We start from the raw sequence: 71,904 nt of genomic DNA, 5'->3' as shown, positions 1-71,904 counted from the left end.
ACACTATAAGAGAAACATTATTCTCATGCAAGAGACTATATGAAATTATTAAGATAAAGCAATAGTCTCAACATAATCAAAATGTAAGAATGGACTCCCCCTAAAGATATGCATCAAGAAATTGAGAGAATTGATTTCAATGCATTCAATTTTAAGGACATAAAGGGAGAATCATTATACATCTTGATCAAGGGCTCATAAATTTAGCAATAAACAACTTGAGCCTGGTAATCTTATAATGAAAAAGGATTTAGAATGCTTACAACCACACCATTGATTGTTGTAAAGATCTTTTTGTCCAAGTAGATGTTGTTGTCCTTGATGTTCTTCCTTTTTCATTTGAGTGTCCTCCCTTTGTATTTGTCTCTTTTTCCTTCCAAACTTATTGAAAATACTCAAGAGACATGTTAGTAGCGCAAGGGAGCATATGATGAAAGATGATTACTTTAGATGATTAGCGTACATAATTCATCATTCACAAGTCACATAGACATGAAGTAAAATCCTTAACATTAGTGCATTTTATTTGAGAAAAATGACTGAGCGCCTTTTAAGCATTTTAATAATCATTGGAGATTTTACTTTATCATATTGAAGTTAGTTAATCATCACTTGGAGGCAAATCAATATGATAACATATATATAAATATCGCAAAGGCATTAAATAGATTCTAATGGACATGAGCTTTTAAAAGAATGAGATTGAATGCACATCTAGTTGAATTGAGTCCAATAAAGAATCTATTTCTCACATGGGTAGAATATGATAATTTAGATTAAATAGTCATTGAGATGAGAACTAAATTTAACTAAGAAGATGAGTTCCCATACCTTTGCTTTTACCTCTCTTCCTTTGGGTGAAGAGCAACCCATGTGGCTTGTGGCATTAAACTTGCACTTACTCTCTTGTAGATTTTCATAAGTAAGCTCAAGAGAGATGTTAAGAACAACACAAGCACTAGTTTCCCTTTTTGTAATCATTTTTGATAAAGAATGAAAAGGTGAATTACTAAAGCATGGAAACTTTATAATATGAACTAGATTATTCCATGAAGTATGCCTAGTTTTAACTCATAAAACAAGCATGGTTAAATTTTTGAGACTTACGGGAATAAATCTAATTCATAACATGGAGAGCGATAAATGTAGAAGAATCATATCCAATTTAAGCAATAAAGCATACAACATAAATTATTGAATTGATTTTCCTTGCCAAGATGGATTACACATTTCCATAGAGAATTTTATCTCTACAAGTGAGACTACTTAAATTACTTAGATAAAAACACTAGTCTCACTTTTCTAGCTATAGAGAGAATTTTTCCTTTTATAAGTGTCCTAAGTATTTGAATTCCTTACATGACACTTTATTCTTTTAAGAACATGAAATATCTCTCTATATCTAGAACATGGCAATAATAGAATAATTAATGTAAAAACATGCCATGAGAACTTGCAACAATTTAAAGCATGTAGATTGTCATAATATAGAATTGATAAATACACAATCTACCATATGAGAGGAATTTCTTCAAAGAATGATGACATAGTTTTTAAAACATGCTTAAGTGCTTTCTATTTCTATGTGACTACACAAGACACACGACAATTTAAGATAATTGCACTTAAGAATATAAATGTTACCATCCTTTGACTTTCCTCCATGTTGTAGGCTTTGATATTCCGCACATGATAATTCTTTAATTCCTGCAACATCAATATCTTCCCCGAGATGATATGGGTTTTGAATAACATATTGAAATAACCTTGGGTCAATCTTGAATATGTAGATTATTTGAAGATAGCTTGAGTTGATAAGAATTGAATTAACTCCCTCAAGCACCCCAAAGGTTCATACCATCTCCTCCTATAAATCTTGTCAAGCACATTTTGGTACCCATCGCTTGATGGGTCCGTTAAGGTTAGTAAACAAAGATCTAGGGACCCAAGTGTCCTTTGTGCTAGCGCTTGGTAAACTTGTTACCTTTCTAGCACAAGTTGCAATCTTGGGTTGCCTAGTTATATATGAATCAAATGACAAGTTAGGAGTGAGATTTTTACCAATGGGACAATCTTTGCATTGATGTCCCTTCTTTCGGCATGTGTAGCATAGGCGTTTTCCAAATTTTGAAGATTTCTTCTTTCCTTGTTTATTGCTTGCTACATGGTTAGCAAAAATTTTCTTTTCTAACCCTATGCCTCTTTGTTTTAAATGGGGACAAGATCTAAGCAAGTGTCCCTTCTTGGAGCATTTAAAACAAAGTCTATCATCCTTGTTAACAATCAAGCCATTTTTAATGTAGGGACATGACCTAATCAAGTGCCCCTCTTTAAAGCATTCACTACACCTCTTAATGTGAAGTGTGGCTTGATCATTACCTTGGATGTTACCTTTTGTGGAGGCGTGGTTGAGGCTTTTGGAGGAGGTGTTGAATTTCATGTTTTGTTCCCTCCTCATTGCAATCCTCAAATCCTTGACATTTTCTTCAAGGGATGTAGTGCATGCCACGGTTGTTCCCGTCTCAAGCTTCTTCACCATGTGATCATGGTTATCTTGAGAAGGTTGAGCAATGCATTTCCCTTTTGGTTGTGTCAAGCTCTTCTTTAGCCTCTCATTTTCTTCTTTGAGCTTTTGATATGAATCATCATTTGTTCCTGCAAATTCTAGCTCAAAGGAAGATTTGCTTGTTGACAAACAACAAGCATTAGCACATGGTAATATAGTATCAATTTGAATACATGTGCATGAGTGAGGTTGTTGGGATTTTAAATTTTCTAACACAACCTCATGAGCAATGTTTAATATGATATGATCATCTCTAAGATTTTCATGAGAGCATAGGAGCATATCATATTTTTCCTGAAAAGCTAGATTTTCAATTTTTAGCTTTTCTACTTGGTCTTTTAGCAAGGTATTCTTATTTGCTAATTGAGCGATACAATGTAACGCGTTATCTTGCTCAATTGAAATAGTTTCATACCTTTGGACCAAATCATCATGAGAGCACTTTAGCTCCTCATGCTCTTTAGTCAACTCGTCAAAGTGTTGCATCTTTATGGAGAGAATATCTTCTAGCCTTTGACGAGCTTCGCTTTGCTCTCTCGCTCTTTCTAACAGTTTGAGCATGACCGCCTTATCTTCTTGGCTTAGGCGAGCGTAGAGATGTACAAAGCTTCTTTCTTCCTCCTCATCCTCATTTGTGCTCCCGCTATCATTTTCATTAGCCACACAACACATGTGGGAATCGAAATGGGAAGACAAATCTTTTGGAGAGGTGGATTCATCGTTTGGTCTCCATTGTTCATTTTCTTCTTCTTCCTTGCAAGGGTTAGTATCACAAATACCAAAGGAAGTAGAAGCACAAAATGAACTATCATTTTTGGACTCATCAAATTTGCTTCTAATTCTAGTCCAAATATCATGCGCATCATGGACGGATTCATCATAGTTTGATATGAAGGCACGATAATCTTCTTTGCTAAGAGAATTGTTTAAGATGTCAAAAGCTAGGTAGTTTAAGCGATAACATCTTTGATCCTCCTCGGAATTAATTTTTCCATTAAAACTAGAGGGAAAAATACTCTTGTCAATAATTTGTTCTAATTGAGGATGTATGGTTCTAAAGGCATTTATCACACTAGTAGACCATGAATCATAATTAGAACAATCATCAAGTAATATCTCAAGAGTTACCTCCTTTTGAGTTGCGTTCGTTGGAGGAGTCTTCTTGTTCTTTTGGGATCTTCTACGAGCCATCACTTCGAGTTGTTAGACTCAAGATGAAGTGCCTGGCTCTGATACCAATTGAAAGTCGCCTAGAGGGGGGGTGGATAGGCGAAACCTGAAAATTAAAACTTTATCCCCTAACTAGATCCTTTGATTAGTGGTTAGAACAAGATGAACAATTATCGGAGTATAAAAACTAAGTTCTTGCTGGTAAAGAGTATAGCTTTCAAATAAAGCGGAAGTGATAAATCAATACAACTAATAATTCTATGATAACAAAGCAAGAAAGCTTAGATGAAAAAGAGCACTAACTCAAGTTCTTTTCTTGCGGAGTGTTGCTTCACTTAAATGAGATTTTAACTTGAAGCAACACCAAATGATATGAGCAAAGAATAGTGCAAGAGAACTTAGAGTAAGGGAAAGCAAACAAATCACAAGCAAAAGCACAATGAACACGGGTGATTTGTTTTACCGAGGTTCGGCCCTCGAAGGCCTAGTCCCCGTTGAGGAGTCCACTTAAGGACGGGTCTTTTTCAACCCTTTCCCTCTCTCCCGATCACACAAGGATCGGCGAGCTCTTCTTCTTCTCAAGGATCACTCTCGATCCCACAAGGACCACCACAATCTTTGGTGTCTCTTGCTAGCTTTTACAAGCCTCCAACACTTTGGAGGAAGTTCGAATGGGAGACGAAAACTCCACGCGCAAATGAACACAAAGATGTAGCACACACTATCTCTCAATGAATCTCACAAGGCGCTAGTGCTAAACTCAATTGAGTAGCTCTCAATTGCTTGCTCTCTCTTTTGTGGCACTTGTGTTGGTTGTAGTGGACTAAATCTTGTGTATAGGATGGATCAATGAATATAGGTGGTTGGGAGGGCTTGAGTATGTCAACTAGATGACTTGGAATGTTGCTTGGACTCCCACACCTTGAAGTGGCCGGTTGGGGTGGTATTTATAGCCACCATCCAATTTTGTAGCCGTTGGAGAAGTTGCTGGCGATGGGCGCACCGGACAGTCCGGTGCACACCGGACATGTCCGGTGCGCCAGCCACGTCATCCTAGCCGTTGAGATTGGAGCTGGTCGACCGTTGGAGGCTTTGTCCTCATGTGGCACCGGACAGTCCGGTGCACACCGGACAGTCCGGTGCCTCTCTGATCCTCTGCTCTGACTTCTGCCGCGTGTACTGTTCTGCACTGTTTACTGTCAGAGTCGACCGTTGGCGCGAAGATGACCGTTGCTCCGCTGGCACACCGGACAGTCCGGTGCACACCGGACAGTCCGGTGAATTATAGCGGAGCGGCTGTCGTGCAAACCCGAGGATGACGAGTTCCGGAGGCCGCGTTCCGTTGGAGCACCGGACACTGTCCGGTGTACACCGGACAGTCCGGTGAATTATAGCGCGCCGGCCCTGGACTTTCCCGAAGGTGGCGAGATTGAGTCTGAGTCCCCTGGTGCACCGGACAGGTACTGTTCACTGTCCGGTGGCACACCGGACAGTCCGGTGCGCCAGACCAGGGGTGCCTTCGGTTGCCCCTTTGCTCCTTTATTTTGACTCTTGTCTTATTCTTTTTATTGGTTTTATGTTGAATCTTTGGCACCTGTAGAACATATAATCTAGAGCAAACTAATTAGTCCAATTGTTTGTGTTGGACATTCAATCACCAAAATCATTTAGGAAAAGGTTTAAAGCCTATTTCCCTTTCAGGAACCAACGGTGGAGGCTTCCGCAGCGCCAGGGCCTTCGCAGGTGGCGTAGTGGGTGTTTAGGGTTTGGGAATTTTTGGATGTTGTGCTGAATTCTGGTTGCTGCGCAGGTTCAAGAATTTGGGCCTGCGCACGCAACCGCTACTACTGAGTTTTTGGCGGCTTCGACCGCGGAAGGTGGAAATGAATATGGTGGGTCTGTATCTGAGTTTTTTGATTTTACTGACTCTGGGAGCTCGGTTGAGTGGAGTGAGGAGTCGTCGGAGGAGGACTTGGATTATTTCGCGGCCTTGGACGTGGCTGCGGCGGAGGCTTCGCCACACGCTGCGGACGCGCCAGACGTGCCGGGTCCTAGCACCGGGCGCCGACGACGAAGGGCGGTTGCAAAGCGTAGGGTTAGCGCGGAGGAAGGGGCTCGGCTTCGCGTGAGTAGGGTTGGTCGGCAGGAACTGTTGTCTTTGCCGGCCGCCGCGAGCACAGGGGAAGGGGAACTGCGAAGTCTTTTTGCGGGTGAGGAGCTTAGGATAATGTTATTTAATTATAGGGAGATGGGGATTATTCCTAAGGTGGAGCCGATGTAGAGTGTGGTGCCCTCGCTTGTATATGTGTAACGGGTTGTAAGATGAAGTTGTGTGCCCTCGCGTGCCTGTGCCTGCGAGGGCGCTATGTACTTTGTGTGGCATGGTTGGCTATGCTGTGCTGGTGTGATTATAGTCGGTCTTAGCGCAGATGGTTTGATGCTGTCGCTTCTGTTTTTGCTGTACTGGTCTGACCGCGCCCTGAGGCGGCTTCGGCGCGGAGTCTTTGTGAGAGACATCGGAATTTCTCGCACTTGTTGTGCTAAGTGCGGCTGCACCCTTAGGCGACGTCTGCGCGGAGGGTCTTCGCGATAGACGTCGGTATTTTTCGCACTTGTTGTGCTAAGTCCGGCTGCACCCTTAGGCGACTTCTGCGCGGATAGTCTTCGCGATAGACATCGGAATTGTTTCGCACTTGTTGTGCTAAGTCCGGCTGCACCCTTAGGCGACTTCTGCGCGGATAGTCTTCGCGATAGACGTCGGAATTGTTTCGCACTTGTTGTGCTAAGTCCGGCTGCACCCTTAGGCGACTTCTGCGCGGATAGTCTTCGCGATAGACGTCGGAATTTTTTCGCACTTGTTGTGCTAAGTCCGGCTGCACCCTTAGGCGACTTCTGCGCGGATAGTCTTCGCGATAGACATCGGAATTGTTTCGCACTTGTTGTGCTAAGTCCGGCTGCACCCTTAGGCGACTTCTGCGCGGATAGTCTTCGCGATAGACATCGGAATTGTTTCGCACTTGTTGTGCTAAGTCCGGCTGCACCCTTAGGCGACTTCTGCGCGGATAGTCTTCGCGATAGACATCGGAATTGTTTCGCACTTGTTGTGCTAAGTCCGGCTGCACCCTTAGGCGACTTCTGCGCGGACTTGTCGCACGCGAGGGTGGCTAGCGCTTAGCCTCGCGGTGACTTCGAATTGGTCGAATGCCGAAGACCGGTGTCGCGGTCTTTTTTCGACACGTGTTTTTGCGAGGGATTTTTCTCACATATATTACATGGCTCCGCCTCGTTAAAAACCTCACCCCCCGGGAGGAAAAGAGTGTGGGCCGGTACAAGAGTGTTTGCAGTGAATTACAAGGGCGAAATCAGCCCTAAGTGGATCAAACAAAAAATTTGCGAAGGTTGTCGATGTTCCAGGAGTGCTCCAGGTCCTCGCCATTTGGCGTTGTGAGCCTGTAGGCGCTAGGGGAAGCTTTTGTTTTGACTATGAAAGGGCCCTCCCACTTGGGCTCCAGCTTGCCCTTGGACTCCGTCCGAGCTGTTCGGATGAGTACGAGGTCCCCCTCGCTGAACTCCCTCGGGATGACTGCGCGGTCACGCCATGCTTTGGTCTGGGCTTGATATTTGTTTAGGGCCTGTAGGGCGAAGACCCGGTCTCCGTCAATGAGATCTTTTGAAGTTGGCTCATCCACGTCGGGGACGGCTGACGGAACTGTACGCGGGGACCCATGCTTAATTTCTTGCGGGGTCATTGCCTCCGATCCGTATAGAAGGCGGAAAGGAGTGAACCCGGTCGCCCTGCACTCGGTTGTGTTTAGCGCCCAGACTGCCTCCGGTAATAAATCGGTCCATCTGCCTTTTCTTTCATCGAGGAGCATCTTTTTGACAGCTGCGAATATTTTCCCATTGGCGCGCTCCACGACCCCGTTGGACTGCGGATGATAGACTGAAGCGAAGGCAAGCTTGGTGCCGATGGAGAAACAAAAATCCTTGAAATCTTGGCTGCCGAACTGCTTGCCGTTGTCAACTGTTAGCTCGGACGGTACTCCGAAGCGGCAAACGATGTTCTGCCAGAAGAATTTTTGGGCAGTCTTTGATGTGATTGTGGAGACAGCCCTCGCTTCAATCCATTTGGTGAAGTATTCGACGGCTACGAAGGCGAACTTAAGGTTCCCCTGAGCGGTGGGCAGGGGCCCGACGATGTCCAGGCCCCAGCGCTGGAGAGGCCATGTATGGGCAATCAGCTTTGTATATTGCGAGGGGTTGCCTGACCGAGGGGAGAACTTCTGGCAGGCTTCGCAGGACCTCGTGACCCGATTTGCGGCGCAGATCATTGCGGGCCAGTAAAACCCTTGTCGGATCACCTTGGCAGCCAGGGCCCTTGGCCCTGCGTGCGAGCCGCACGTGCCACTGTGGACTTCGCGTAGGATCTGTATGCCTTCGGTTTCGGTGACGCATTTGAGCATTGGCTGACTGACCCCTTTCTTGTATAGTTGGCCCTCGATCAGAGCGAAGTCCCGGCTTCGATGTCTGAGGCGCTTTGCCTCACTGACGTCGGCTGGATGATAGTACCCCTGTAGGAACAGGGTTATTGGTGCCCTCCAGTCTTCGGTCATGATTAGGTTGACTATGCGGTGGCCTTCGCTATCATTAGTTATCTGGAGCCCTTCGGGGCTCCGGACGGCTGGAGTGTCGATGGTGTGGAAAAACACGTCGGAGGGCAGGGGCTCGCCCCTGGCGGCGGCCTTGGCTAAGGCATCGGCCTCCTCGTTCTTGGCCCTGTCCACATGCTGCAGGGTGAATCCCTTGAATTGTCTCTCGAGACTTCGGATAGCCGCGAGGTATTGCATGAGGGCGGGGTCTTTTGCTGCATAGTCTTTCTCGACCTGTCCGGCAACTATCTTGGAGTCTGTCTTGATGATACATGTGGTGACTCCGAGGGCCCTTAGCTTGCGGAGGCCGAGGATAACCGCTTCATACTCTGCTATATTGTTTGTACATTTGTCGGATTCCAGAGCGAAGTTGAGGCGTGCTGCATATCTGTGTTTGACTCCGGCAGGTGAGGTGACGACTGCAGCGACGCCTGCCCCCGCATGGCACCATGCACCATCGCAATGGATGGTCCAGATCTTCTCTGTGGACGGGTCCGGCTGTGTTGCTGGCCCAGTCCAGTCGACGACGAAGTCTGCCAGGACTTGCGACTTAATGGCTGTCCTGGGCTCGAAGCTGATGTGGTAGCCGGAGAGTTCGGCTGCCCACTTGGCAATCCTCACCGATGCCTCCGGGTTTCTGAATAGTTCGCCGAGCCCTCTGTCAGAGGTGACTCGGACCTTGAATGCTTCGAAGTAATGGCGCAGTTTGCGCGAGGACATGACAACTGCGTAGGCGATCTTCTCCAGCTCTGTCATGTTGCATTTGGACGGTGTCAGGACTTCGGAGACATAGTAAACAGGGCACTGTCTGACTGCGCCTTCGACTGACTGCTCCTGCACTAGTGCCGCGCTGACCGCGTGCGGCGAAGCCGCGACATAGAGCAATAGGGGGAGCGAGGAGTCGGGGCTGGTGAGGATGGCCAGCTCCGACAGGTACTGTTTGAGTGAGGCGAAGGCCGCTGCTTGCTCCGGTCCCCAGGCGAAGTCTTTCGCGCCGCAGAGTGTTTTGAGGAAGGGGAGACTTCGCTCGGCGGACCTGGAGATGAATCTGTTGAGAGCGGCCAGCCTGCCTGTCAGACGCTGGACGTCCCTGACGGACTGCGGAGGCGACATGTCGACGATGGCCTGGATCTTGGTTGGGTTGGCCTCGATGCCGCGGTGTGACACCAGGTAACCCAATATCTTGCCCTGGCGAACACCGAAGACGCACTTTTCCGGGTTCAGGCGGAGTCGTGCATCTCGCATGTTCGCGAATGTCTCGGCGAGGTCGGCGAGGTGGTCCTCCTTATTCTTGCTGGCGACGACGATGTCGTCCACATATGTAAATATGTTTCTACCGACCTGCCCTTCGAGTACTGTCCTGGTGAGTCTGGAGAAAGTGGACCCCGCATTCTTGAGTCCCTCCGGCATCCTGATGAAGCAATAAGTGCCGAAGGGTGTTATAAAACTGGTGCTAGCCTTGTCTTCCTCCCTCATGTATATCTAGTGATAGCCGGAGAAGCAGTCGAGGAGTGACATGACCTCGCATCCGGCCGCGCTATCGACTATCTTGTCGATCCGCGGCAACGGGAAATTGTCCTTCGGGCAGGCCTTATTGAGACTGGTGAAGTCTATGCACATTCGCCATTTTCCGCTTTTTTTCTGCACCATTACGACATTGGAGAGCCACGTGGGGTAAGCCACTGGCTCGATGAAATTAGCTTCTAGGAGGCGGTGCACTTCCGCCTTGGCGGCCTCTGTCTTTTCGTCGGACATTTTGCGGAGCCTTTGCTTTTTTGGTCGCACCGAAGGGTCAATTCCCAAGCTGTGCTCAATTATGGATCGGCTGACTCCGACCAGGTCTAGGGCGGACCAGGCGAAGACATCTTTATTCTTGGCCAGGCAGCAGAGAAGCTTCTCTTCTTCATGTGACGTGAGTTCTTCGCTGATAGTGACTGTCTGCTTGGGCGTGGCCTGATCAAGGGGAACAGTCTTGGTTCCGTCTTGGCTCTGCAACTGTGCCTTCTCGTGCTGCTTGTCGGCTGGGCTGGCGGGCGCGGGGACCTCGCGCTGGGTCGTGAGGCAGTGTACGTTCCTCTGACCAGGCACGAAGTCCCGCTCTATGTTGCGCGCCGTCTGCTGGTTGTCGTAGATTGTAATGGCGCCTAGCGGACCTGGTATCTTCATACATAGGTACAACCCGTGGATGGCAGCTTCAAACTTATTGATGGAGCCCCGGCCCATGATGGCGTTGTATGGATATACCATGTCGACAATGTCGAAGGTTACTTGCTCACTTCGGGCATTGGGTGCTACACCGAAGGAGAGGGGCAACTCTATCTTGCCAACTGGAAAGGTGCCCTTGCCGCCGAAACCATACAGGGGGTTGTCCGAAGGCTTCTCGCTGTGGCTTATACCCATGCGGTCGAAGGCATGGAGGAAGATGATGTCCGCCTGACTGCCGTTGTCGACTAGGACTTTGTGTAAGTCCCAGCCTGCCACGCTGCAATTGATGACCATAGCGTCGATGTGGGGGGCGCTGCGCAGGTCGACATCTCGTGCATCGAAGGTTAGCGGTATGTGGGACCACTTCGTCTGCACGACTGGGCCGGTGACCGCGACATGATTGATGCTGCGGTAGTGGTCCCGCTTCTGCCGCTTGGTGTCGAAGTCAGTGCTGGACCCCCCTGTTATCATGTGGATGACTCCGCGATATGGTTGATCGGCGAAGTCTTCCTGCTTTGGGGCATGGGGGATGTTTTGGTGTTGCTGGTGTGGTGGTGGGGGTGGAGGAGGTACGATTTGTACTTCCTGATGGTGTTGGTAAGCGTGGTGCGGTGGGTGCGGAGCGGGAGCGTGGATATATGGTGGAGGGGGTGGTTGGTAATTGTGCGCGACAATCCTAGGGTTGTCGGCTGGCTGCGCCCGCGCCATTCTGTCTCTGGTGGCCTTCGTTTCGGGGCAGTCTTTGGTTTGGTGGGCGCAGTCTTCGCCGTGGAAAAGGCAGTAGAACCGGCGCGGCGGCTGCGCGCGCCCCCGGCCCCTGCCGCGAGTTCCGTTTCCGCGGCCCTGGGGGGGATACTCCTGGCGACGAGGGGGTCAGCGGTAGGCTGCTGGTTGGCGATGTTGTGCACTTGCTGTTGACTGCGGCCACCTCGACCGGAGTCTGGTTGCGGAGTCCTCGTCCACGTGCGGCTGGACTGCGGCGCATCTTTGGGCTTCCGCTGCGACTCAATCTTGCGCTGGTGGAGCTCTTCGGATTTGGCATATTTTTCAAAGAGCTGATATAGCTCCTGGAGGTTTTTGGGTGGATCTCTGATACAATGACTGTAGAGGACGCCGGCGCGAAGGCCACTGATGGCGTAGTGGATGGCGATCTGATCATCGACGGAGGGCAGCTGTGACTTGAGTGTTAGGAATTTGCGGTAATACTCCCGCAGAGTCTCCTTTTCCAGCTGCTTGCAAAGCGAGAGCTCGGCCAGGGCGTCGGTGTCTGGGCGGTACCCTTGGAAGTTGAGCAGGAACTTGTCTCTGAGACTTCTCCATGAATCAATGGACAGCGGAGGCAATCTGGTGAACCAGGTGAGTGCTGGGCCCTCTAGGGCGATGATGAAAGACTTCGCCATTGTGGCGTCGTCCCCTCCGGCGGATGCAACGGCGACTTGATAACTCATTATGTATTGCGCCGGATCGGTGCTGCCGTTGTACTTGGGATATGCCCCTGCTCGGAAGTTAGCTGGCCAAGGCGTCACTTGCAGGTGTGGCGCCAGGGGACTTCGCTCATCGAGGTAGTTGACCCCTTGAAATGGCGCGCCGTGCTGGAAGGCGTAGTCATGTTGGGGGAAACGCGGGTTCTCCTGCTGCGCCCGGTGTTGCAGGGGTGGGCCATGCTGCAGGCCGAGGTGGCCTTCGCGCGTGTCCTCCGGTTGCGCGCGCTGCTGGAGGGGTGGCTCTTGCTGTAGACCGAGGTGGCCTTCGCGCTGCATCAGCGCGATCTCGCGCTCGAGGTCTTGGGCCTTCTGCTCCTCGTCGCGTATCATCTGCCGCACCTTGGCTAGTGCGGACACACGTTGGCGCTTGGCTTCCAGTATCTCTTTCTGCCTTTGGAGATTGCGGTTCTTGAGGCGCAGGGCGCGCAGCTGTAACTGTTCTTCTGTTGAGACGCCGAGGACCTCGCCGTCCTCGGTGAGATCCGCGCCCTCCACTGGGGCGAAGCCTGGGGGCGGCTGCGATTGTCCTTCGGGCCCGCAGGTGCGGAAGGTGTCGTCTTCGCAGGTGCGGGGAATGTTGTCTTCGGTGGGCTCTTGGTGGGTGGATTGGGTGAGGACGAGGGCCTTGCCCTTTCTCGCGGCCAGCAGTGCTGCCTTCGCAGCCTCGTCAGCCTTCGGGTTAGCTCTCTTGGGTGCCATCGCGGGTGGTCTTGTCGTAGCACGAACGGTGGGCGCCAAATGTTGGAACTTGCTCTCAGCAGCAAGGAGGCCAACAAGGGTGAACGGTGGTGACAACAGGGTTACGTGCACGGGGGCAATAGCTCTGTTGATCTAGCCTCTCACGGGCACTGTGCGGGGGTATTTATAGGTATCTGAGTGCCCAGCGCCTTGTGTTAAGGACGCATGTGCCCTCAGACACCTAGTTTATCCCCAGAATATTCCCATAAAGCGGGGTTACAAGCCGTAATTACAAGAATGCCTTTACAAACTAGGCCCGTAACACAAAGGCGGCCACGCGGGGCCCGTTACAATGGGCCAGATCACACGTGGGCCTCAGAGCAGGACGAGGCCGTCCAACGGGGAGACATCACCGCAGGCCTTCGTCTTGTGCTGAATAAAGCGAAGGGTGTCCCTGCCCGTTTTGTCTTCGTCAAACCAGCGACTGCAGCGAGAGACGACGAGCGAAGGGTGGCGTCTTTGCCTTCGCCCCAACAACGGCCATTGAGCTAGCTTGGATCGTCAACACACCCCCTACCTGGCGCGCCAACTGTCGGTGTTTTGGGTCCGACCGCACACCCGGGGTTGCCCCTCGAGATGTTTTTAGGAGTAGGACGGTGTCAACGACTGTAGCAAAATGGTTCGTGCCGATCGCACGAGGGACAGTAGACAAGATTTGCAGGTTCGGGTCGCTTAGAGATGCGTAATACCCTACGTCCTGGTGAGTATACGAGTGTGGTTACAAGAGGGCTCTCTGGATTGAAGGCACAGAGAGTTAATGAGGATGGCTAAGTAAAAGTAGGGTCGATCCATCTGAAGGGATGCCCCCTAGGCCTTATATACTCGACCATGGGGCAGTACATGTGGATATGATAACAACAAGTAGCTAAAAGGTAGTGAACCTCCCGAGTTTATCCCTACATAACCTTCGCCGACTTATCCTTGCATGGCTCCGCAGCATGAGGGCTCCAGCGCGGGAAAGTCGGCTCTCCGTTGCGATTTACTCGCTCAACGTTGTGGGCCGTCCGGGTTTGCATCAATCCGGTCTTATGTCTTCTCTGCTTGTTGGTCGTTTCTCCTCAGGCCCACGAAGGAATGATCTTTGCGATTTATTAGGCCCTTGGGCCTTTCGTGAGGTCTTTTACTCCTTTAGTGGACCTAGGGGATATCTATCCCCCACATATTCCTCTCCTGATGCTGACTTATGGAAGGAAGCAGTAAGGAGTGAGATGGAATCTATTATGTCTAATGGAACTTGGGAGGTCGTTGACCGTCCTTATGGTTGTCAACCTATAGGTTGCAAATGGATCTTCAAGAAAAAGCTTAGGCCTGATGGTACAATTGAGAGGTACAAAGCAAGGCTTGTGGCCAAAGGATATACCCAAAAGGAGGGTGAAGATTTCTTTGATACCTACTCACCAGTGGCTCGATTGACTACAATTCGCACATTAATAGCCGTGGCAGCCTCTTATGGTCTTATCATTCATCAGATGGATGTTAAGACAGCTTTCCTAAATGGAGAGTTGGATGAGGAGATCTATATGGATCAGCCAGAAGGGTTTATTGCGGATGGTCAAGAGAACAAGGTGTGCAGGTTGATAAAATCATTGTATGGCCTAAAACAAGCACCTAAGCAATGGCATGAAAAGTTTGATAATACTCTTACAGCAGCTGGCTTTGTTGTAAATGAATCTGACACCTGTGTATACTATCGGTATGGTGGGGGTGAGTCTGTTATGCTGTGCCTTTATGTTGATGACATTTTGATCTTTGGATCAAATCTCAATGTGATTGAGGAAGTTAAAAGTCTTCTATCGAGCAATTTCGAGATGAAAGATTTGGGAGAGGCTGATGTCATTCTAAACATCAAGCTTGTTAGAAAAGCTGATGGTGGGGTAAATTTGTTACAATCCCATTATGTGGAAAAGGTATTGAGTCGCTTTGGTTTTAGTGACTGTGATCCTGCTCCAACACCTTATGATCCTAGTGTGCTATTAAGAAAGAATCGGAGAATAGCAAGGGATCAATTGACATACTCCCAGATCATTGGCTCGCTCATGTACCTTGCAAGTGCAACAAGGCCAGACATCTCTTATGCTGTGAGTAAGCTAAGTCGGTTTGTGTCGAAACCAGGAGATGATCACTGGCGTGCTCTTGAGAGAGTGTTGCGGTATTTGAAAGGTACTATGACATACGGTATTCATTATACCGGAAACCCAAAAGTGCTGGAAGGCTATTGTGATGCCAACTGGATTTCTGATGCTGATGAGCTTTATGCCACAAGCGGATATGTGTTTCTGTTTGGAGGTGGCGCTGTTTCCTGGAAGTCTTGCAAGCAGACTATCTTAACGAAGTCTACAATGGAAGCAGAACTCGCAGCATTAGACACTGCTGGGGCTGAGGCCGAGTGGCTTCGTGATTTCCTATTGGACTTACCGGTAGTTGAAAAACCGATACCGACTATTTCCATGAACTGTGACAACCAAACGGTGATAACAAAGGTTAACAGTTCTAGGAATAACATGAAGTCTACAAGGCATGTTAAGAGGAGATTGAAATCTGTCAGAAAGTTGAAAAACTCCGGAGTTATAACAGTGGATTATGTCCACACATCAAATAATCTGGCAGATCAATTCACTAAGGGTCTATCACGCAATGTGATAGAAAGTGCATCGAGGGAAATGGGTATGAGACCCATGTGAGATCTACTCTAGTGGTAACCTGCTCTATGTGATCGGAGATCCCGTGAAGTAGAGTGGAGAAACAAGCTAGGAGTAGATTGTGAGGAAAGATCCCTTCTTTAACTCATTTCTGATGCACATCTTTCCTATCTGTAAGGCAGGATGGTTTTTACCTTAATGTATTCCAAGAGTCTTATAAAGGTGAGATGTTGTCCTACAGAACATCTTCTGAGGAATACACCTATATGAGTCAGACTGCTAGTCACAGTCTATGGGACTTGGGTAATCCCTAAATACTCATGAAAGGCACTGAAGTGTGACTTATATGCTTCTAATCAGCGGGAATACCCTTTTGCAGCCTAGTATCAGCAAAGGATTTGAGTGAATCTTATTTCGCACAAAACTGTCAATTCAAGGCATAGTCCATTGTTCAGTTGTGAATGAGTGAAACTTTTATTCTAGATGGATGTTCAACTTAACAGTCTCCATCGAAACACTGGTATATCAAAGGATTGTGATTCTGATACTTCATCATTACAAACCCTAGAGTTTGGTGGGGATTGTTGGATCTTTTATGGGCTTGGCCCATTTATTGAATAAACTCTAAGGTGTGTAATGGTGGAGAATACCAATAGTACCACATTGGAAGTCCAAGGGTCTTTTGCCTTGACTTATATGGTGAGATTTATTCCACTTAACTTGAGAAGTCAGGAAATGGACAAGGGCGTGCCACACGCGCGCGCGCGCCGCCGCCGCCGCCGGCCGGGCCGGGCGTGGCGTGGCGAGGCGAGGCGAGGCAGGCAGACAGGCAGGCAGGCAGGCAGGCGAGCGGGCGGGCGTGGTGTGGTGTGGTTGTGTTAATTTTTAGCACTCACTAACCGCGTACGCCAGCCGAGTGACCCTGTCTCTTAGCCAGCCGAGTGACCCTTCTCCTTCAGCTGCCGACTTATGGCGTGACTCGGCGAGAGCTGGCCGACTCATGGCATAACTCGGCAGAGCTGGCCGACTCTTGGCGTGACTCGGCGACCTTTCTCCTTCAGCTTCCCTCTGCGAGAGGTTAAATAGAGGAGCATCCCTGTCACTCGGTACACGCGAGAAACACTTTCAGTCTCACAATCCAGCCGCCGAGTGAGGGTATTTCCATCTCGTGACTCTGCGCGCACAGAGTAGCGAGAGGGCAGGTGCCTCCGAAGCCGGTGCCGTTCGAGACCTTGCACGGGGGATCGGCAATTAGGTTTTTGGGGAGCGTCTACGCGACTGCCCAAAACATCTTCAACATGACAAAGGAAGCTGGCCAAGGATCTGGATCATCAGAGCGCATAGGAGGGTATGATCAGTTTATTTACTTACTGTTTTGTGTTCTGGAGATTATATATGTTTCATATTTTCATCTATGCTGTTTCATAGTTACGAATGATTTTATCTTATCTGTTCTGTCTTATTATAATATGATAGATCTGTCTGTTTTAATTTTTCAGTCATGCTATTTATGTTTCTATCTGTTTACTTTCATTTGTTTAGTCAGTATACATGTTTATCGTATTTATATGATTTATATAATTCACATGCTCTATGTTCTCTTGATTCATACTGGTATGGATCAATTTGAGATCACAATTTCTATGGTTAATTATTTGTTATATGTCATCATCATAATGTTGATTTATGTAATTAAAATAATACGAAAAATGCCTATATTTCTAACAACTGGCATATCAAGTTGAGCAAATGTTCCTTTGCCAAACAGGAGATCTCATATCTTGGTCATATTACCAGTCGCTCTGATGTAGCTACTGACCCTGCCAAAGTGGAAACTGTTGCTACTTGGCCTCAACCAGAAAATTGTAGAGAGTTACACGGATTTCTGGGTTTAGCCGGCTATTACCTGAAATTTGTAAAGAATTTTGGTATTCTGGCCAAACCTCTCACCAGTTTGCTCAAGAAAACACAATTTTCGTCTGGACTTCAGAGTACAGTACTTCTTTCACTGTTCTCAAATCAGCACTGACATCAGCACCTGTATTGGCTCTTCCAAATTTCAACTGTCCCTTTGCCATTGAGACCGATGCATCAGGTGATGGCGTTGGGGCTGTGTTGCTGCAAGATGACCATCCATTGGCCTATGTAAGTAAACCGTTGGGCATCAAAAGCATGGGTTTATCAGCTTACGAGGAGTACATGGCCATATTGCTAGCAGTGGACCATTGGCGGTCTTACCTTCAGCATGGCATGTTCACTATCTTCACAGATCACTTTCAAGAGCATGATCACCTTCAGCCCAGGAATAGTTTTCTGCTTCAGAACCATCTCTGCAGAAATGGAAGGGACTCTGCATCGCATAGAAGTTCCACTCGGGAGGGAGCCTCCCTTGGGATCGCCAAAGGAAGCCATGGGAGACCGCAAACTACACCAACGATAACCCCGCCATTGGAGCAACAGGGCGTGGTCCCACACAAGGCCAAGCCCGGGACCCCCCGGTTAGCTGAAGCTCGATCGGCCATGGCCTCCCCGACGCGATGAACTCCGTTGTCCACCTCGCCCACTAAGGTGTGGACACTGATCGCTCGACGGAGAGAAACGAGTGCTCCAAACAGGGGCCAGGGAGCACCGCCGACAATCATTCTGGCTACTCTGCCCGCAAGGGAGAACGAGAAAGGATGCATCGCCACTCCCACCCTCTTTTTTCTCGGGTGCCCTCTTCATCCAGGGGAGAGTGGAAACGACACCCATCTCCAACGACGAACTCACCATGCTGGGGGAGGAGCCACCCAGCGCGATGCGGGACGACGATGAAACATGCGCCATAACGTACGGCGTCACCACGAAGCTGGAGAGCGCGATCTGGCTCAGCCCATCTCTCAGGACGAAGTTTCTGAGATGGGGGAAACCCCTGATGAAAGAACACACCGAGAACGCCGCAACTCCCACCACCGTGATCGCCGCCACGCTCAAGAACGCGAGCGAGAGCAGACCGAGTAGGATGTCAGGCTTCGACGCGAAAACCCGCTCCTGACTCGGAACCTATACCCTGACTTAACTCGAGCACTAAACACACCGAGCAAGGTTGGAGGGGTCCTGGCGCAGATTGTAAATGGCCTACCACACACCATAGGTGTGGAGGGCTAACGACAAGTGCTCACCCAGGCGACAAATCACCTTCTACCTCTCACCCACCCGCCGAACGACCTACGTCACGTCATCAATAGCCGGCGAGATGTGCGAAGCAACATCAACGCTTTGCGTGACCGCCGACATGAGGACAAGATAAGGTGACGAGAGGAGTATGACCGGGATCACGAAGCACCAGTGCGTAGCCGTGCGACCAAGATCGAGTCAGCGGCAGCTTCCACCAGCAGCCCGGCCCCGGAACAATCAAGGTGACATGATGCTCGCTCGCCTCCCTGAGACCGACGACACGATCATCGACGAGAAGATAGGGGGACGTGTGGAGTCTCTGCACTCACCCCTCGACTCCATGCAATGCGCTGGCCTCCAAAATTTCATGTCCTTCCGAGGTGCCGGCAGTGCGGGCTTCATACCTCTGATGAGGTCTTGAGCCTCCTCGTCCGCAGTGGTGTAGATGTCAGCCTGCCTGAACAATTGTTCAGAGGTGGTGGGCACCTTTGAAGGATGGCTTGGACGAAAGCTGAGTCACAGGATCTCCGATAGAAATCCTCGATCACGGCTGCCTCCGCGACCTCAGGAATGCGGCTCCTCATCGTTTGAAATCTTCTAAGGAACGAGCAAAGATTCTCGTTGCTTTGGCGTTTGATGGATTTGAGATCCCATGGCTGCGCCGGTTTGTCAGAAAGGGATTGGAAGTTCTCGACAAACTAGCGGCTGGAATCTTCCTAATCGTCGATGCGTTGTCGCGACAGATGTCGAAGCCATTGCAGTGCATCCTGCCCAAGGACAATGTGTAGGTACGCTATCATGACGTCTTTCGTTGCCCCAGCGGTCTAGGCGACGACCGTATAGACAACCAACCAACCCCCCGCTCTTGCTTGGGCTCATGCTTGTCGACGTTGGAAACTTTGAAGTTAGGAGGCCATTGGATTGCTCAAATTTGACGGGTGAGCACGGAGACCCCGCACGTTTCCCTTTCCTCCTATCGGTGATCATGTCGCCGATTTCGGGGAGGAGGTGAGCGAGTCTCATGTCGCCTCGACCGTCCTAGGGCCGGACAGATGGTAGAGGCTGCCACAGACTCGGTCCTAGCCACACGGCTGCGTGCTGGTGCACCATGTTCCCAGTCGTATTGTTCTCGGCGCCTTATCTCATTTTCATGTTTGCGATCGTGCGAAGCGCTGATGTTGCTTCGCGCGTCTCGTCGGCTATTGATGGCGTGATGCAGATCGTTCGGCGGGTGGGCGAGAGGTAAAAGATGATTAGTCGCCTGAGTGAGTACTCGTCGATAGCCTTCCGCGTCTGGGGTTCGTGGCATGCCGTTGGCTATTTGCGACAGGACCCCTCCAACCTCGTTTGGCGTGTTTAGCGCCCGAGCAAAGTCAGGGTATAGGTTCCGGGCGAGGAGCGGGTTCTCACGACGGAGCCTAGCATCTTGTTCTGCCTGCTCCTACTCGCGTTCCTGAGCTTGGCGACGATCATGGCGGTGAGAGTTGCCCCATTCTCGGCGCGTTCTTTCGTCAAGGGTCTCCCTCGTTTCCAAAGCTTCGTCCCGAGAGACGGACTGAGCCGGATCTCGTTCTCCGGCTTCGTGGTGTCATCATACGTTTCGATGTCTGTTTCGCCGTCGTCGCGCATCGTGCCGAGGAGGCTCTTCCCCCTGCGTGGTGGGTTCGTCGTCGAAGATAGACGATGTTTCTAGTCTCCCCTGAATGAAGAGGATGTCTGGGAAGAAATGCGTGGGCGTAGCGATGCGTTCCTTCCCGCTCTCACTTGAGGGCAAAGCAATCGGGACGACAGGCTGCAGCGCTGCCCTGCCCCGGTTTGAAGCGTTCATCTCCTTTTGTCGGGTGATCCGTGTCCACGCCTTGGTGGGCTAGGTGGACAACGGAGTCCATCGAGTTGGGGAGGCCATGGTAGATCGACCTTCAACCCTTTAGGGGATCCTGAGCCTGGCGCGGTTTGTGGTCTCGCCGCGGCTTCCTTTGGGGATCTCGAGGGAGATTTCCTCTCGGGTGAAGTCACTATGCGACACAGAATCCCTTCCACGTCCGCCACACTAGAGATGATTCCAAAGCAGAAGACTGCTCCTAGGCTGAAGGTGATCATGCTCTTGAAAACGATGGCCATGGAGTCAGCATTGATCGACGACGCACCCCTACCTGGCGCGCCAGATGTCAGTGTTTGTTGTCCGACCGCACACCCCGGGTTTACCCTCATGGTGCTTTTGAGTAGGACGATGTCATTGATTGTGACTCGATGGTTCGTGCATTAGCACGATGAGAGAAACACTCGGGTTTGAACAGGTTCAGGTCGCTTCGAGAGGCGTAATACCCTACATCCTATAGTGGTTTTCTGTATTGAGATGAGTTATAGGTTGTGGCTATGAGAATGATGGGTTGAGGGTGAGATGAAAATGGTAGGGGTGCCTCTTGGCCTTATATACATGACCAGAGAGGGCACCCCCTACAGATGTCGATCACAATCTCCTTGCTTATATCCTGATTTGTAGCGGACAATCTCCTTTATCCTGGGGAAATCTTATGCTCCCGCGTCCGAGTTACCGCCGGTGGTTCAGTCTATCGGGTGGGCGCAACAAACCCAACCTAACATACCCGCGCTCATGCAACACCTAACTCGGATGTGGGCCTTTTTCATATCAAAACTGTTTGCCTCAGCTGGTTTCCTTTATTCGGCCCACCACAAAGACGCCCCAGGAGGGCGCCTGTTGGATGGCCCCGGACGTTTTTTTGTGCTCGTGTGGACCCGGGATATCCATCTCCCACAAACGTAACACCAATTTCTAGGATGCTGATTGATGAAGGAGCAACCGTCATTTTAATGCCTTACTCCATGTATCGAAAGTATAATGTTTTTTTTTGCAAAAGAGACCTCGTGGAAACCAGAAAACTGATGCTTTTACAATAGTAGAAATTCGGAATGCAAAAATTTTATAGGAGACAGACAAAAAATTTACATGAATTAGTCCTATTTCAAGAAAAACAAAAAACGCGTCTTCCAAACACTGCCCTTTTCTTATACCTAATAAAATTTTGAAGAATAAAATGGATGAAACAACTTTGACATTAAAATGATTTTTATTCCAGTAGGGGAAGGATAGGTTGTATAGTTTTGAAGTTTGATAAAGAAAGTGATATAATGCATCGATAGTTATGGTCTTATGGAGATAAAAAAAGAAACCTTTTGGATTTGCAACGTGTCAATCAAGCGGCCCAGCACAACCACATTAGAGTATTAGACACAACGTCTATGGGGTGTTTGGTTGCTCCTGCTAAAGTTTAGCCCGGGTCACATCAAACGTTTGACTTTTAAATAGGAGTATGAAATATAGACCCAACCAACTGAACTAGATTCGTCTCGTCTTTTAATTTTCGGCTGACAAATTAGTTTTATAATCCGACTACATTTAATACCCGGAACGGAGGTTCAAACATTCGATGGGACATGGCTAAATTTTAGCGGGTTGTGCGATACGGCCCAAGTGTGGTTCAGCAACGCCGAAGAAAAATCAGACAAGAAGCCCCTCCGGCCCTCGCCCTCCCTAGTCCCTATTCGCCGCGCCCGCGCCCGCGCCGTCTCGAGGTCCGCCGGTCTCCTTCCGCCGCAAGCTTTGCTCCATTCCACCGCCGCCTCTTCCGCCTCCGTCGGCAAAATGCCGGTCTACAGCATCCGCGGCGTCAACGTCGACTTCCCCTTCGACGCCTACGACTGCCAGATCACCTACATGGACCGCGTCATCGAGTCCCTGCAACAGGTGACCAGAGTTCCCCGCTCCTCCAACCCCGCGTGCTAAACCCTACCCTCACTGCGACGTTCACGTGCCCAAAGTTTTGCTCGGTTTTGAGTTTTGACTGCTTCGCGTTTGCGTTGCCTCGGCGTATCGATGGACAGGGGAAGAACGCGCTGCTGGAGAGTCCTACGGGTACGGGGAAGACACTGTGCCTGCTGTGTGCGTCGCTCGCGTGGCGCCGCACTTTCGGCGAGTTCCTGCGGGTCGGGCGTGGGGGCGGTGGGACTAAGCAGTTGCCCTACGGGAGTCAGCCGTCCGCTAGCCAGCAGTCAGAGGACTCTACGTCTCAGAAGCAGCAGCAGTCGCGGTACCCAGTCATCATCTACGCCTCACGGACCCACAGCCAGCTTCGGCAGGTTATCAAGGAGCTCAAGGCTACCAGCTACAGGTCGGTAACCGAACTTGTACCCCAGTACCTTGTTTTTATTTGAGAGCTGATTGTGCTGAACTGTGCTGTTGAGTAACATCTCATGAATGCTATGGTGCTGAGGGCTGGATATGTCTTCAGTAGCTGCAGTTGCAGATTGACTCATCCCAGAGTCTCTGATGGTTCGGATGGTGTTACACAGGCCGAAGATGGCAGTGCTAGGTTCCCGTGAGCAGATGTGCATCCACGACGAAGTGAGCAAACTCCATGGAAGAGCACAGAACAATGCCTGTCACTTCCTCTGCAAGAAACGACGGTGCCCTCATAATAACCATGTTGCTGGTAATTGCAATAGAATTGTTTTTTGTTTGATAAGTCTTAAAATTGGCCCTGCAGACAAAAATAAACAACAACCTAAAAGGAAAATGCATACACAAATTCTGACCATTATTTATTATTTTATTCTTGCAATTGGTGCCCTCATAATAACCTCGAGCTGCTTTGGTTGATACAAAGTTTTGTATCTCTGAATGCCATGATTTATTATTTTATTCTTGCAAATGGCTCTTCAAGTTGAGGGCCTTCCCTAGTGCCTTAAAAACAACATTGGTTCAATACTGGTTGAATACTTCTGTTTTATCTTACTTTTTCTTTATATTTCAAATAAATTTCTATTATCAATAACACAGATATCACACATGAATGACATTTCCTGCAGAGTTCATAAAAAACAAACCTGAGCTTGGGAATGAGCCTTTTGATATAGAAGATTTGATAAATATTGGGAGGCATAAGGGCCCGTAAGTTTCAAATGTTTTCTCCCTATTTTTTCATTTTTAGAGAAATAGCAAGCATGCCTATAGATTTTTGACCCACAAATGACATTCTTTTCTTTATCACTTGAGGTGCCCATATTACATCTCCCGGGAACTTTCAAAGTCGGTTGATATTTTGTTTGCCCCTTACAACTATCTTATTGATCCGGGAAACCGTCGTTCCCTAAATGGCATACCATGGGACAATGCAGTACTTATATTTGACGAAGCACACAACTTGGTAAGGAGCTTCGTCTAGTTGATTTAGTACATGAACTCTCAATACTATATGGCTCTAAGCTGAGCATCCAGATGTAAAAGAAGTTACACTTTTCTTACACTTGAATTTGCCATAACTCTTTTATGTAGGAGAGTATATGTGCAGATGCAGCCTCTTTTGATTTATTTCCGAATAACCTCACAGCTTGCATAGCGGAAGCTCATGAATGCATCAAACTGTGTTCAGCAAAGAGGTCCATTGAAAATTCTGCTGATAAACAATTTGATCCTGAAAACTATGCAATCCTCAAAGGTGAACTAACATTCTCTCCACTTCTCAGTTGCATTCAGATCCATACTGTCCTATACTTCTGTATGCCTCTTTCGTTCATATGTGGAAAGTTTGCACCTTAACTTTGATTTTGAGAGTGATCTCGTGGTAATGTTGGAACATTCTTTCCAGCTCTTTTAATGGCACTTGAGAAAAAAATTGCTGAGCTGTTAATTGGATCCGAGTTGGGCTACACAAAAGCTGGGAGTTACATATACGATTTTCTCTCTGAACTGAACATTACATCAGACACATCCAAAAAACTGATTGAGACAATTGATTGTGCTTCTTTGCTACTAGAGGAAGGTAACTGATTTTTTTGTTATTATTATTTCATTGTAATACACTAATATTCTTGATAATTAGGTAGATCAAAGCTGTCCATTTTTTGCAGCTCGATTGTGTTGAACACAATAACTTTTACTAAATATCTGGATGGTCAGTGCAAAGTAGTTCAATAACTATTTTTTTCTCAAACACACAGGAGAACTATGTATTGTATTAAGAAGGAAAACACCCACCCACAAACCCTTCATTAAAAAAAAACATACACGCCCTTTTCGTCCAACAAACATGGCCTTGGCCAAAACTACAAACTAAACACCTATTTGTTGTTGGCCATGCCCTTTTCGTACAACAAACACGACCTTGACCAAGACTAGAAACTAAACATCTATTGGTTACTGGCCAGCTCCAGGGCAAGAAGGAAAGATAAGCTTTGACCCCCACCAATCATCCCTACAAATGCAGACAAGGCTCCATTCAAGTTGGGAGACATGCCATCACACATCAACTGTGATAATTCCAAATCATCCAAGCTCTAATTATTATTACCGAATTCAGCCCCTTCCTAGCCATGTCAGCCACTCCCAACTCCACTTTAGCCTATCAATCGTCAAAGGAGATTTCATCTTGTTGCAGAGAAAGATCGTTTGGTCCAATTTTGTGCAAAAGATGAACCTTGCCGAGCAAAGCTGGAAGAGACGAGCAGACGATTAATCGTCTCCTCCTGGTTACAAAGGGGTTAGCCAGCTGGATGCAGGAGACCATGGTGTGCCAACCGATGAGTGATCCAGCATCTATTATGGCAACAACCACATGAATAAGTGACAAATCCTGAGTGCTCATGCTTTCCAAATCTGTTCCCATGAACTGTAATTGATAGAGCCAAGGAAGAAGCCCATGCAAGCTGATTTAGCTGAGTACTGTTCAAAGGATGAAAAGCGGCAGACCCCTGTTTTCAAGTCGTCGACTAGTCGGCGACTAGTCGTCCAGTCGGTCCTGGGAGCTCGACTTTTCTAGCAAGTCGGGTGACTTGTCAACGACTGGAAATTCTCAGTCGACTAGTCGTCGACTTGGTCTGCCAAGTCGACCGACTTGTGCCCCAGTTCAGCCCAAACAGCCCAAAGGTCCATTACACAACATTTTTTCTTGATTTGGGAGAAAATGCAATGGATGATCTTGATTTGGGAGATATTTAGGGTATCTACTATGATACTATCTAGTATCTATCTAGCTGCAGCAGCAGCTTAGCTATCTAATGGAGCTTATTTCCTTTCAAGTTTGAACTATATTTTTTTGCTATTTGTTTTCCAATTTGAACTATATGGCTGTTATGACTTATGAGTTTATGACTTATCACTTATGTGGCTGATTTGGTTCAGTTTGAGGCTTCAAATGAGGTAAGACTTGCTATTTATTTCAATTTCGTTCAATTTCAGGCTTCACATGAGGTAAAACATGCTCTTTCTTCATATATAAATGCTATATTGTCTATATGAAGCCATTATATAGGCAAAACAGCCACTATATTGGCAAGTCGACGACTAGTCGACTGACTTATCGACTAGTCACCAAGTCGGTACCTTGTCGACTCGACTCGACTTATCGACTTGAAAACCTTCAGACATAGGAAATCCTCCACACTAGGCGGCAAGACAACCTCCGCAAGAATATCCTGCAATTTCATAAATTCAGCAATAACACCTGTTAGTTTCCTGGATATCAGAAGTTCAGCCATGACTGGTGAGGGTCAGTCCTCTTGTTTCCCCTAGTGGCGGATCTAGAAAAATTTACTAGGGGGTTAGGCGCTGAGCTTACAAAGGCATTAGAGGCTTTGTCCTTCTCGCAAGTGCAAAAACTCACGGAGCAAGATGAGCAACTTGCTGCCCATGTATCCATCTATCTGTCCAAAAAATTGTAGTAGCACCATCTCCAATTTCTGAAAATATTGCTATGGAAAAGAAGGCCTTTACTGAGTTATGAACTTGGATAGGAAACACTAACTGTTCTATTCTCAATTTTTGGTAAGCAGTTAAGCACAACCATCTCATATGAAAGGTCTGTTTGGTTCTGCCGTGAGTTGTAAAAAATCTGCTGATATGTGCTGTGGGAAAACTGTAAGCTATTTGGTTGAAACAACTATGAATACTACCCCTTCTATCTCCCTTGAAACAGCTGTGAAACGTCTCTCTATTTCCACCCATTTGGAAAAGCAGAAAGCCAAAAGTAGGGTCCAAAATGTTGCAAAAATTATACTACGCAAAATAAGCCGCTTCTGAAAAGCAGCTTCAGGTTCAGCTTGTTTGGTTGGCATTCTGCTTTTCGGCAGCTCCAGAAGCTGAACCAAACATAGCTGGAGTGCCCATCCAAGTATTTGCAAGTAAGAGATATTGAGCACACCATACTCTTGGAGGACAGAAGACTTTTGTCCATGCCATCAAACAATGGCCATCCTTTGCATCCTTACGCCCTTTCCCAAGAGAGCTTCTTGTAATCTTATAAATGGCCTAAGCCCATGGTGGGAGGTCTAAAGCCATTGCAAGATAGATCAAAGTGGAAGTGAGCACAAACTGAACAAAAATACGTCTCCCAGCCTGTCTTGATAGTTTGCCCTCTAGCCGGTAGAAGGCAAGCAATTTTATCAATTAGAGGCTGTAATTGTGCTCTGGTTGATTTCCTCAAAGATAAGGGAATACCAAGGTACCTACAAGTTACAAGGGAAATTGAGCACCTCACATGGCTGCTTTTCTTTCACAACAAGAATATCCAATTTCGAGCTCTGGATAGGAAACACATTGCTCTTCTACACATTGGTTTTGAGAACAGATGCTTCACCAAAATAAACAAATGATGTCCACGGTTATCTCTATCTGGCTGTGGGCAGGAGGAAAACAACAAAGTCATCTTTATATAGAGAAATCCTATGCGGTAAGGCATGTGCAGCAAGGGGTTGTAGGCTCCCCTGACTGGAAGCCAAAGGCCAAAGTCACCATATGCCCAAGGATTTCGATTACAAGAGTAAATAACATAGGTGATAATGGATCACCTTGCCGCAATGCTTGCTGGTGTAAGATAACATCAACATGGATCCCATTCTGTAGCACCTATGTTGAAGATGATGCTAAAAGCCCACTGTTAATATAACACCAAATAACCCCAAAACTGAGCTTTCTCAATATTTCAAGGAGGAAGGGCCAAGACATTGAACCGAACGCCTTTGTGATGTCTTAACTTCAGGAGAAGGTGGGGCTGTTTTTGCTGATGAGAAACTTGCTTATAGGCCGCCTAAAGTCCTTGACACGTCCTATCCTTCTAGACAGAAGAGTGACATTTGCTGTGTTAAGTGCTTCCATCGTCCTGAATTTTCTGCTCCAAACTGCTGAAATGCAGCCATACTATTCTGTTTTAACTTTTGTTCTGTTCCTGCATATTTAGGAAATTCTGCTCAAACTGGGCCAGGGGTCCAGGCAAAGGCTGCAGTGTCTAGATTGGAGTCAATTAGGGACATGTTAGACATAATTTTTAGGGGTGGTGGTCAAAACCATGCAAAATATTATCGAGTAAGTTTCTCATCATTTACATTTCGCGGTTCATATCCATCGAGTATTTAAGTATCTCTCTAATTGCATTTCTATGTTTGCTTTCATTGGGTGTTTATCCATTACTATAGTTATTTCCATGCCTCTCAATAATTCCGACTTCCCTCTTATTATCGCCATTCAACCCTCTTTACATATTTGCAGCATAAGCTTGCATTCTTTACTGTACTCTTACAACAACACTCGATGTTTTCAGTTTCATGTGAACGAATCTCAACAAACACATGGAGATGCATTGAAATTTTTGGGTAAGTTCAAAGTCAATTCCTGACTATATATGTTCTTTATATGAAGGAAAAAACCAACTTCTCCCAAAGTTTGGTTTGTTTCCTGAACTCTAGTTAACCCCCTAAACTAACATTTGGTTTAATTTACTCCCTCCAACCATTTCAATGGGTTTAATTTACAGTTGGAATGGGAAACCCTAACCCTAACCGGGTTGGGAGTGCAAATATATAAGCTGAGTAATTGGGCCAAGCCCATTACACCGAGGGTATGTAAGTAATTACACAGAGACTAACACCAAAACCTTAACAATACTTTAACACCCCCACATTCTCAACTCTATCCTGTACAGATGTTGAGACTGGATCGAAAGTCGGCGAAGACACTCGACGACAGTCCCTTGGTGAAGATGTCTGCGAACTGCAGCGTGGTGGGGACGCTGAGAACCCGAATGTCAATGGCGGTGACCCGCTCGCGGACAAAAGTGCAGGTCGATCTACACGTGCTTCGTGCGCTGATGCTGCACGAGATTGGTGGAGAGGTAGACCGCGTTGACGTTGTCGCAGTAGACGAGGCTGGCGTGCTGGAGGGGTCCGTGGAGTTCGTGGAGAAGCTGGCGCAGCCAGGAGGCCTTTGCCACGCTATTGGCCACAATGCGGTACTCGACCTCTGCGTTGGAGCGGGAGATAACGGGCTGCCGCTTGGTGGCCCAAAAAACGAGGTTTGCGCCCAAGAACACGGCATAGCCGGAAGTGGACCGACGCTTGGGATAGCCAGCCCAGTCAACGTCGGTGTACACCACGAGCTCCGACGTCGGGGAGGGGGAGGGTCGGAGTAGAAGGTCGTAGTCGAGGGAGTCGCAGAGGTAGCGCAGGATCCGCTTGAGAGCGGTGAGATGGGGCTTCCGCGGGGTGTGCATATGCACCACACCTGCTGGACGACGTAGGTGATGTCGGATCTGGAGAAGGTAACGTACTGGATGGCGTCAGTCAGGCTCCGGTACGACATCACGTCGATGACCGGGGGCCCGTCGTTCTCAGAGAGCTTCACCTGACTGTCGACAGACGAGGAGCAGGGCTTGCAGTTGGACATGCTAGCCCGTTCCAGGATGTCGATGGCGTACTGGCGTTGGTGGAGGAAGAGACCCTGGGGTCGACGTTCGACGGTGATGCCAAGGAAGTGCTGAAGGGGCCCCAGGTCCTTCATCACGAACTTCCGCTGAAGGGCGGCAATTGTGCGTTGTAGGAGGTTGGCGGTGGATGCCGTGAGCACAATGTCGTCGACGTAGAGCAGGAGGTAGACGGTGTCGTCGCCGCACTGGTAGATGAACAAGGATGTGTCCGACTTGGCCTCGACGAAGCCGATGGAGGCCAAGTAGGAGGCGAAGCGACTGTACCATGCCCGCGACGCCTGCTTGAGGCCTTACAGGGACTGGTTCAGCCAACAGAACAAATCCGGACGAGCGGCGTTGACGAAGCCGGTGGGCTGGCTGCAGTAGACAGTCTTCGTCAGAGTGTCGTGGAGGAAGACATTCTTAACGTCGAGCTGATGTATCACCCAGTCCCGAAGGACCCAACGAGCCTTGCGGTTGAGGGACGTTCGAGGTCAGCTAGTGGCGAAAGAGCCACTTGTCGATGACCACGTTGGTGCCTGGTGGACGCGGCACCATGTCCCAGGTGTGGTTGGCCAACAGGGCCGCGTATTCCTCCATATCGCTGCGCCAGTGGGGGTCGACGAGGGCGGCACAAACGAAGGAGGGGACCGGGGAGGCATTCGAAGGAGTGGCAGTTGTGTCAGCCGCCAGGATCAGTCGGTCGACGGGGCGGAGAACGCCGACTACGTGGCGATTCACCATTGGGTGGACATGCCCAGGGTCGCGGTGGCGATCGAGTGGTACACGGGAGGCTCAGTGCTAGGGGTGGGCACTTTTTTACCGTAAACCGAAAACCGAACCGTACCGAAATTTCGGTTTTTTCGGTAATTCGGTTTGGTTTCGGTTTTTGTATCTCAGAAGTTCGGTTTTCGGTATCGTAATCGGTTTTCACCGTATACCGAACCGAAATACCAAAAAAACCGAAAACCAAACTTTATCAATTCTAAAATTTGACTATTCGATTATGTGAACAAAATGTGTGAAGCAATTAAATTGTTATTCATTGATTTATATGTGATGTATGATGTATCTCTAAATATTTGTACCTATATAATTTTTACTTTTTAAAATTATTTGAAATCTATCATGTAAACTTGTTGTATGTGTTGTCTTGGGTATAAGTTTGGTATTCGGTTTTTACCGAAAACCGAAGTAAAAACCGAAACCGAACTTCTCGGTTTTTCATTTTCGAGAAAACCGATCGGTCTCTAATGTTTAGAAAACCGAAGTTTTTTAAAAACCGAAAAACCGAACCGAAGTTTCAAAAAAAACCGAATGCCCAGCCCTACTCGGTGCTGGTCGACGAGGCGCCGGGAGCCGAGGGCGTGGCCCGCTCGCGGTGGTGGTAGACTAGGGTGGGGTTGGCAAAGCGAGTCGCTCTTGTCGGCGGGGCTGGGTCAGCAGGAGTCGAGGGAGTGGTTTGCCCGTGGCGGTGGTTGACGAGGGCGAGGTCGGCGAAGCGGGCCACGCTCGTCGACGGGGCTGCGCGTGGCGCGGGTAGAGGCATGAGTGAAGGCGTCGTGGCCGTGCGTGGCGCGAGCAACGGCGCCAGGCGGGGCACCTGGGGTGGAGGGGAAACCGGATCAGACTCAAGGAGAGAGTCGAGATCAGTGGGTGGGGAGGAGCCAGCAAGGGGAAACACATCTTCATCGAAAACAACGTGACGAGAGATGAGTATGCGGTGGGAGACGAGGTCAAGACAACGATACCCCTTGTGGTCAGGGGAGTAACCGAGGAAGAGGCAGCGAGTGGAGTGGGGAGATAGTTTATGGGGAGCAGTATAAAAAGTGTTGGGACAACAGGCACAACCGAGCATGCGAAGGTGGTCGTAGGAGGGGGATGTGCTATACAGAGCGAAGTGGGGAGTGGGGTGGCTCACCACCTTCGAGGGGAGGCGGTTGAGGAGATGTGTGGCTGTGTTCAGGGCCTCTGCCCAGTAGTTGGTAGGGAGAGACGCTTGAAAGAGAAGGCATCAGATCATGTTGGTGGTGGTGCGAATGATGCGTTCGGCCCGACCGTTCTGGGGAGAGGTGTAGGGACACAAGAGACGCAACTTGACGCCATGGGTGAGGAAGAAGGAATGAGAGGCGTTGTTGTCGTACTCACGACCATTATCACACTGGAGGGCACGGACCGGGCGACGGAACTGGGTAGAGACCTAGGTGAAGAAGTGGGCGAGAGTGGCGAACGTGTCAGACTTCAGCCGAAGAGGAAAAGTCCACATAAAATGAGAGAAGTCATCTAGAATGACCAGGTAGTATTTGTAACCAGAGAGGCTGAGGACAGGAGAAGTCCAGAGATCACAATGAAGAAGATCAAAGGTCTGAGCAGCTATGGACATGGAAGTGGAAAAAGGAAGACAAGAGTGACGGTCGAGCTGACATGCATGACAGAGGCACTTAGAGGAGCCCCGGGTATAGGAGATATCTGAGCGGCTGGAAAGCTGGTACATCACGTCAGGTCCAGGGTGCCCAAGACGACGATGCCAAATGGAGGAGGTGGTGGTAGTAGCAAGAGCATGGGGGAGGCTACACTGGTGGAGGGAGTGGATGGCAATTGGCAAGTGAATAGAGTAGAGGGGACCGGAGCTGTCGCAGCGAGGAGCATGACACGAGTGGGAAGGTGGCGTATGGTGAGCCCCCAAGGATCGAACTCCATAGAACAATGTTTGTCACTAGTGAAGCGACGAACCAAGAGAAGGGGATGAGTCAGACCGAGAGCAACAAGGATGTCGTTAAGGTAGAATGGTCCCGGAAGAACCGATGTACCTACTGAGGTGACCGGGAGGGTGGAACCGTTGCCCACAAAAATAGAGGGAGGACGTGAGGAGTGTCGAAAAGCAGCGGGAAAGGGGTCAGGGCAACGATGGTGAGGCCGAACATGATCGGGGTGGGGTGGAGACCGAACGACGTGGAGGAGGGGGCGCCGAGGGGCGCGTTGGTGGTCACTAGCGCTGCGACGAGCGTAGCGGAGGGCAGCTGGCCGGAGGGTAGAGCGCCGGAGCCAAGCAGGGCCGTGGGGTCGACGGTGCCATCTTGGCGAAGGCACGCTGGTGCAAGGGGTCGCGCCATGGGGAGAGGAGCGATGGCGCAAAGGCGAGAGAATCTCCCGGACGCCGTGTGGCGCGAACGAGGAGGGGCTAGTCCGGCGCGCGGAAGCAGAGGAGCCGACGACCAGGGAACGACGAGCCTGAAGAGAGGGGGCACACCGACGACCGACTGGTGAGGCGGCGCACGCGGCGTGGCCGAGAGCGGGGCGACCAAGCACAGTCGGGGAGGAGGCCGGGCGAGGGTGTCGGGCCTGGCAGAGGGCCGGCGGCGTCCGCGTGTGTCAGCAGCGACGAGGGAGGCCGTATGGGAAGCGACCGACGGCGACGACGGGGCAGAATCTTCGGCTGCTAGGGTTGGGGACACACGCCGGCAAAAGGAGGCCCAACGGGAAGAGCGCCGACAACCTGAGAGAAGGGGCCGACGGTCAGGAGCGAGCGCCGGCGGGCTAGGCGCGCCGTGCCAGGGAGGGACAACGTGGATTCATGGCTGTCGGTGGAGGCGCGGCCGGCTCCTGCTTGCAGACGCAGCCGACGGTGGCTGCAGGAGAGGTGGACGCCGCCGCCGACTGTAGGAGCGGCTGGGCACCGGCAGGGCTCCGACGCGCCGGCGGCGACTGCAGGAGCGGCTGAGCACCAGCAGGGCTCCGACGCGCTGGCGGTGCGCGCAGCTGGGCGCGAGCAAACTGGTGGGCGTCGCAGGCCGTGTCCGGGGGAAGGGCGCCCGCCACCAAGGAGAAAGACGACCACCAGGGAGGAAGACGGCGGTGGCCGGAGAGAGAGAGGAGGCCGGGCGACTGAGGGGTGGGAGGGAGGGAAGAGAAGATTGGCTTGGGTACCAAGTTGGAATGGAAAACCCTAACCTTAACTGGGTTGGGAGTGCATATATATATAAGCTGAGTAATTGGGCCAAGCCCATTACACTGAGGGTATGCAAGTAATTACACATGGACTATCCCCGAAACCCTAACATTACTCTAACATTTACATCTTAAGAAGGGCGGACCTGATGCAGTGGTTGGGGGTTGTCTTATTGAGTCACTAGGTCGTGGGTAGCTTCTCCGCAATTGGGGGGGGGAGGGGAGGATTGCCTCGATTTATCCCTTCTCAGACCCCACTCATCTGTCATTGGATCTCTTTTTTTTAAATGTACACCTTACAAATATTTTCTTATTTGTTTCTCTATGTACACATTGAGTTTTAGTTTTAATTTTTTTGAGGTGATAGAGTACAAAATGGTTTACAAATGCCAAACTTGAGGGTAGTAATTTGGACCTTTTCCTTTATATGAAGGGGAAAGTCGGTAATCCCTGATACAGTCACTAGTACTATAAACCACATGGATTGTTGATTATTTAAAGGGGAAAACACAACTGACACTTGGTACAGTCATTCTACTACCCACATGCTTTGAATAGTTACACCAACTCCCTTCAGGTATGGTGCCGTCGAACAAAAAATAATTGAAACATAAAAGATTTACATAATTCCAATGTACACGTCAGTTAGTTCATTCTCAGCTACCGAATAAGTAGAATAACTACATCTTTATTGATTATCTACAGGTTTCTTGCATTTTCAGGTAAGTCTTCAAGGACCCTTAGTTGGTGGTGTTTCAACCCGGGGCTGGCGATGGAAGAATTTCTCAAGTTGGGTGTGCGCTCTATCATATTAACCTCAGGCACCTTGTCTCCGTTGGATTCACTAGCCATGGAACTAAACCTGTAAGTAAATCTACATTCATTTCATTTACTTAGTCATTGAACTGTAGCTTTATTGGTTGCTTATTGATATTGGCTTCTCTGCTTTATGTTGATTGCCGAGATAATATTTTTTTCCCCATGAATCCAGTGAATTCCCAGTTAGACTAGAAAATCCGCATGTCATTTCTTCAGACCAAGTCTGGGTTGGAGTTGTGCCTGTCGGCCCTTCGGGACATGCTCTTAATTCTTCTTATCGTACGCGTAATACTATACAATATAAACAAGAGTTGGGCACTGCAATAGGTAGGCCAATACTAACAATATATGCAGCTGCTTTTGTTCTGGTACAGTTTTGCTGACATATGTGCTCATTTTATAGTAAATTTCGCACGCATTGTGCCAGACGGACTCCTTGTTTTCTTCCCTTCATATTCTATGATGGACATGTGTGTTGACTTCTGGAAAAATAGGGTATTCATTGGTTCTGGAAAAGTAGTTCTTATCATTTGAGGTGTTTACAAAATTAGAAATTTTATAACTTAAATCTCTTACAGAACCATTCAAATTCAGCGTCTGAGAACACAATTTGGCAGCGGATCTGTAAGCACAAGCAGCCAGTTATAGAGCCTAGGCAGTCATCAAACTTTCAGAGTGCAATTGAGGTTTGAAATATTTTATTAGATGTCACTTGAATGATAACACTTCATATTCCCGTAACTATGAACCATTTGATTTGCAGGATTATAGAGCCAAATTACACGATTCTTCTTCTGGGGCAATATTTTTTGCAGTTTGTCGTGGCAAAGTTTGTTCCTGTTCTTTGTAACCTTTGCTATCTATTATCACCACTTTTTTTATATCCAGTCTCAATGATCTTGAGCTAAATGCTTCTTTTGCCAGGTCTGTAACATGCTAATCAATTTATTAACCATTATGTGTACCCTTTTTTGCGCTGAAAGATAAAACATGCTTAGTGGCATATGGGTCCTGTCTGGCATGGCTTTTCTCCCAGATTCCCATCAGAAAAAGCGATGCAGCTGCCAAATGCTCGTCTTGCTTCTTTCCTAATTGCTTCTATGAACGAGCTTAAAAGCGATAAGCCATAGTTGAGGTGTTTTTCCCAACTTCTTTGCCTGTCGCACGTACGCCCCCTCCTCTGCCTAGTTCGCTCTCTGGCGCAGCTGCTGCCCTTGTGTGATCCCTGATGTGACATGCAACGGCGCTGCTCCTCACTGGTCTTGACTGTGCAACGATTCTCGGCCTGACATGTGATCGCGCACGGGGCATGTCAGTTTCTGGCTGTGAGACAATCTGGGGTACATCTGTCTTGGCAGCTTGATGACCTGGGACTGTGCCACAGTACCTTCCAGTTGTCGACGTGTGTTGCAGCGCAGGAGCCACCAGTTTTCTCACGTGCCGGAGCTCGCCTGGAAGACAAGCCCCAGCAGAGTGGGCCTTGGGCTTGGACTTCAGGGAGAGTGTGGGGATTCACAGGATTCATGGCTGCAAGCCATTCATTGGAAGGGGTGGAGATGAGAAGTGATTGGATTCAAATGGGAAGATTCTCCTTTTACAAAAGCTGGCTCATTGTAAAAGCTGACTTATTCACCTCCAAACAGGGTCACAGTAGCTGTATGAGTGCTGCAATGTTAATATAAACATTGTACGTTTATAAAGCAGTTTCATGAATGCTCTGCGAAAAGCAGGTATACATGGTCATGATCATGATTACATGAATGACTTGTTTCTGCTGTAAAATTACATTTCATTGCGCCATAGAAGTAACCATTGGCTGGGCAAGAAAAGAATTGATGCCAGGGGCCAAGCAGGGTACTACGGGACAGAGTCTATAGATTCGATGGTTCTAGACTTCTAGTGCCAAATTGTGAAGCATGGGTGGTCCTGTGATTAAAAATTAAGTGAACAAATCAATGGGTCATTAAGAGGACATGTACTAATAAGTTGGGAGTACCATTTCCAAAATGTTGCCTTTTCACTAATCTCTGAGTTTTGCCCCCTCATTTATTCATTGTTATACTTGTGCAGGTTAGTGAGGGTCTTGATTTTGCTGATCGTGCTGGGAGGGCAGTAATAGTTACTGGAATGCCCTTTGCTACTCCAACTGATGCCAAGGTTTGTTTCTATGTGTATGATGTGTAGTGTTCTCCTTTATTACTAAAAGTAACAATGTCTCCTTTTGTTTTGCTCCGGTTCTTGCTTTGGAACTGACAATTTTGTACCAATATATTGAGTTTTACTGGCTTGTTATGTTGAGCTGGGTTCATACGTGGATATTCACACATTTTCAATTGTAACATTGGATAGTTCAATTCTTCTGTGGCAAGTCTGGTTTTCTTTTCTTCTTTGTTTTTTGACCTGCATGATTTTATTACCATATTGCACAAACTACTAGCTCTTGGACTTCTGGCAAGAGTAATTGGTTTATTCCTTTAGCTAATCTTCAATTTTACTTTATGTATGTTCCAGGTTCGGCTCAAGCGCGAGTATTTGGATAAGCAGGGGACACCATCTAATAAAAACACAAAGGTTCAGCAATTTCATAGTAAATTGTTAAGCATAAATTTGCTGGTCAATTTTACAAAAAAGGTTTTGTGATTGTTTTGTAGATGTTGACAGGAGAAGAATGGTATGTGCAACAAGCAGCACGGGCTGTCAATCAGGCTGTTGGACGTGTTATCAGACATCGCCATGACTATGGAGCTATTATTTATTGTGATGAAAGGTCTAAACCTAATCATTGTCCTCTTAAGTAAAAAATCTAAGCATTGTTGCTTTTGTGCTGAATTTCCTGTGGAAATATATTATTTATTGTCTGGGCTGTCAATTATTTCTTCATCTTCCATGCTATAGTAGACATTAACATTATCATACATAGTCATACCCACCATTATTATCTTGATTATTTTTATATAATAGTAGATACATAGAACACCGTGAAGAGAGTCATAATGAAACCACTTCGTTTCTTCTGTTATTCATGCATGCTGTAATCAGTATACTGCCATTTTGGGCTCCATGAGTTCATATTATAATCCTTAGAGTGTAACCAGAAAAGGAGGATCAACACTTTGATTTTTTTTTTTTGCATTTTGTGAGCTTAGGTCAAAGTAAACTAATATATGCAGTTTTAAGGATCATGAGACTGTGGACTAGGTTTTGCATCTTGAACCAGATTTCTTGTTTCGGTCAAACTTCTCCAGAACAGCTGACATTTAACAGAGCTGCTTCACATTGGATGTTGGTTATAGGTTTGTGTGGCCAAATTATCAATCTCAGATGTCATATTGGCTCCGACCTCATATAAAGGTACATTTGTTTGCCGTCTTCCTAAAATGCTCTTTTCTGGTATCTTCACTGTGCTGATATTCCTTTTGCAGTGCTACTCAAAGTATGGGGAAGTAGTCCAAGGATTGACCCGATTTTTTCGAGATAAAGCTTCTTCAGATCCTTTGACACTAGAGCCAACAGATTGTAATAGTAAGTCTGGTTTTGAATATTGTGATGAACTTCTTTTATATGCCTTTTCCTATCTATTTATATGCAAGTTTATGCATATTTAATTATTTTTTGAAACTTAATCTGGTGTACTTGTTTTTCTAGAAAAATCCAGTGTACTTGTTAATGATACATGTCCTGCTGTGAATATGGTTTTTTTTTCACAGCTTATGTGTTAGCTGGCATATTGATGCTAGTTGATGTCAAATTTTTCTTAGAAGTCCCAGGGGATAAGGGAATAGTTGATTCATTGGGCCACCAAATTGATGACCCTGTGGGCTTTACACCGCCAAGGCATGGAGAATCTGCTAGTGCATCATTACAATCGAAATGCCATTTGTAGTTCTTCATGATGTGCTCATTATGGAAAAGGAAATTGTGCAAATGTAAATATATTTTGAACTATTCAAATTCATTTGTAGCTTTGAAATTATGATTCAAGCTGTGACTATTAAAATTAGAAGGAACTATGGAAGAATAATACTCTCTCCATCTCATTGATTAAGGTGTATAAATTTTTGGCACGGTCTTTAAAGCAAAACTACCATTCATATCTTTCAAAATATATCATCAAGAAATACAAAAATACCATTATGTTAAAGTACTTTTGTATATGAATTCAAATATACAACATGCATATACTCTATATATATATATATATATATATATATATATATGGTAAATTATTAATCAAAGATTTAAAAGGTTGACTTTTCCAAATACACGCACACCTTAATCAATGGGATGGAGGGAGCAGCACATTAGTATACACTAGTACAATGCCCGTGTGTTACGACGATATACGAATCATATTTGATGGTATAATGCGACAGACGACACCCAACGGTCCAGTGGCAAGCCAGTGTGATGGACCCACCCCACAAAAATAAATTTAAAATTAAAGTGGACCCTCCCCACAAAAATAAATTTAAATTTAAAGTGGACATATGACCCACATACCAGATATTAAACTATAAATACTGCATTTTGCCAAAAGGTTGAGAAAGGTACGAGTTTAAAAGGAGACCCCCTTTTCTAATAGCTTGCTCAGTCGGTCGTCCTTTTTTCTCTCGAAAAGAGCGCAGGAGAACTGCGCACCCATATATTAAAGTAGATGGGAAAAAGGGCCGTAAAGACCCATGTACAAATTACTCCTTATGGAGGCCAGAAGCAGGCATACACAAAAGTATCCATAAATTTTTTGACTAAGAAACTACAACCCTAGGAGCTAGGAAGTTTGGCCGGCCAAAAAGGAAAGCCCTTTGGCACCAACCAGCTGCCACATCTCCCTTTCCTCACCAGCAGCCTAAAGTAGGAAGGAGATAGAAGGGGTCCTTCCATCAAACACCACCTTGTTCCTATGATTCCAGATCAACCGGGCCCGTAAGGCAATAAGAGAGTCCAGTCCTTTCTTTCTCATACTGAGGACATGAGCCAAGGATTTCTCCCACCAACCAAAGAAGGAAGTCTCCACTTGCTGAGGGGATAAGCTGTGCAACCCAAACTTTCTCAAAAGGTTGTACCAGAACACTCTTGAGAACACACAGGAAACTAGCAGGTGATCAATGCTTTCAGATTCTTGATCACATAGAGGGCACCTAACCGTGTGGTTGATGCCTCTTTTTTCCAGCCTATCAGCAGTCCAACATTTGTTGTGTGCCACCAGCCACAGGAAGAAATGGCACTTGAGTGGCATCCAGGATTTCCAGATCCTTTTGTGGTGATCAAAGGAGCACGAACCCTGGAAGAGACCAACATAAGCAGTTTTAGCCGAGTAATTACCATCTGGCGCTATGGAGAAAATGTGCCTGTCTTCAATATCAGGATGCAACGGTGAATCTGTTAGAGCTTCCTAGAGGTGCAGAAAATCAATCAAGGCCCCTGCTGATAGAGCGCCCCTAATATCACCAATCCATCTCCTATTGACCATAGCCTCTTGCACTGTTCTTTTGTTGATAATCCTTTTAGATATGGTGCAGATCAGCCTTGGTGCGATGTCAGCTACCTTTTTTTCCATTAATCCATTTATCAACCCAAAAAAGAGTATTCACACCATTACCAACTTCCGACACCAGCACTGCAGAGAAGAAGGACCTGGCAATGCTTGGGACCTGAATGTGTAGGTCCACCCATGGCCTGGAAGAATCAGTTTTTTTCAGCCACAACCATCTCATTCTAAGAGCCCAACAAAGCTTAGGTAGGCTAGAAATCCCTAGGCCTCCCATATGGAGAGGCCTTCATACCTTTTCCTAGGCCACCATACAATGGCCTCCTTTAGCATCCTTCCTGCCTTGCCATAAGAAACCCCTTCTAATTTGTCAATTGCATCCAATGCCCACTTAGGGAAATCAATAGCCATTGCGGTATAAATTGTCATACTAGTGAGGACATGCTGCACTAGAATTCTTCTGCCATCTTTGTTCAACAGCTCTGCCTTCCAGCTTGGGAGAAGATCTGCAATTCTCTCAATAAAGGGCAGAAACTGCTGCTTGGTCAGTTTGTGGAGGGAAAGAGGGAGACCCAAATATTTGCAAGGGAGGGACGCCATCCCACAAGGTAACAAGCTTTGAACCTCTAGGATGGTCTACTCCGAACATCTGATAGGATAGATACTGGATTTCTGAAAATTGTTGCGGAGACCAGAGGCATTCCCAAAAATGTTGAGAATGTCAAACAGATTAGAGCAGATCTTGGCATGGCTTGACTATACCCATTCAGCAACATGTTAAAGATCTTTTTGCAGCGTCTCTGATTTCCCATGTGGGAAATGGCTCTAATACCTTATTCTGGACAGATAAGTGGCTAAATGGATGTTCCATCAGAGATCTTGCTCCAGTAGTGGCGTCCAAGGTGTCTAAACGAGCTCTTACCTCATTGACAGTGAGTTAGGCTCTTGTAAACAGGCAATGGATAGCACATATTAAACCCCCCTTTCCTTAATTGGAATTCAACAATTTCTTCTCTTATGGGATACTTTAGGGGACATGCAGCTTTCTCAGGAGGAAGACCGCCATGTTTGGAGGCACGAGGCATCAGAGCTGTTCTCTTCTAAATCCTGCTACAATGTCCTTCTCTTTGGCTCTACTGTTTTTGAGCCTTGGAAGAGATTATGGAAGACCTGGGCTCCTAAATGCAAGTTCTTCCTTTGGTTGGCTATAAGGAACAAATGTTGGACAGCCGACAGATTACAGTTGAGGGGAATGCCACACCCAGATGTTTGCCCCATGTGTGATCAAGCCCAAGAGACAATTCAGCACCTACTTACTGCGTGCATTTTTGCCCGGCAATTTTGGCACACAATTCTTGCTGCTATTGGTTTGGGGCACCTCACTCCAACAGCTGATGAGGAGAATTTTGCAGACTGGTGGGGAAAGGCAAGCCTTCGGGTTGTCAAGACGAGACAAAAGGGGCTTAACTCTCTAATCATCCTGGGGGCTTGGTGTCTATGGCTTCAGAGAAACAGAGCAGTGTTCCATGGGGAGGCTCCCTCATTACCCAGGATTTTCCGGTGTTTCTCGGATGAATACGTTTGCTAGGTAATAGCAGGAGCTAAGGAGTTTGGGAGCTTGGGCTCAGCTGCTGCCCTGGGCGTGATCGGGTCAAGTTTCAGCAACAATCTGTAATCTCTTTCGGGTTTATAAGGGGAGAGTTGCTCAGCAACATCTCCTCTATTGTAATATGTTTTTTTTCCTCTCTAATATATAAGATGCGCAGTTCTCCTGCGCGTTCTAGAAAAAAGAGAATGTCAAGAGTAGTGGATATGCCATTCTGAGTTGGGAGCAGGAAGAGGGCCACATCGTCAGCGTAAATAGAAATCCTATGAAGTTTCTTTCTGTTGGACAATTGTTGCAGCAACCCAGTCTCTTCAGCTTTGGAAAAGAGAAGGCAAAGGACTCCATGACTAGAATGAATAACATGGGGGAGAGGGGATCTCCTTGCCTAAGCCCCCTGCTATGTTGGATTGTATTGCCAGGACAGCCATTGAGCAAGACTTGAGTAGTAGAGGAACCAAGTAACCCACTTATAATATCTCTCCAGACCTGGCCAAAACCCAATGCCTGCAGCACCTCAACCAGAAAAGGCCATGAAACCGAGTCAAAGGCTTTTGTGATGTCGAGCTTGAAAAGTAGACATGCCCTATTTTGCTGATGCAAAAATCTCGAAGTCTGCTGAATTAGCATAAAATTGTCCTGAATAAATCTTCCTTTGATGAAGGCACTCTGATTTGGGGAGACCATCTCGTTTAGTTTGCTAGCAAGCCTATTGGCCAGGATCTTGGTTACCAATTTTGCAAAGCTGTGCACAAGACTGATAGGTCTGAAATCTTTCACCTGATCAGCCCCATCAAACTTTGGGACCATAGTAATATATGGAGAATTTACTTTGTCCAAGTTAATGAAGTTCCTACACCATATTGCTGAAATTGCATTGAGCACCTCCACTTTGATGATGTTCCAACAAACCTTATAAAATCTCCCGGTGAACCCATCTGGCCCAGGGGCCTTATCGGCAGGTAGATTCGAAACAGTTTCCCAAACCTCCTGCTCAGTGAAAGGGCCGTCCAAAGTAGAGAGGTTATGAGCTGGGAGACAAGAGCTTCTAAGTCAATGGTGCTTTCCCTGAACACAGACTGACCAATAAGATTGGAATAGAACTGGTCCACTAGATTAGCTTTGTCAGCCTGGCTAGTAACAATATTATCACCATCTTTCAGCAAGGTCACCAGATTTTTCCTTTTCCGATATCTAGCATGCATATGGAAATATTTAGTGTTTGCATCCCCATCCTTAATCCTTGTTATTCTTGATCTTAATCTTGCCATCGTTCGCTTGAAGGAGGCCAACAACAGGGACTGTTTCTTGAGCCTATTTTTAAGCCAGCTTTCGGCCGGAGCGAGGGTCATGTGATCTTGAGCGATTTCAAGTTTATGCAGCAACTTCTTTGCCAGACAAAGCTGAGAGACAATATGCCCTACCTGCTTATCACTCCAGGTGCGTGATCTCTTGGCTGTCTCCTTGAGTTTCCTATCCAGGGTGATAAAGGGACATCTGGCCGGATGCACAGAATTCCAAGCCTCCAGCACCACATCCTGAAAACCCTCCATTCTGGTCCAGAAGGATTCAAAATGGAACCTTCTCTTGCCAACCGTATTGTCTTCCTCCTTCACCTAGTGAGGTGGTACTATCTGGGAGCACCGCTCTGCGTGTGGTTTCGTGTTATGTTGGGCTTGTGTGTTTTCTCATGGCCTATCTGGGAGGTAAAGACATGTTTGTTAGATGAGACGTGGGGGGAGAAAAACAAATCTACTCTACGCGCATGACACATGACGAACGGAACTCGTGTTTTAAAGGAGTAGAGATATTATCATGACTGATACTTCTTTTGGTTTCTTACATTTATGACTACTGAAAGGGTTGCTATACAGCCTAGTTTTATTTATATTTATAGAATATGATAGTCAAGGTCAAGCAGCGTAATGCCAGCTCTCTTCCACTGAATGGTTTAATTTCGTTGAGGCAATGCAGTACAAAACTTTTGGCCTTTAAATTACTACACTTGTGTGCTGTTTCTTTTATTTCTCTTAGCAATTGTTATTTATTTACAGCTCATTGCATAATGTTCTTGCATGCAGATTGTATAGCACCACCAGCAAACAAACACATGCTTAAAGAGAAGCTATCAGATTTGGTACATCCTTTGCATTGACATAGCTGATCGAGATTTAAGTTTAATGCATCTGGAGCTTACGGATGCTGCCTTCCTTCTGCTAGGCTGCCAGTGCACAAGATGAGTGCCCACAAATCACATTATCAGGAAATTCAACCATGAGAAGAAGTAACTTCATGAAGTTGGCTCAGATCACTCCTGCTAATCGTTCAACCCTTACTACAAAACACAACTTTGTGTCTACATCTACGAAGCACAACCTCCCAGAAGACCAGCTGTCACAGGATACCAATGTTGATATTACTGTTGACTTGGCAATACAAGGGCATTTGAAGGAACATACCTTCAAGTCTTTAGGGCTTAAGAAAGCTAAAACAATGGACAGATCCAAAGATGCTGTTGTTTTAGATGACGTCTCTTCAAAATTGCCTCAAAATATAGGGTCAAGAGCTTTGGCCAGATACCAATGTGGTGGACCTACACCTGAATCAAAGAAAAGCACTATAGCAACAGCATGCGGAAAGAATGATGGGGCCTGTGAAAAAACTGAAGGCCAGGAATCTAACTCAGGGCCAGCCTTCTTGAAGCTGGTATGTTGTTATTTCACTGTAGTTTGATCCCATTTCACGCTTTGCAGAATCAGCAATTTGTTATATGTAAATCTTTTCACTATGCATGGGATAATTGTACTCCTTCAATGTTTGCTAGGTTCAAGAAAAGCTTAGTCCTGCAGAGTACTGTAGTTTGATCCCATTTCACGCTTTGCAGAATCAGTGCAATTCGTTAATATGTAAATCTTTTCACTATGCATGAAATAATTGTACTCCTTCAATGTTTGCTAGGTTCAAGAAAAGCTTAGTCCTGCAGAGTACACAGAGTTTGTTGAATACATGAAGGCCTTAAAATTGAAAACTATGCATACCAAGGACTCACTTGAAGCAATAACTAAGCTTTTTTCGTCCCCAGGAAGACTTCCACTTCTTGAAGGGTAACATTACACTTGTTGGCAATTTGATGCGTTTTTTGGTTTTTCCTTTGCTGTTTGTTCCAATGTTTTAAAGTCGACAAGTCGATTCAAGTCGCTTGAGCAGCGATAAGGTGAATAATTGTGATTAGTCGTTGACATGCTCGATTAGTCAATGTTCCAATACAGAGAATAGAAACCCTAGCTACAGTAACGGGTACAAAATATAGAACCCTAATGGGCCAGCACACATACGGCCCATAATACTCTAACTGTTAGGAAATAGAATATGCCGCAGCTCCTTACCATATGCTGCGGCATATCATAGCCATAATCAGTAGATTAGTTGCTATAGTTAGCAGATGTAAATCAGGGATTAGTTGCCATAACCAGCAAATGCAAATCAGGGATTAGTTGCTATAGTTAGCAGATGTAAATCACGGAAATTATCCTTGCCTTGTAAAGCAAGGCCAGCCGGCCCTATATAATAGAAGGCGCCCCCTCCAATTGAGGTGTGGCCAATTGGCCCAAATTCTAATCTTCTACATGGTACCACGAGCTCAGGTCCCGATCCCGATCTAATCTCGCGATCTCTCCCCTCAGCCCCTCCCCTCCCCATGGCAACCGAATCAGCCCCTGCCCCCGTGATCTGCCCCTTCGCCACCATCAACATCAAGCTCCACGTCCCCATGACCCTTGAGTTGAAGCCCTCTAACTTCACCAAGTGGTCGACGGCGTTCCAGGCCACCTGTGGAAAATTCGGGCTGCTACATCAGCTCGCCACCGCCTCCACCTCAAACTCCGACGAGACCTGGCTGCAGACTGACTTCTGCGTCCGTGGATGGATGTACAACACCGTCTCCGACGCTGTCCTCAACCTCGCCATGACCAACGACAAGCAGACGGCGAGTGCCCTTTGGGCGGCCATCGGCGACGTGTTCCAGGCGAACAAAGCTCCTCGCGTCATCTTCTTGAATCACGAGTTCCACTCGATGACTCAAGGGGATCTGTCCATTGACGCCTACTGCGTTCGCATGAAGGAGAATGCCGACGAACTGCGCGACGTTGGGCAGCCCGTCTCTGAACCCAACCTTGTCCTCAACCTGCTGCGAGGGCTCAACGAGGTCTACTCCAACGTCGCCGACAACATCGTCGGTACGCAGCCCGGCACCAGCTCCTCAAAGAACTGCGCCTGAAAAACGAGGAAAAAGTGCGCGCCACCACCGCCCTCCTGGCTGCTGCCTCCTCTCTTGGCGGTCACAAACAGCAGCAGCTGCAGGGCGGCCGACGTCCTAACACCAAGAAGAGTGGCCATCAGCCTTCCCCAACTCCTTCGGTGGCACCTCCAGCAGCACCAGCACCTACAAACGCGTTCCCTGGGGCTTGAATCCCTGGACCGGCGAACGTGTGGCCCTTGGAGAGCGCTTCACCCGTCCTGGTCAGCACCGTCAGGGCAGTTCTGGTGCCCCTAGAGGTCCTGGTGCCTAGGCTGGACGCAACCCAGGTATACTAGGGCCTTCCCCGCAGGCCAATACCGCCTTTGCTCCGCTCCAGGCCTCCTCAAGCGGCTCCAACACCTCCAGCACCTGGAATGCAGCCGGCCTCATCGCTGCTCTGCAGAACATGGGATTGCAGGGCGACTGGATTGTTGACTCCGGCGCCTCCACGCACATGACATCCTCGTCTGATATGCTTACCCAACGCCTTCCCCCCTCAATCTCCTCAATAACAGTAGGTAATGGCACTAGTATTCCTGTTACGTCTAGAGGTCACTTCGTCCTTCCGACACCTACCACAAATTTCGCTCTTAATAATATTCTTGTCGCACCATCCATAGTCCGCAACCTGCTATCCGTCCGTCAATTCACTCGCGACAATAGTTGTTCCTTTGAATTTGACGCACAAGGTTTTTCTGTCAAGGATCTCAGGGTGGGACGCGTGATTCTCCGCTGTAACTGCGACAGGGACCTATACACCATGCCTGCCTCCACACCTGTCGCTCCACCTCATGCTCTCCTGACTGCTTCCTCCTCTCTGTGGCATCAACGTCTCGGTCACCCTGCACCCGCCACTCTAGAACGCCTTAATAAACTGCGTGTTGTTTCCTGTAATAAAGTAGACCGCTCCCTATGTCACTCGTGTCAGATAGGCAAGCATACACGTCTACCTTTCAGCGTTTCGCAGTCCATAACTCATGGCCCTTTCGAACTGGTTCACTGCGATGTTTGGACCTCACCCATCAACAGTCTGTCTGGTTTTTCATATTATTTGGTATGTTTGGATGATTATAGCCACTAATGTTGGGTTTTTCCGCTTAAAAAAAATCAGAGGTCCACCAACACTTAGTTGAGCTTGCTGCGCTCGCCAAAACACAATTCAGCTCTCCCATAAAATGTTTTCAGGCTGACAACGGGGCTGAATTCATCAACACTGCCACCACCAAATTCTTCGCTGCTCAAGGCACTCACCTCCGCTCCTCCTGTCCCTACACATCACCCCAAAATAGCAAAGCCGAACGCATCATCCGCACACTCAACAATTCCATTCGCACCATGCTTCTCCATGCCTCCCTATCCCCCGCATATTCGGCCGAGGGACTCCTGACGGCCTGCTACCTTCATAATAGGCGCCCATCCTCCTCCATTCAGCATGACATTCCATACACTCGTCTACATAATCAGCCACCAACCTATAACCATCTGCGTGTTTTTGGGTGCCTCTGTTACCCCAACATGCAAGCAACCTCCAAACATAAGCTCACCCCTCGCTCCACGACATGCGTCTTCCTCGGATATCCCCCCTCGCACAAAGGTTACCGTTGCCTCGATCTATCGACATGTCGCATCATCATTTCTCGCCATGTCATATTCGACGAGACCACTTTCCCCTTTGCAGCCACCTCAGACGCCTCCTCCCACGCCTCCCATGACTTTCTCCTCGACGACGATATGGTTTCGGTGCCTTGCTCTACTGTTGTTGCAGGTGGGACTTCCTCCTCGCTACCCGTGGTCACTCCATCCCACTCCGGTGATGACCAGCCACCCCCCGACGTTGCGACATCACATGGATCACCTCCTTCGACACCAGACGAGCATGGTCACGTGCCCCCGCCTGAACCCAGCGTGGTCCATTTACCACGAGTCTACGTCTGCTGCCCCCGCCCCGAGCCGTCCGGAGCGGCGGCAGCCCCTCCTGATGCCTCGACACCACCGACGGCGCCCTCACCGGCACCGGCGGCATCGCCTGCTCCGCCGCCACCACCACTGCCGCCACGTACCACCCGCACCATGACGGGTGCCATCCCTCGCGTTCGCTATGAAGGGCTGGCGGCCACTACATCCTCACCATCGTCGATTCCGATGAACTACCGCAGCGCGCTGGCCGACGCCAACTGGCGTACCACGATGATGGATGAGTACCAGGCCCTCGTCGGCAACAACACCTGGCAGCTCGTTTCACGCCCCCCTGGCGCCAACATCGTGACGGGGAAGTGGATCTTCCAGCACAATTTCCATGCCGATGGGTCCCTCGCTCGCCACAAGGCTCGCTGGGTTGTCCGAGGCTTCTCCCAGCGCGAGGGCGTCGACTACGACGAGACCTTCAGCCCGGTCGTCAAACCGGCCACCATACGGTCTGTACTTAGCATCGCCGCGTCCTGCACCTGGCCGATTCACCAGCTGGACGTGAAGAACGCCTTTCTTCACGGCCACCTCGAGGAGACCGTCTACTGTCAGCAGCCGCCAGGATTCGTCGACCCTGGTGCCCCAGAACACGTCCGCCGTCTGCAGAAGTCCTTGTATGGACTGAAGCAAGCTCCGCGGGCCTGGTACAGCGCTTCGCCACCTTCATCCGGCAGCTCGGCTTCGTCGCTTCCACCTCCGACACGTCCCTTTTCATTTTTCGAGAGGGGACGAGCCTCGCCTACCTACTGCTGTACGTCGACGACATCGTTCTCACCGCCTCGTCCTCGGCCCTCCTTCAGCGCATTATGGCTCGGCTGAGCTCCGAGTTCGCCATGACAGATCTTGGCGCCTTCCACCACTTCCTCGGCATCGTTGTCACACGCTCCTCAGATGGCCTCTTCCTCTCCCAGCAACAGTACGCTGTCGAGCTTCTTCAGCGCGCGGACATGGCTGAGTGTCATTCGACACTGACACCAGTTGACACTCACGCCAAGCTATCCGCGACCGACGGGGTTCTTCTGTCAGAGAAGGACACATATGAGTACAGGAGCCTGGCGGGGGCTCTTCAGTACCTGACGCTGACTCGTCCTGATCTGGCCTATGCTGTTCAGCAGGTGTGCCTCTTCATGCATGCCCCGCGCGAGCCTCACCGTGCGCTTATCAAGCACATCCTACGCTTCGTCCAGGGGACTCTCTCCTTAGGTCTTCACATTGGCACCGGATCTGTCGACACGTTGACTGCCTACTCTGACGCTGACTGGGCAGGCTGTCCAGACTCTCGACGGTCCACCTCTGGCTTCTGCGTCTATCTCGGCGACAATCTGGTTTCCCAGTCCTCCAAGCGCCAGACCACGGTGTCCCGCTCCAGCGCCGAGGCAGAATATCGGGTTGTGGCTCATGTTGTGGCCGAGTGTTGCTGGCGTCGACAGTTACTCCAGGAGCTCCACATCCAGCTACCCTCCGCCACTGTTGTCTTCTGCGACAACGTCAGTGCAGTCTACATGACGGCCAACCCCGTCCACCACAAGCGAACGAAGCACATCGAGATCGACATTCACTTCGTCCGCGAAAAGGTGGCCCTTGGTGAGATTCGGGTTCTCCATGTGCCCTTCTCTTACCAGTTCGCCGACATCATGACTAATGGGCTTCCGACAACACTCTTTCGAGAATTTCGATCCAGCCTTTGCGTCCGGGAGCCTCCCGCTTTGACTGCGGGCGGGTGTTAGGAAATAGAATATGCCGCTGCTCCTTACCATATGCTGTGGCATATCGTAGCCATAATCAGCAGATTAGTTGCTATAGTTAGCAGATGTAAATCAGGGATTAGTTGCCATAATCAGCAGATGCAAATCAGGGATTAGTTGCTATAGTTAGCAGATGTAAATCAAGGAAATTATCCTTGCCATGTAAAGCAAGGCCAGCCGGCCCTATATAATAGAAGGCACCCCCTCCAATTGAGGTATGGCCAATTGCCCCAAATTCTAATCTTCTACACTAACACCCCCCGCAGTCGAAACTCTAGCCACTGCAGATGTTGAGACTGGACCGAAACTTCGTAAATACGGTCGTCGGAAGCCCCTTGGTGAAGATGTTGGCAATCTGGGAGGTGGTCGGGACATGGAGGACACGAACATCTTCACAGGCGACCCTCTCGCGGATAGCTGGCTGTAGACGGTCGTGCCAATGGCGTCACCGGGGAAAAACCAGGGGCAACAACAGGCGTCGTCGTGGCCGAGCACGGTGGTCTGGGACGCGTGAGGAAGGGAGATCGGCGCGGGACAGACACCGGCAAAGCCGGAGCCGGTCGGACCCGCCAGCGGCGCGGGCGAAGGAATTGCCGGCGGCGCAGGAAGCGCGGGAGAGGTGCCAGCGGGCTGGGGGTGGGCAGACTCGGCGGCGGCGCGGGGTTCCCGGCCATGAGGGCTAGCCCCGCGGGTGGTGGCGTGGCCAACGCTGGTCGGGCGCCGGATCCGGCGGAGGGTGGCGGGGCACGGGATGCCTGGCCATGGGGGCCATCCCCGGAGTCGCGCCGCACGTGGGAGTAGGGGGCGCGGCCAACGCAGCCTTGTAGGAGAGGGAGAGGAGGGAAGAGCTCTCCGGAGCAGGGGAGAGGGGGCCGTTCAGCCATGGGGGCGGCGGCGGCTGTGGGAAGGGAGGGGTGGCGGCGGCGGCTGGGAACAGGGTCAAGGCTCTGGTACCATGTTGCAATACAGAGAATAGAAACCCTAGCTACAGTAACGGGTACAAAATATAGAACCCTAATGGGCCAGCACACATACGTCCCATAATACTCTATCAGTCAAGCCTAGTCGTCCACCTATAACAGGACCATGTATATGCTAGACATCATCTTGTTCTATGATTCATAAACAATTAAATGCTAGACATCATCTTGTTCTAGTGCTGTTGACCATTGCAGCCATTACCTTGCCATCATTAATCTGCCAAGTCTTGATGCCAGCAGCATTGCTTCTATCGGCTGCTAAAACTGGAGAATCTTCAGTCAAATGAAATAGTAACCCGTGACCTCTTAATGCAGTCTGGACACAAAAAGCCCATTCTGGATAATTCTGCCCATCAAGCATAATATTGACAACAATGGCGCTCGCCGACATATTGAAGAGCAATAAAATACTGAAGATTAACAGATCTGAAAAAGAACTGGCTTGATGGTACCGAGAGTCCGAGACCGTGGGAAGTCACAGTACAGCAGCAGATCTGGTCTGTGCTGCACGCCGCACAAACAGGTGTGATGCAGCGACGGACGGAGCAGGAGATCTGGCCTGTGCTGCACGCCGCACAAACAGGTGCGATGCAGCGACGGACGGAGCAGGAGGACGGATTCCGGCAACGTCGCAGAAGGGCAGGACAGCAGCGCAGAAGATCCGCCCTGCGCGAAGTCCTGCAGGAGCAGGAGGGCGCAGATCGGGCGGTGCAGCAATGGCGGCGCAGATCCGACGGCGCACGGCTGACGGTGCAGATTCCGACGGCGCGTAGGGGTGGTCAGCAACGGCAGCGCAGATCCGACGGCGCAGATTTCGACGGCGGGGCGCGCAGATTTGACGGCAGGGCGCGCAGATCCGACGGCAGGAGGGCGCAGATCGGGCGGTGGGGCGCGCAGAACCGACGGCGCGGCTGGCGGCGGACGGAGCAGGGGACGGGGTGCGCAGAACCGACGGCGCGGCTGGCGGCGGACGGAGCAGGGGCGTGCAGATCCGACGGCGCAGCTGACGGTGGACGGTGTAGGGGCGGTGCAGGGCGCAGCGGCTGGCGGGTGGGGGAAAATCGCGACGACGGCCGAGGAGAGAAGGGGGAAAGTCGCGACGGCGGCTGAGGAGAGGCCGCGAAGGCGGTTGAGGGGAGGTAGAAGGCCGCGACGGCGGCTGAGGACGGTGGAAGGCCGCGATGGCGGCTAGAAAACCCTAATCGTAATCTGCTCTGATACCATGTTACTAACCTTAGGATTGACAATTGATAATTAGTCCCTATGGACTATATAATATATATAGGCAGTAGACACCTGGGCCTAATGGGCCTTAACAGTGCTAATCAAACATATCATATCATTAGCTAGTTCAAAGCTCCTTCCATCTTCAGTGGATGCAGCAAAAAGTTTTTTTCTCCTTGTTCTTGCATTTCTTCATCAGAATCAGATTCACCAGATTGTGGAGGAAGAGAAACAACACGCTTGCTTGTTCTAGAGTATGTTTGGTTAACAGCTCTAGCGAGATTTCTACCCTTTAGATGTTCAGTTGCACCAACAGCTTTATCAACAACCCCCGAAAGAGAATTTTCATCATTATTGTCCTCAAAATGTTCACCAACCCACTCATTTTTCCATTGGAACTCTTGTAGGATCAAGGGGTTGCTTTTCTTTCCCTTTGAGTTGAGCTTCCTAATCCATTGAAATCTATTTGCCATCTTTCGGTTGTAGCTAACATACACCATTCTGTTCAACCTTTTATGTTCTAAACAATCTCTTTTCTTAGTATGGACCTTCATAACAACAAACAGGAAACCTAAGTACCTAATATATGGACTGGACGACAACTTTGAGAAGAAAAAACTAGGCAAATAGGTGGTGGGAAGATGCACATACATGAGCAAATGCACTCCAACTGCACTCACAGCCAGAAGCCGAGTAGCAAAGGTTCACAATTCTCTTTGCTAGACATCGGAGCTCGAATCTATTACCACCATATGATCCCCACCAGTTAACTGGAAGTAATTAAAATTAATTTTTTTGACTCCTTATCCTTATTTGTGAGATGCTCAATAGTAGTTTGAGAACACTTGGAGTTATTTCTTTCTTTTTGTGGTTTAACTGGCCAGAAACCATGAAGGACTGGATATCATTTTGAGCAAATTTCCTCTTCACTTTCCCTCCTATTGTGCCATAATTTGGTACAGGGATTGCACCACCATCTTTCTGTGCATCTCCTTGTCCCTCTTCTACATCCTCCTCTTCATTATCTAACAACAGAATCTTATTCCTTGCATTCTTCTTCAAATAGTCCGTCATCTCCTTCGTAACTAGTTCAGACGCTCTTGGGCACTTCCCTACATCACCAAACCCCCTAGCAATATGTTGCTTGATCCTTTTGATTTCTGCAGGGACAACTTTTTGGCAAAAAAATACACTAAACCATCTCCTTTTCAACATTTGGCCAGAATCCATAATTTCACCCTGGGTCTGAAGATCGAGCCTCTCTTAGGATCCTTAGCCATCTCAGCCATTTCTGGGGGGTAGTGCAGCAATTGCTTTCTCTTTTATGGAAGAACCAGTTGAAGCTGCAACATTAGATGAAGCTGATGCAACTGATTCATGCGCTCTGTGGTAACATAGATTCTAGAAAGATCACTTCTACATCATTACACCGGCTCCTATCCCCTTCTGTAGCGGCGCAGCACAAGCAAATGGCTACTGAAGAGGAGGCAGGGATAGAACAATCGAACAAGCAAAGGAACAGAGAAACAGAGAAGGCAGGGATTACCATCTAAAGAGGTGCTCATTTTTAGGAGGCGGGCGGCACAGAGCGTGACACGGGTGGCGGCAGGAGGGGGTGGCACATGGGCTGTGGCAGGAGGGCCGCACAGGGGCGGCAGCGGGAGGACTGAGCAGGTGGTGATAGGAGGAAAGCCGCGAACTGGAGCCGTCGGCTGTAGGTACATGATACGTTCGTATCCTAGGGCAGACAGGGTTTTGTCAAGAGAAAATAAAAAAACCTTACCCACTGTGGTCCGGCCCAAAAAAAAAGTCAGGCGGCTCAGGTTAGTGGGTTGAACTCCTAGTCCGATGACTAATCACCGTTTAATCATGATTAGTCAGACGATCCGAGTTCTAATCACCCTAGTCGTGTCGTACAGCCTAATCCTAATCGTGCTGCAATAAGGTTGAGTAATCACGATTAGTCGGGCAACTTTAAAACATTGGTTTAGTGGTTTGTTCCCTTGTGTTATTGCACCTTTATTTATGCTTAATTGTCCTTCTCATTTGCTTTACAGGTTCAGGGTTTTTGTTGCAAAGAACCATCTTCCATTATATGAGCAGCTTGTTCGAAGACACAATAATGTTTCTAGTACATGACAACCACTTCTGCTATGTTCGCAGGCATATTCAGTTTTTTTGTTTGTGCCATGTATTTCATTAAGTGATAAGTACAGTTTTGGTTGTTTTCAACACTTAACTGTTTATCAACGGAACATTAGCAGATTCTTGGGTGCATGCAATTACTTTTGGAATGTGTTATGGTGCTTCTGTAATCTAAGGAAAAGAAATGGACCTGAAAAAAAAAACTCTATTTAAGCTTGCTAATCATATAAGTAGAGTACCTATTGATCATTTCAAATACATTGAACATTTCTTTATTTGGAAACAAAATCCGGACTACTATACCATTTATAGTTACACTGTTAATCTCTAGCTGCCATTGGGCCTGACCAGTGCTCGACACTGTTTAGCAATCCTTCATGTTTATGCCAGCATGAACTTCAACTTTTCCCCTGTTTTTCCTGAAAAATAAAGGTCTATCAAATCCCTTTGGCAAAAAGGCATCCTGTTTTTTCTAAGTTTTTGATAACCGTAGGGTTTCTTTGGATTTTTTTTCATATGATAAAATCATGAAACTTAATAGTGGCTGGGTTTAGCTTACTGAATATAGATGATAAAATTTCCAGAAGCAGTGCTGTATTTGCTTAGATGTTACTAATTTGTGGCTGTATTACCTTCTCTTTATAAATTAGAATTATGCCTTAGGTAATAGAAGTACACCATTTTATGTCACTCAAGAAACAACAGAAGTACACCGTTTGGCGCGTCACTCAAGAAAGGACACTCCGTGTTAGATTATTTAAATGATGAACAGGTATGCCGGACAATTGTTAGGAGAGTTAACTAAATAGGTTCCTCTTTTTTATCCCCATGTTGCTCTAACAATTCGTAGTATAATCCGTCTCTATTGATTATTATCTTCTATAGTATGGCAAGGTAGTATAATCCGTCTCTATTGATTATTATCTTCTATAGCATGGCAAGGTTCCCCCATCACATGTGCAGAACCGGCTTGTGACACTATAAAAACCATAAACTAAAATAATGTATTTAGATTATTAATGGTAATTATGGTAATAAATTTTCTTCATAATATTTAATTTTTATTTGCATCTAAAATAATTTTTGTTTGCTCATATTCGATTTTTGGATGTTTAGTAGAATTTCTTTCTTAACGAAAATCCGATTGATTAATATAGAAATAATGATCCAAAAATAAATAATTTTAGTTATAAATAATTTTGGTATAATTATTATAATTTTTAAATTAATTTAAAAAATATATTTATATTTTTAAAATAGAAAAGAAAAGGAAAGAAAAAAAAGACACAAACCCTAGCCGTCGGCCCACTAACCGGCCCAGCCGGCCCCTCTTTCCCATTTCCCCCATCGCTCTCTTTATGGCGCGTGGGCCCCACCCGACAGGGCCTCGCGGCCCCTTCTCTTCCACCCAACGACGCCGCTTAGCCGTGCGCGCGCCGCGCCCCGCGTCGAGCACCCGCGTCCCCTCCTCTTCCCTGCACCAGTAACCGCCGCCGCCACCTCCCCCGCTCCCTCCCCCACTTAATCTCTTAATTAGTGAAGAAATGGTTGCCATCAACGTTGAGGTAATGGCCGCCTCCATTAATGGCCGACCGACCGTTTTCTCTCCCCCTGGCGCCCTCTGTCTCTCCCCCTTTCCCTCTCTATAAAAGGATTTGGCCGAGCTCTCCTCTCTCTCCCTCCCTACCCGCGCTCCCTGTCTCTCTCCCCTGCTCGCGCCGTCGTCGGAGCCGCGCCCTGCTCGCCGCTGGAACTCACCGTCGTGCCTCGTCGTTCGGTCGCCAAAGACGTGCCCGAGCCTCGTTCGAGCCCCGCCGAACCTAGCCGTGCCCTCGCAGTCCACCGTCGACCGCGTCGTGCTCGCACCGTGCCCCCGTGCCTCGCCACCGTCTGTTCGTCTAAGGTTGAAGACAACCCAAAATTTTGATTTATTTTTCAAAACGTGTTTTGAATTAGTCTATGAATTTGTAATTATTATGTTGTAATATGAGAATGTTGTGATTCGGAATTCATGCGCATGTGAACTATTGTTTTTTGGTATTTATGCGATGAATTAGTGGATTGTTATTAGAAATGATATTGGTTTACGATTTCTTTACAATTTGGGATTGGAATGAAATATGACAAAATTGGTAGACATATGTTGGTAATAAAAACACTAGATAAGTAATTTTATAGTTAATTTTGTTTACGATGAATTTTAGAATTTATCTAGAAGTTTATAATCATAGGTTCATTTGAACCCACTAAATAGATAATAGAAGCTTTTCTTAACATAGAATTAGTAAGTGGAATAGAATTTATAGCAATACAAATATTATAGTCTAATCAATGGTTTAATTTATTATTAGATGTTTGGACCTCTGATTATTATAATGACATTTTCTTTTAGAAAGGATAAGATTAAAAGGATATGTTTATTCATAATAGAAATAATTAATTGGTAATTAATTTATTTCTGTAGAATTGGTTAAGTCATTTCATCTAAGTTATATAAAATACTTTCATAATCGCATGTCCATGTAACTTTCACGAGTAGTGATCCAAAGTAGGAGTTAAAATTCATATATGTCAGTACATGTAGACTAATGCTATGAATACAAATTTGGTTTTATTCTAGGCACTATTATACGTATAGGTTATGTGGTGTATGCTTGTTCATGCAATGGTGAATGTTATTCATGTGATGGTGTATGTTATTTATTTGACGTACGTATTCTTTTTGTATGTACGATACACAAATCGATGCTAGAAGTTGACTGTGGGGTAGACGAACCAAACTCGTTCGAGGACGACTCACAGGACACTTACGAGCAAGGCAAGTGGATTCTTCCTCTGCATATTCTATTTGTACCCAATTAATGCATATAATAATGTTTACTTTCTGGATATATTGCATAATTTGATGGGATTTACCTAATTAAGGATTTCCTTGATTTACCAACTTTATTCCTTGATTACCCTGGGAAAATACTATGCTTTGCAAATTTGTGCTACCACTCAACTTGATAATTTTGATGTCACTCATTATTGAAATTAATGTTCCGGAAATGAAATTGGTATTATGGTGTTAACCCGATGGTTAAACAAGATTATTTCATATTAATTGGAACATGGAGTGACCACCCAGGATAACAGTGCATCCACGAGTGCTATCATGGCTCTGGCTTTGGTAATTAGCTTTATATGCTTAGTATCTAGCAACCTTACCTGAAATATGGGAAGAGGAGGAGCAGCAGTGGTGGCAGCTCATGTTAACATGGGGGCATATTCTTGGCTAAGGTACCTCGCCTAGAGGGCCTCCACACCGACTTGGAAACCTTAGCAGGTTGCTTTGTATTAAGTGTATTCTGTGAAAACCTCAGTGGATCCCTAGCCATTCACCTCGGCAGTGTTTAAGAGTCCGTACAACCCAAGCTAGATGGGATACACGTCTTGTGGGTAAAGTTGTACCACCTCTGCAGAGTGTAAAACTGATATGTCAGCCGTGCTCACGGTTAAGAGCAACCTGAACCCTCATATGATAATTGAACTTAAAGATGGACAATAAATCGAGATCTGATGATCTGCCAATGGTTTGCTTAAGTGGTTTCACTTAAGTGTTTTTGATATACTCTTATACCTTTGTTTAATTGGGATACTTGGGATACACACTTATTAGTAAGACAGGTGTTACTAATAAAATATTGATCAACTAAAATGCTTACCGCTTAATCTTAGCCTTACCTTGTTAAACTTGTATTAATTTCCCCCCACTTGCTGAGCTCCGACCATAAGTGAGCTCACCCTTGCTAATATTTTGATCAGAGGGTGATGAAGAAGACCTTGATGGAGATTTCGATGAATATTGAGTCTAACGATGCGCCGGTCATCTTCCTGTGGTAGATTACCCATGTTATTTCCGCTATACTTTGATGATACCGTTTAAGATACTATTATCTGGATGTTGTAATAAAGGCTACTCTACTCTCTTTATGCCTTTATTGTATTGTCTTTTGATATACTACACTTGTGACGTCAACATATGTGTGGAAAATGGATCTTGGCACACATATGCTATGCATTCAGTTTTGCCCCCAAAACCGGGTGTGACACGACTTTGCAAGATGCTCAAAATATCATCCAATGTGCTACGATCTCTTTCCCTTGCTCTTATTTAGGTCTGCCTAGTTCTAATGTGAAATTGAGAGTCGAGTGTAAGAGCCTAGATTGATAAATTTGCAGACCATCTCCCAAGTTGGAAGGTTTCCCTTATTAACCTTCTTGGCCAGATTGTTTTGGTTTAGTCTGTTTTATCGGACATCCTGATTTATCTTCTCATTGCTATACATGTCCCGAAATGGGTAATCAAAGCCATTAACAAGATCAAAAGGGGATTTTTATGGACAAGGAAATTTGCTAATGGAGAGAACTGTTTAGTGGCTTGGGTTAAGGTGACCAGTCCTTTGAATTGGTGTGTGTGTGGGGGGGGATTGGGCATTCCTAACCTATAATTCATGGGTTGGGCCTTTCACTTAAGGCCTAGTTTGGGTACTCTAGTAATGAGTGCGATTAGAGTGGATTGAGAGAGTATTTGATCTATTAGGGATTTACACCCTCTCCAATCCCTCCAAAACACTCGAATCCCAAAGTATCCAAACTAGGCCTAAGGTGGTTATGGTTGTTGAAAACAAACAAACCCTTATAGTCCCTAGTTTGGCCTTGACTTCCCTGTCCAATCTCAGGTTAAAAACTTCTTTGTGATATTAGTGGATTTTTTGTTGGTAATGGGAGGAATACCCTCTTCTGGACTGATAGATTCGTTAATGGCCCTTCTATCATTAACACTACTCTAGAGGTGGTCGCTTGTGTGCATAAGAAAGCTGTTCCTTCTAGGATGTGGCCTAGGCGTTGGATGCCAAGGATTGGGTGAGAGAGATCACCACTCTCTCTGCAAGGAATATATCAACCCCACATACTTTGTGATATCATGGAAGAGGTGATGCTTTCTCGAGAGGACCACCACATGTGGAGGCATGAGGCTTCAGGAAGGTTTTCTTCTAAATCCTGCTACAAGTCATTTTCCAAAGGCTCCATCATATTTGAACCTTAGAGGAGGACATAGAAATCTTGGGCACCTCTCAAATGCAAGTTTTTCTTGTGGTTGGCCATTAAGAATAAGTGCTTGACAACAGACAAGATGTTGGCGTGGGATGAACCATCCAGTGGCTTGCCTTTTTTGTGATCAAGAAGATGGGACGATCCAACATATCCTAACTAGTTATGTCTTTGCTTGTCAATTTTGACATGGCCTACTGGCTCCCCTTGGCCTTGCTGTGCTTGCCCCCAAGTTGATGATGTCTTCGGGGAATGGTGGAGAAAAGTGGCTAAAGAGTTCATAAGGAGGAAAGGCATCATCAGTGTCGTCATTCTTGGTGTTTGGAGTCTCTGGCTTCATAGAAATAGGTGTGTTTGAGGGGGCTCAGCCTAGCTTGCCCAAGCTAAAGCAAGACTTCTTTGATGAGGTTGTTTGCTGGGTATTGGCTAGGGCTAAGCATCTCCTTGAGTTGGGTTTAGCTTTTGATTCAGGTTGACTAGTTGGTTTGTGTATGTGGTGTGTTTTAGGAGTGTTCTTGACCTCATGAAGGCCTTGTAGATGGGTCCCTTTCTTCTCTCTATTATATAAAAGATGTACAATTCTCTTATACGTTCAAGAAAAATAGTGTGGAAAGGTTTTCTTGAGTGTTTGGTTACCTTTTGCACTTGCATATGAAGTCCTAAAACTTCAATGGCAAAATGCAGCATGCTGCTTGTTTCGGATCTATGTACTCTTGAAGACAAATCACAAAACACTAAGGGGGTGTTTGGTTTGAGGAATGAGATAGTCCATCATCTTCTCACTCCTCACTTTTTTTGTTTCGTTTGTGGAATAGAATGAGTTGATCCATCACCATTTCATTCCCCATAAGCTAATAACTAGTAATAATATGAGGAATGAGTTCATTCCACCAAATTTGTGGAATGGACTCATGATGCATCACCTTATCTAGAATGGATTAATTCTTCAAGCCAAGCACCCCATAAACAGATGATATCAAGTAGAACCATGGGAGACATCAAAGATAAATGAGACCCAATCAGAAGGATCTTTGTGTGATATGAGACACATTAAGGTGTTTTGGAGAAGTTTTTGGTCTGAAAACTAATTTGATTAAAAGTTCAGCCATACCAATCCAATGCTCCGATGAAGATATTGGGAGAACATTGGCAATTCTTTCTTGTTCCATTGGAAGCTTACCTTGTTCGTATTTGGGTATTCCTCTTTCTATTCATAAACCTTCAAAGGCTATTCTAACACCTCTAATTGACAAGATTGCTAATAAATTTCTAGGATGGAAAGCCCCCTCCTAAGCAAGGCTGGCATGTTGGTTGTTGTCAAATCTGTAAATTCAGCAACACCCATTCACCGAATGCTCGCCCTGAATCTACCCAAATAGTTCAAGGTTATAAATACCGCACCAACCGACCATTTGAAGGGATGGGAGCCCAAGCAACATACCTGTCACACCCGGTTTTGGAAGGCAAACCGAATGCGAACCATGTACGTGCCAGGATCAGAAACTCACGTACACAACGATTACATAATTGGACATCATCACACAATGCTCAAAATAAATAGCGGAAAGATACTTTAATCACATCAAGATGTCAGAGACATCCACAGAGTCTAATACATAACCATTGTCTTTAACATAACTATCAAAGTGCGGAAATACGAAACGTAGATGCTAAGTCTACACAGGCAGCCGACTGGGGGTTTGCCACTAAGAAAGAACTAGAACTCGTCATATTCCTGGAACTCCTCGAAGTCATCCATGTTGCCAGCATCACCTCCTGAGCATTGAGTACATTGGGGACAACCTGGGGTGGGGGTGGTGTGTAAAGCAAGGGTGAGTACACATCAACGTACTCAGCAAATGTCCCGTTTGGCTAAAGTGGACTAGCTGTATATGAAGTTGAGGTTAAACAGTTGCTTTTAGTTGGTCAAGTATTTATTACTATTAGTAGAGCCAAGTTTTAGTAATAAATTCAGTTATTACTCAGTAGTACCTCCTCAAAAGAGGAAATACCAGAGATCAGATTTATAACATCATTATTAACCATCATCATAAAAGTATCCAAAGTTCTTCTAATCAAAGAGGATCCCAAGGCTGCTCTTAATCGTGAGCTCGGCTGATATACCAGTTTTTAACACTCTGTAGAGGTTGTACACTTTACCCACAAGTCGTGATCCCTTTCCAGCCTGGGTTGTACAGACCCGTTCTTCACTACCGAGGTGAATGGCCAGGGATACACTACGTAGCCTTTACAAAGACTCCCCTGGTGCATAGCTGCTCGTTAGGTTTCGCCAGTCATACAAACGCAGTACACCTCCCCAAGGTGGGTGACTAACAAAACCAAATCGAAAGAACCTCTGCACCCCAACCTTGGCAGAGCGAGCACTATGCCCCGGCCCCATTGACGGCCCTCCGGCAAAGCCAACTACACCCCCAGGTTCATCTAATTAATCAGCTAAGGGCGTCCCATTCCACCCTCATGGTTGTACTGTTATCCTAGATGGTCACTCCACGAACAGGTCCTTACGGAGAGCTACTCAGGAAAAAGGCCTGAGCCCCCTAAGGTATCACAAGATCATCCACATAATCAGGATAACAACATCGTATCATAAATGTTTACATCATGTTCATTGATTAAGTTAAGGCAATAGCAACATGCTAACCATGATAACGCAAAAGGTAAACAAGGGTAAGGTAAATAGAGACTAGTCAATCCTTAGGTTTCATAAAGTAATGCGGGAAAGTGAATCATAAAGTATGTAGGACATAATAGGTCAGAGGACACTTGCCTTCACCAGGTTGTTGCTTAGGGAGGTCTCCAACAACACACTCAGGAACCTCAGACTGCTCGTTGTCTAAATAAAGCGAGCATGCATTCAATACATTTGGAAAGTACAAATGAACATCACACCAAACATGTACAACCATTGGAACACATCTTAAAAGGACACAATACTACATAAGGGATAATGAATTCAAAACATAACATGAACTATAACATAAGTTAACTTCATTTGGAAATAGATTATTATTTCTCTAAGTCTTATTTACAAGTACATAATCATAGATCAATTTATTTTATTGTGACCTAAAATTTAGAACACAGATGAACTCATGTAATACACATTATTAATCTCACAACCTTAAACATGTTTAAATCTCTAAGGTTCTCCTTTTATTTATTTTGTTAAATAAATTTAAAATACATCTACATTAGTTCATATTCAATCTAAAAAATTAGAATGTGCAGACAGTAGGTGAAACCATTTTATTTAAACAGAGAATAATTCTATGAACATTTTGCAATTTGAATCACTAAATCTGGAGTTCATATGCAAAAGTTATGAAATAAACAAGTTTGGGAATTCAAAATATGAAATTAGGTCTAATTCTGTGAATATTTAAAAGTCTAGGGCTAAATCTGCAAGATTACAGGGGCCTGCGCATGAAAACCAGGGACCGCGGGTTGATTCTAAACAAACCGAGGGTCTCTTTATAAAACCAACGCACGAAGCGGTATCGGGTGAATCTAACCGTCAGATCTAAAACCAACGGCTGAGATTAGATCTGCGGCCGAGGGCGCGCGCGCGGGCGGGCGAGCACTGACAAGCGGGCCAGGGGCGTCAGCAACAGAGGGGGAGGGCGCACTGACCGAGCGGGCCCAGCGCCAGAGGGCTTGGGCGCTGACAGGCGGGCCAGAGCGTCAGGCGCGCGTGCGCGAAGCGGTATCCCACGATCTGAGCCGTGCGATCTGAATCGGACGGAGGGGATCAGACCGGGGAGGACGAACGGCTGCGGGTGGCGTTGCTCTTCTCTGCGGCGGCGAGGTCGCCGGAGTTGAGGCTGGCACGAGCTAGAGTGGCTTCGGGGTCGCCGGAGTTGAGCACAGAGGGAGAGAACGCCACAGCGAACTCAATGGCGGGGAAGAGGCCATGAATCCACGGGCAAAGAGGGGAGAACGACGGTGAGAAGGTCTCGGGCGGGCCAGAGTAACTCCGGTGAGGCATTCCGGCCACGAGGAGGGGACTTAAGGCACGCTAAGGCATTGGCTAACTTCAGCAGAGGCAGATGCACCTTAGCGACAAACGCCGGGGAACTAGACCGGGCTAAATCGGCCGGCCACCGTGCGAGCACGGCGGTCCGCCGCGGCCGAGCACCGGCGAAGGCGAAATTGGCCGAGCATAGGGCGCAATAGGGAAAATTAGGCATGGGGACGGGTGTCTCACCTCGGGGCGGAGCTCGGGGAGGCTTGGAGCGGTCTCCGGCGAGCTGGATGGCCGGGAACGCGGGCGCGGGTCTCTGGCGGCGGCTGGCGGCGTGGGCAGAGCGTGAGAGAGGGTGAAGCTGTGCGAAATGATGCGAGGGGCGTGCACGAGGCACCGGCGGGCTCTAAGAAGAGAGCTGGGCGCGTGGGCGGGCGTCGTGGCCGAGAAACTGAAAGGGAAATGTGCCCTTTAGCCATTTCTAAGTATTTTGGTGATTGAGTGCCAACACAAGTGCTTTTGTGTTAATCTATGCAAAGTGGTGGACAAAGTGCAAATCATGTCAAAAGGTATGTTTCTAGACTTAGTACATTGTTTTATGGACTAATGTATTGTGTCTAAGTGCTGGAAACAGGAGAAATCGAATTGGAAAAGAGATGGCTTTGTTCAGCCAAAGTCTGCGCAGTCTGGGTGCACCGGACTGTCTGGTGGTGCACCAGACAGTGTCCGGTGCGCCAGGCTGGCTCTGGCGAACTTGCTGCTCTCGGACTGTCCAAGGATTCCGCGCGTGACGTGTGGCCGAGCCAATAGTCACATTGGTGCACCGGACTGTCCGGTGCGCGAGGCGACAGAAGGCAAGATCTGCCTTCCTGGAATGCTCTCAACGGCTCCTAGCTGCCTTGGGGCTATAAAAGGGACCCCTAGGCGTATGGAGGAGCACATCAAGCATACTCAAAGCATTCCTAAGCACAAAGACCTCGATTCCGCGTATTTGATTCTTTGTGATAGCAATTAGAGCTCCATTTGAGTTGTGAACTCGTCGGGTTGTGTTGCGAGCTCTTGTTGCGACTTGTGTGCGTATTGTCACTTGGATTTTGTGTCTTAAGTGCGTTGCTCATCCCTCCCTTACTCCGTGCTTCTTTGTGAACTTCAAGTGTAAGGGCGAGAGACTCCAAGTTGTGGAGATTCCTCGCGAACGGGATATAGAAAAGCAAAGCAAAACACCGTGGTATTCAAGTGGGTCTTTGGACCGCTTGAGAGGGGTTGATTGCAACCCTCGTCCGTTGGGATGCCACAACGTGGAGTAGGCAAGCGTTGGTCTTGGCCGAACCACGGGATAAACCATTATGCCATCTCTGTGTTGATCTCTTGTGGTTATTGTGTTTTGTTGAGACTCCTCTATAGCCACTTGGCATAATTGTGCTAACGCCTAACCAAGTTTTGTGGCATTAAGTTTTCAAGTTTTACAGGATCACCTATTCACCCTCCCTCTAGGTGCTCTCAATTGGTATCGTAGCCGTTCTCTTCACGAAGGGACTAATCGCCCGAAGAGATGGATCCTAAGGGGAAGGGAATTGTGATCAATGATAAGGAGAAGGAGTCCTTCGTCAACGAGCCAAAGGATGACAAGCCTACCGACTCGGGCTCGGGCCACAAACGCAAAGATGGGAAGAAGAAGAAGACGAGACGCATCAAGGAGATCGTCTACTACGACGACAGCGATGAGTCCACTTCTTCCCAAAAGGACAACGACGACAACGACTACGACAAAAGAAAGACGATTAATTCGAACTTTTCTTTCGATTACTCTCGTATTCCGCAAAGTTCAAATGCACATTTGCTTTCCATCCCTCTTGGCAAACCTCCACACTTTGATGGGGAGGACTACAGATTTTGGCGTCACAAAATGCGTAGTCACTTGTTCTCTCTCCATCCAAGCATATGGGAGATTGTTGAGAATGGAATGAAATTTGATAGCTCGGATAGTCCTATATTTATTAATGAACAGATTCATAAAAATGCACAAGCTACTACTGTGTTGTCTCTTTGTGCAGGGATGAGTACCATAATGTGAGCGGCTTGGACAATGCCAAGCAGATCTGGGACACCCTCAAGATCTCTCATGAGGGGAACGACGTCACCTTGCTCACCAAGATGGAGTTGGTGGAGGGCGAGCTTGGAAGATTCGCGATGATAAGGGGTGAGGAGCCAACCCAAACATACAACCGGCTCAAGACCCTCATCAATAAAATAAGGAGCTACGGAAGCACGCGATGGACGGACCACGACGTCGTTCGTCTAATGCTAAGGTCCTTTACTGTACTTGATCCACATCTGGTGAACAGTATTCGTGAAAATCCTAGGTACACCAAGATGTCGCCCGAAGAAGTTCTTGGGAAGTTCGTAAGCAGGCGAATGATGATCAAGGAGGCGAGATACGTCGACGATGCACTAAATGGACCAATCCAAGAGCCTCAAACTATTGCTCTCAAGGCAACGAGGAGCAAGGAGACGCTACCTAGCAAGGTGGCGCAAGTAGAGGCGGCCGGGCTCAATGATGAAGAGATGACCCTCATCATCAAGCGCTTCAAGACGGCGCTAAAGGGTCGCAAGGGACAGCCAAGCAAGACCAAGACAAAGGGGAAGCACTCATGCTTCAAATGTGGTAAGATTGGTCATTTTATCGCTAACTGTCCCAATAATGGTAGTGACCAGGAACAAGGGAACAAGAGGGAGAAAAAGAAAACTTACAAGAAGGCTAAGGGCGAGGCACACCTTGGCAAGGAGTGGGACTCGGATTGTTCGTCGTCCGACTCCGACAACGAAGGACTTGCCGCCACTGCCTTCAACAAATCGGCCCTCTTCCCCAACGACCGTCACAGATGCCTCATGGCGAAGGAGAAGAAGGTATGTACTCGAAATACTGCTTATGCTTCTTCAAGTGATGATGAGTCTAGTGATGATGATGAAATAGACTATTCTAGTTTATTTAAAGGTTTAGATAGAAATAAAATTGATAAAATAAATGAATTGATTGATGCTTTAAATGATAAGAATAGGTTATTAGAAAAGCAAGAGGATCTTTTATATGAAGAGCATGATAAATTTGTTAGTGCACAAAATTCACTTGCTCTAGAAGTTAAAAGGAATGAAATGCTTTCTTGTGAACTATCTACTTGTCATGAAACCATTTCTACTTTAAAGGGTGTTAATGATAATTTAAATGCTAAACTAGAAGTAGCAAGTAAATCTAACTCTTGTGTAGAACATGTTATGATTTGCAATAGGTGCAAAGATTTTAATGTTGATGCTTGTAGTGAACACCTAGTTTGCATTTCTAAATTAAATGATGAAGTGGCTAGTCTTAATGCCCAACTTAAGACTAGCAAGAATGAATTTGACAAGCTAAAATTTGCAAGGGATGCCTACACGATTGGTAGACACCCCTCAATTAAGGATGGACTTGGCTTCAAGAGGGAAGCCAAGGACTTAACAATCCATAAGGCTCCCATCTCCGCCAAGGAGAAAGGGAAGGCCCCTATGGCTAGTAGTGCTAAAAAGAACCATGCTTTCATGTATTATGATAGGAGACATTCTAGGAATGCCTATAGAAGTTATGATGCTTTTGATTCTCATGCCATGTTTGCTTCTAGTTCTTCCTATATGCATGGTAGAGATATGTCTAGGAGAAATGTTGTTCATCATATACCTAGGAGAAATGTTGTTAATGTTCCTAGGAAAGTTAATGAACCTTCTACAATATATCATGCTTGCAATGCTTCATTTGCCATTTGTAGAAAGAATAAGAAGGTGATTGCTAGGAAGTTAGGGGCAAGATGCAAGGGAGATAAAACTTGCATTTGGGTCCCTAAGACCATTGTGACTAACCTTGTAGGACCCAACAAGAGTTGGGTACCTAAGACCCAAGCCTAAATTTGCCTTGCAGGTTTATGCATCCGGGGGTTCAAGCTGGATTATCGACAGCAGATGCACAAACCATATGACAGGGGAGAAGATGTTCACCTCCTACGTCAAGAACAAGGATTCCCAAGATTCAATCATATTTGGTGATGGGAACCAAGGCAAGGTAAAAGGGTTAGGGAAGATTGCTATTTCATCCGAGCACTCTATTTCTAATGTGTTTTTAGTTGAGTCGCTTGGATATAATCTGTTATCCGTTAGTCAACTTTGTAAAATGGGATATAATTGTTTATTCACAAATGTAGATGTGTCTGTATTTAGAAGGTGTGATGGTTCACTAGCTTTTAAAGGTGTACTAGACGGCAAACTTTATTTAGTTGACTTTGCAAAAGAGGAGGCCGGTCTAGATGCATGCTTAATTGCTAAGACTTGCATGGGCTGGCTGTGACATCGCCGTCTAGCACATGTGGGGATGAAGAACCTCCACAAGCTTCTAAAGGGAGAACACGTGATAGGTCTAACTAATGTGCATTTCGAAAAAGATAGACCTTATGCAGCTTGTCAAGCAGGCAAACAGGTGGGAAGCTCTCATCACACCAAAAATGTGATGACCACATCAAGACCTTTGGAGATGCTTCATATGGACCTCTTCGGACCCGTCGCCTATCTAAGTATAGGAGGAAGTAAGTATGGTCTTGTTATAGTTGATGATTTTTCCCGCTTCACTTGGGTATTCTTTTTGCAGGATAAATCTGAAACCCAAGGGACCCTCAAGCGCTTCCTAAGGAGAGCTCAAAATGAGTTTGAGCTCAAGGTGAAAAAGATAAGGAGCAACAACGGGTTCGAGTTCAAGAACCTTCAAGTGGAGGAGTACCTTGAGGAGGAAGGGATCAAGCACGAGTTCTCCGCTCCCTACACACCACAACAAAATGGTGTGGTAGAGAGGAAGAACAGGACGCTCATCGATATGGCGAGGACGATGCTTGGAGAGTTCAAGACCCCCGAGCGCTTTTGGTCGGAAGCCGTGAACACGGCTTGCCACGCCATCAACCGGGTCTACCTTCACCGCCTCCTCAAGAAGACTTCGTATGAGATTCTAACCGTAACAAACCCAATGTGTCTTACTTTCGTGTATTTGGGAGCAAGTGTTATATTCTTGTGAAGAAAGGTAGAACTTCTAAATTTGCTCCCAAAGCTGTAGAAGGGTTTTTATTAGGTTATGACTCAAATACAAAGGCGTATGGGGTCTTCAACAAATCATCGGGTTTGGTTGAAATCTCTAGCGACGTTGTATTTGATGAGACTAATGGCTCTCCAAGAGAGCAAGTTGTTGATCTTGATGATGTAGATGAAGAAGACGTTCCAACGGCCGCAATGCGCACCATGGCGATTGGCGATGTGCGACCACAGGAACAATTGGAGCAAGATCAACCTTCTTCCTCAACAATGGTGCATCCCCCAACTCAAGACGATGAACACGTTCATCAGGAGGAGGTGTGTGATCAAGGGGGAGCACAAGATGATCATGTGAGGGAGGAAGAAGCACAACCAGCACCTCCAACCCAAGTTCGAGCGACGATTCAAAGGAATCATCCCGTCGACCAAATTTTGGGTGACATTAGCAAGGGAGTAACTACTCGTTCTAGATTAGTTAATTTTTGTGAGCATTACTTCTTTGTCTCTTCTATTGAGCCTTTCAGGGTAGAAGAGGCCTTGCTAGATCCGGACTAGGTGTTGGCCATGCAGGAAGAGCTCAACAACTTCAAGAGGAATGAAGTTTGGACACTGGTGCCTCGTCCCAAGCAAAATGTTGTGGGAACCAAGTGGGTGTTCCGCAACAAACAGGACAAGCACGGGGTGGTGACAAGGAACAAGGCTCGACTTGTGGCAAAAGGTTATGCCCAAGTCGCAGGTTTGGACTTTGAGGAGACTTTTGCTCCTGTGGCTAGGCTAGAGTCCATTCGTATTTTGCTAGCATATGCCGCTCACCATTCTTTCAGGTTGTTCCAAATGGATGTGAAGAGCGCTTTCCTCAACGGGCCAATCAAGGAGGAGGTGTACGTGGAGCAACCCCCTGGCTTCGAGGATGAACGGTACCCCGACCACGTGTGTAAGCTCTCTAAGGCGCTCTATGGACTTAAGCAAGCCCCAAGAGCATGGTATAAATGCCTTAGAGACTTTTTAATTGCTAATGCTTTCAAGGTTGGGAAAGCCGATCCAACTCTTTTCATTAAGACTTGCGATGGCGATCTTTTTGTGTGCCAAATTTATGTCGATGACATAATATTTGGTTCTACTAATCAAAAGTCTTGTGAAGAGTTTAGCAGGGTGATGACGCAAAAATTCAAGATGTCGATGATGGGCGAGTTGAACTACTTCCTTGGGTTCCAAGTGAAGCAACTCAAGGACGGCACCTTCATCTCCCAAACGAAGTACACGCAAGACTTGCTAAAGCGGTTTGGGATGAAGGACGCCAAGCCCGCAAAGACGCCGATGGGAACTGACGGACACACCGACCTCAACAAAGGAGGTAAGTCCGTTGATCAAAAAGCATACCGGTCCATGATAGGTTCTTTGCTTTAGTTATGTGCTAGTAGACCGGATATTATGCTTAGCGTATGCATGTGTGCTTGATTTCAATCTGATCCAAGGGAGTGTCACCTTGTGGCTGTGAAGCGAATCCTTAGATATTTAGTAGCTACGCCTTGCTTCGGGATCTGGTATCTAAAGGGGTCTAACTTTGACTTGATTGGATATTCAGACTCCGACTATGCTGGATGTAAGGTCGATAGGAAGAGTACATCGGGGACGTGCCAATTCTTAGGAAGGTCCCTGGTGTCATGGAACTCTAAGAAACAAACTTCCGTTGCCCTATCCACCGCTGAGGCCGAGTACATTGCCGCAGGACAGTGTTGCGCGCAACTACTTTGGATGAGGCAAACCCTCCGGGAATTTGGCTACAATCTGAGCAAAGTCCCACTCCTATGTGACAATGAGAGTGCTATCCGCATAGCGGAAAATCCTGTTGAGCACAGCCGCACAAAGCACATTGACATCCGGCATCACTTTTTGAGAGATCACCAGCAAAAGGGAGATATCAAAGTGTTTTATGTTAGCACCGAGAACCAGCTAGCCGATATCTTTACCAAGCCTTTAGATGAGAAGACCTTTTGCAGGCTGCGTAGTGAGCTAAATGTCTTAGATTCGTGGAACTTGGATTGATTTATAGCATACATGTGTTTATGCCTTTGATCATGTTCCTTATGCATTTTGTTGTTTACTTGTGGTGCTCAAGTTGTACAAACACTCCCCGGACCTCACAAGTCCTTTTGCAAGTGATGCACATTTTTAGGGGGAGTTGTGCTACAACTTGACCCTTTGAGACTAACCTTGTGCTTGAGTTTGCTTGATTTAGTCTCAAAGGAGGTTTGAAAGGGAAAAGGTGGACTTGGACCATGAAAGACTTCCACTGCACTCCGATGAGAGGGTAACTTATTCCAAGTTCATCTCATATACTCCTTATTGTCTTTGTACTCTTATGTGAAGATTTTGGTGAGGCAATAAGGTTAAAGGGCCAAAATTGATCCCGTTTTGGTGCTTGATGCCAAAGGGGGAGAAAATAAGGCCAAAGCAATAAATGGATCAGCTACCACTTGAGAAATTTTGAAAATAGTAGAATAGAGCTTTTGTTTTGTCAAAATACTCTTATTGGCTCTTTTTGTCAAAAGTTGGTCTCTTGTGGGGAGAATGATTGATTATGGGAAATAGGGGGAGTTTTTGATACTTTGATCAATTTCTCTTGGAATACCTCTCTTTATGTCTCTACAAGTGAATTGACTTAGAGATAGAAAATTGAGTTTGATTTGCAAAAACAAACCAAGTGGTGGCAAAGAGTGATCCATATATGCCAAATTTGAATCAAAACAATTTTGAGTTTTCATTTGCATTGATATTGCACTTGTTCTAGTTGCTTTTTGTTGTGTTGGCATAAATCACCAAAAAGGGGGAGATTGAAAGGGAAATGTGCCCTTTGGCCATTTCTAAGTATTTTGGTGATTGAGTGCCAACACAAGTGCTTTTGTGTTAATCTATGCAAAGTGGTGGACAAAGTGCAAATCATGTCAAAAGGTATGTTTCTAGACTTAGTACATTGTTTCATGGACTAATGTATTGTGTCTAAGTGCTGGAAACAGGAGAAATCGAATTGGAAAAGAGATGGCTTTGTTAAGCCAAAGTCTGCGCAGTCTGGGTGCACCGGACAGTGTCCGGTGCGCCAGGCTGGCTCTGGCGAACTTGCTGCTCTCGGGACTTCGACGGCGGTGTACGGTATAAATCACCGGACTGTCCGGTGGTGCACCGGACTGTCCGGTGAGCCGTTCACAGGCGAAGTCGTCGGCCTCGGGAAGCCATCAACGGTGTACGGCTATAATTCACCGGACTGTCAGGTGAGGCACCGGACTGTCCGGTGAGCCAACGGTCAGCCGGGGCAACGGTCGGCCGAGGATTCCGCGCGTGACGCGTGGCCGAGCCAACGGTCACATTGGTGCACCGGACTGTCCGGTGTGCACCGGACAATGTCCGTTGCGCCAACGGCTCTGAATCTGCAACGGTCGGCTTCGCCAAATAAGGAAACAAATCCGCACCGGACAGTGTCCGGTGGTGCACCGGTCTGTCCGGTGCGCTAGGCAACAGAAGGCAAGATCTGCCTTCCTGGAATGCTCTCAACGGCTCCTAGCTGCCTTGGGGCTATAAAAGGGACCCCTAGGCGCATGGAGGAGCACATGAAGCATACTCAAAGCATTCCTAAGCACCAAGACCTCGATTCCGCGCATTTGATTCTTTGTGATAGCAATTAGAGCTCCATTTGAGTTGTGAACTCGTCGGGTTGTGTTGCGAGCTCTTGTTGCGACTTGTGTGCGTATTGTCACTTGGATTTTGTGTCTTGAGTGCGTTGCTCATCCCTCCCTTACTCCGTGCTTCTTTGTGAACTTCAAGTGTAAGGGCGAGAGACTCCAAGTTGTGGAGATTCCTCGCGAACGGGATATAGAAAAGCAAAGCAAAACACCGTGGTATTCAAGTGGGTCTTTGGACCGCTTGAGAGGGGTTGATTGCAACCCTTGTCCGTTGGGACGCCACAACGTGGAGTAGGCAAGCGTTGGTCTTGGCCGAACCATAGGATAAACCACTGTGCCATCTCTGTGTTGATCTCTTGTGGTTATTGTGTTTTGTTGAGACTCCTCTATAGCCACTTGGCATTATTGCGCTAACGCCTAACCAAGTTTTGTGGCATTAAGTTTTCAAGTTTTACAGGATCACCTATTCACCCTCCCTC

At 47.3% G+C, this 71,904-nt stretch overlaps 1 protein-coding gene across 4 annotated transcripts; it reads left to right on the top strand.

The window, feature by feature from the left end:
* The first annotated feature begins 22,101 nt into the window (after nucleotides 1–22,101).
* Nucleotides 22,102–53,847, top strand: LOC100286037 (regulator of telomere elongation helicase 1). 4 transcript variants are annotated; one of them, XM_008674805.4, is made up of 24 exons: nucleotides 22,102–22,373; nucleotides 22,511–22,797; nucleotides 22,979–23,118; nucleotides 23,495–23,576; nucleotides 23,682–23,832; nucleotides 23,961–24,123; nucleotides 24,274–24,447; nucleotides 27,859–27,983; nucleotides 28,219–28,270; nucleotides 34,029–34,170; nucleotides 34,298–34,452; nucleotides 34,529–34,620; nucleotides 34,704–34,811; nucleotides 34,889–34,954; nucleotides 36,196–36,282; nucleotides 36,637–36,696; nucleotides 36,777–36,892; nucleotides 37,419–37,476; nucleotides 37,548–37,647; nucleotides 42,501–42,656; nucleotides 43,298–43,353; nucleotides 43,437–43,922; nucleotides 44,175–44,320; nucleotides 53,485–53,721. In XM_008674805.4, exons 1-24 carry the CDS (start codon nucleotides 22,272–22,274, stop codon nucleotides 53,564–53,566), a joined length of 3,186 nt encoding a protein of 1,061 aa, XP_008673027.1. In that variant the 5' UTR covers nucleotides 22,102–22,271; the 3' UTR covers nucleotides 53,567–53,721. The 4 variants fall into 4 exon arrangements, with proteins under 4 accessions (XP_008673027.1, XP_035821824.1, XP_035821823.1 ...); NM_001361377.1 differs by lacking the exon at nucleotides 42,501–42,656 and having other exon boundaries at nucleotides 22,166–22,373; nucleotides 53,485–53,847; XM_035965930.1 differs by lacking the exons at nucleotides 27,859–27,983; nucleotides 28,219–28,270 and having other exon boundaries at nucleotides 22,115–22,373; nucleotides 53,485–53,785.
* Nucleotides 53,848–71,904: the final 18,057 nt, after the last annotated feature.

This window comes from Zea mays, chromosome 3, assembly GCF_902167145.1.
Source record: "Zea mays cultivar B73 chromosome 3, Zm-B73-REFERENCE-NAM-5.0, whole genome shotgun sequence".
Taxonomy (NCBI): Eukaryota; Viridiplantae; Streptophyta; class Magnoliopsida; order Poales; family Poaceae; genus Zea; species Zea mays.
Note: the sequence above shows the minus strand (reverse complement) of the source record. Positions and strands in the feature narration are given on the sequence as shown.

Bases quoted from the DNA above. Each gene is read 5' to 3' on its own strand.
- LOC100286037 (XM_008674805.4), top strand. From the start codon at position 22,272: ATGCCGGTCTACAGCATCCGCGGCGTCAACGTCGACTTCCCCTTCGAC. The intron at 22,798-22,978 runs GTCGGTAACCGA...GGTGTTACACAG, and splicing joins CTCAAGGCTACCAGCTACAG to GCCGAAGATGGCAGTGCTAG. The intron at 42,657-43,297 runs GTGCGTGATCTC...TCTTGCATGCAG, and splicing joins CTACCTGCTTATCACTCCAG to ATTGTATAGCACCACCAGCA.